Below are 68,360 nucleotides of genomic sequence, written 5' to 3'. Positions count from 1 at the left end.
GCTAGGATATAAATAGGGAAAGCATATCGTGGTTCTGTCACAAGGACAATACTGATGTATTCATTAATACAAAAAATTGTTCACACGGGGACTCACCCACAAAACTTAACTTTTACATTTTCTACTACTGTAAATACCACTGCGACCGCCAAGGATCCGCTCAGTTCTGCTCCCTCGGCTTCGGCAAGCACAAACGGATACCTCAAGGGCGTCGCGCCCATAGATGTTCAGTAGGAGAACAGGGGATCAAGGTCCCGATCGGACATTTCCAACTAAAGCCCTTCGAACCCCGTCACTGCAATCGTCAAGGTAAACACTATCGAACCCCCTCTATTTTCTTATAAATCATTTCATACATCCATACGTGCACTTCATTCCATACGCCTGCACCTCCCGAATGATTCGGGCCCAGAATCGCCCGGGGGCTCGGGAACTAAGCATCGCACGTGCAGCGAAATGTACCAGAACGCTCCGTGTTGCGTCACAAAGCGACGGTTGCCTCATTCGACATGGGCAAACAACAGAGCCAGGAGAGAAAACCGTAGATGAGCACCATGCGGCCTTCGCCCGGTCTGACAAACCGGGTCATCTCAACCTTCTCGTTCGATCCTGAACCTCTCGCCAAGCCCATAGAATCTCCATCGAGGGGAGGCCATTAGGCCACCCGAGTCGGTCTCCGGAACGACCTAGGCATCTGTCGGGCTACAGGTAAAGGAGTAGTGGAATGTTACAAGAGGGTCTGGTGTTGCATTCCTGATCTGATCGCATGAAGCGGCTTTGGTGTCACACCTATGGACGGAATAATTATGAATGTTTTAGTTGTAGAGATATGATTTTCGATGTGGAAGAGTTTGTTCCTGAAATGGTTTTTTCTGCTGTATCTTTTTTTCGCAAACTCTTTTTTGCCGTATTTTTTTGGAAACGGGGATATAGAAGAGTTTGATTTTTTTGCCGTGTATATGTTTTTTTAAACGTTTTTTTTGCCGTATTTGATTTTTTCGGTTTGGAAATGGGGAGGTTGTTTTTTTACTGTGTTTTTTTTGGCGTGGGGCGGGGCGACGCAGACGATAGCTCTAGGGATTTTTTAGTTGTAGATAGATAGAAGATAGCTACCTATGTGAACGTGGCGATCGCGTACACAATGACCGTCTCTCTTTTTAAGTGGTCCGATCCGGATTGCATGTGGACAGGCTAAGACTGATCCAGAATTTTTCTTTTGGCCAAGACCAATCTGGATTTTGCAAGTGGGCATGCACGTGCACTATATATTCTGGGGGGCGAGTGTCCGGAATTTTCCTTTTGGTAAGACCGATCAACGTATTCTCGGGGGCAAGCGCGTACACGATGTACGTTGTGGATGAAACCCCATGAGTATTTTTAGGTGGTATTAATTGGTGGCGTTGGGTGATCGCGGAATTGATCACGATTGTTATGGGAATTGATTTTTGCCTTCCTGATTTGCTGCGGCTGTTATGGGGATTGAGCTGATCGCGTGGAGCGAATGCGCGTTGCCTTCCTAATCTGATCTCATGGAGCTGTTTTGGTGTAGCACGTGTGGACAGAATAGTTATGAATGTTTTAGTTGTAGAGATATGTTAGAGCTCTTTTACCTATTAATGTTAACGTGTTAACATCATGCAAGTGAATATTAGACCTGATCTTCATGTGTGTATATTATTGTGTGATTTTATACGTATATACTGAATATTAGATCACCTAATCCTAACTTAACTTTATGGCTCTCCGTCTATGTTTGTTTGTTTCTATATGTTGGCATATTCTAATTTTGTTTTTTTATCCAACTTTTTCGAATTCAATCCCCTTTCTCTGCCAAAAAATATAGAAATTTAACGGGTGAGGAGGTTTTCCACCCATTTCAGTCTGTTTTCATCCCTCAAAATCAAATTGAAGTGCCGCTGATGCTTGCTGGGCAACAGTTCATCTGCTTGCACAATTATCAGATATTCAGATGCAAGCGTGATCGAGAAAAAATCAGATATTCAGATGCAAGACGGAACATTTGTTGATTATAGTAATACCATAGGGCACAGGCTAACCCATGCTATGAGCATCTACTAATCATGTCATGGATCTTCTTATATATACCAAGAAAAATACTGAATCACGCGTCCAAGACGTCGCAGTTCCTCCGGTACATTCTTCAGAACAGCAATTTCTTCTGCCATCCGTCCACTTGAAAAGAAATTCTGCCCTCGCCAACTCGTGTCCCATTCTCGTCACCCATTAAAAACCAAAACAAGTTGCCGAGTTGGCATTCAAGTATTCGACGATCGCAAGCACAGGGTGCCGTCGGCCAGTGATAGACAAGGCTTATTACGTTTGTCAGCTGACACAGCTCATGATTGTAAGTCAGATTCCTAATGTCAGCACTGATACTCTGACGGATTAACCATCTTTGACGCCCTCGGCAGTCAGCCTGTCAGTAGGCCCCTTTTTAATTGTCAGACTTTGGTGTTAGTCTTCCGTGAAATTATGACCAGATTTGCGACACGTATGCTGAACCGAAGAACCGGTTAACCGATCTGTGGTTGTTTCGAAGCCTGGAAGCAACGAGTACATTTGTGACTGGTCAATTATTTCATATGCATTTGCAAGTAAACAAATATGTTTTTTTTTCATTAAAACAATGAACTTATTTGTACAAATGATGAGCGTCACTTTGCAGTCCTTGCTCCAATTTGTTCAGTCACTGGCTCACAGCACCATACAAACATTTGATTCTGGCAAACAGCAGAAAACGGCATGGATGTGCAACAGATACATACTGCAAAGTGCAAGGGTTAAACCCCAGCAAACTACTGAAGAAAGGGGCAGCCTTGTTGACAAAGGTTAGGTTCGATTCCATTGTCGCCTGCAGCAAGTGGGCTGGGACACATAGTAGCAGTTGCAGCGAGAACAGCGACGTAAATCCGTTTAAACAGACGTGGCAGCGTCGACAGCGAGCGAAACCAGTGGCAATGACTCATAATCCGACAGCACACACACACAGCAGCAGTGTGTGTGGTGTGTGGACGTGGCAGCGTCGACAGCGAGCGAAACCAGTGGCAGTAGCAGTAGGCGGGATCGCTTTCCTGCGAAGTTGGACATAACAGATGGGAAAAACGCAGGGCAACCTGTCCATCGCGAAAGGGGCACACGTCTCTGAACGTTATGGGCCTATCTGCAGCCTAATGAAGCGATAGGACAGCAACGTATTAACAGCTAAGATGGGAGTGTGACATGCATGCATGCGTGATTTTTGCAGACACAATGAACACAGGCAGAACTCTGAATCTGTGTCTCTGTGATGTGGTAACTGGTATCCAAATAAAGAACAGCTGAAAATGGTGGTACATCAACTCTCACTTAACTGAAATGGCTATAAAACCCATCCATATTCAGCCTTTGCTAACTGCATAGGAGCTTTTCAGTCATCCTGCAACTTGCACTTACGAAAGTAACCATTTTTTGGGTTGATCGACCACTCAGTCTGTCCAAAATTTTTCTAGAGTAGTGACTACTGACTAGTGAAGTGAGAGAACAAATACGCATGCCTCGCTCGCTGCAGACGGAGACATGTCTTTTTCAGTTCTTTTTTATACGAAGCTACGTCCTTTTTCAGCTGTCTCTAGTACGGGGCCTTTAGTACACATAGGACACTGAAGCACTTATAATAAATCTCCCTGTCGACTCGTCGTCAGTAATGTGATGGACTCGTGCTCACGACTCAACCAGTGATTTTGACAGTGAAGGCTTAAGTCACAACCACTAAGGAAGCTGGAGTTGAACTAATCATGAAGGAAAGCTCCCCTTAACTTCGCCTATTATTGTCGATGCTGAAGCAGTACAGATCGGATGAAATTAGCGTTTGGATTTGCATGCATGGTATATATTATAGCATTAGACAGTTGTTGGATATACGATAGTTTAGTGAGATCGTTGATCCCTGATGGATGAGTTTGATATGGTCTTACTTTCTACTATACGTCTTTTGCAATTTACTCACACTAAGAGCAGCATCATAACCTGAAGTATTTTTATGAGCAGGTCTTAATCTTTTGACCAGTTGCAACCTAATAATGATCCATAGGTAAATTAACGCCACTGGGTATCTTTTAATTAAACTGTAAATGCGTAAACGAAGTCCAAAGTTAATGCTGTAAATAGAAGAGTCCTACTGAGAAGGCAGAATTAAACAACAGTTGATCTGTTCCTGCACTTCATCATCAATCTGATTGCATCAACAAAGCGTAGCCAGACAGATGGGTTTACTGAAATAATATCCTATGGCACAGTTAGAAACCCATGTCCGCAAGGAAACATCTTTCAGTTGGACTTGACGAGCAGACTCCCAATCGCCGACGATCGGTAACGTCAGAGTACATGTGAATGGACAAGATGAATACCATTGTCTATAATTGTCTACATGTTAACAGTCTCATGCATGGGGGCATGCAGTAGCTTCAACCTTCAACAAGGAATGCAGCCTCTACTGAGGACCAGGGAAAAGTTGTCAGATAGCAGGAGAAGCTTTATCCTGTTGCTTAACTTGTTGTCCATGGCAAGTGATGCAATTGCACAGTGAACAAAGGAGGACAAGTCGCGCAAGACAATAGTTGAGGAAAATTGGGGACCAAGAATCCTCCATCTCCTTGTGTTTGTCTCGGTTCGCTGTTCCATCTGGCTCTGTTGCTTTGCGCCTGACATTGGGCATATCGAGTATATCTTGTAGTTTATGATTATATATATCGAATATATCTCGTAGTTTATGATTGTAATCCGATATTGTTGTATGTATTTACCTGGGGAGAAAACTTAGCCCAAGTCTCTGTGATCCCTATATATACCATCCTAGAGGCTCAACACAATATATCTCATGTATTATAACCAAGTCTCTATAATCTTTATGCTGATGGTTTTTGCGGCTAATAAGCCGGCTGATGCTGTTTTGTTGTGAGAGAAAAATACTGTATCATAGCTAATAAGCCGGCTCATAAGTTCAAGCGAACAGGGCTATAGAAAAATACTGTAATCTCTGAAGTTGCATTGGTCCCTCTGCAGTTGAGTCACTAGTAAGTGGGCAGTAGAGTAACTGGTTCCAGGGCATACAGATTCTACCCTGAGATGAGCATAAGTAGCCGGGAGACACAACAAGGACCAGAGGTCCATAGCTTTAAAAAGGAAGGCTGGTGCATTTGTCTAACCATCAATGATGGCATATTAGGGCACCCGCAACGGTAAGAGTCACCTACTAGCTCTAAGCCAACCTCTTCAATAGTATTAGTTTTTAGCAATGATTCATAATATGATTAGACCCACATGACACTCTCACATATTCTTAAAACGTGTGTATGAGCCTAGCTCTTAATCAAGAGTTAGTTTTTCTCTCTCTTCTATTAAAATATAAAAAAAATACTTAAAAGCTTGCGGGTGCCCTTGGTACCCTTTTGGTGCACACACGGCACACGCACTCGTTGTGGTTTAACCTCAAAGTGAGCATGGTCCGAGGCATTTGTCTGCTTCTGACGATGACGAGACTGCTAGCTTTCAAGAGTGTCGAGGTGGGCAAAGATCGTCATCAGCAAAAGGATGTTCCGGATGGAAGCTAATATAAATCGTTCGAAGTTCTTGGTCGCTGCCTGCACCAACTCCCCGCGCATATGTCAAAGAGGGTGTCATCACTTGCTTGTTCCAGTTTACATGGTGAAAGACGAAGTTAAACTACCCTTTTATTTCTACTGGCATGACACAGATGTTCGTCGTTGCAAGCCTCATCCGTGTCTGCACGTACTGTTCAGCTACCCATCCGTGGCTTCTACACGGCTTGATAGAGTAGTGATGAAGCTACAAATGTTCTGAAACTCTGGACTTGTATCTCTGAAATTTGGCAATAATGCCATGGTCTTAAACTCTGAAGCCCTGTTACTGAAATTTGACAATGCCATGAGTTTAAATTCTGAACTTCCATTTAGTTTCTGAAAGTAGACCGTTACGTGATCTGAAACTCTGAACCTTCATTTTTTGAATTTTGGCAATGCCATGATCTGATCCTTTGGACAGATAATTTCTCAGTTTGTATCCATGTAACACTATAAGAACTGTCTGCTAAAGTTTTCCTTGTTTCTTAAGCACAACATGATTGAATTCATCTAGTATACATCAGTCAATCCAGCGTCAGCGAATATCTCCGCAGATCACGGATTAAAAGATGTGGCCTATGGGAGCACGAGTTGGTGGGAATTTGAAGCCCTCTTTTATGTGTTGTACCTTTGGATGACTCATGCAGGGATCTAAGAATCTTTAGCTTCTATTTGAACTTAATTAGAGGCAAACATCTATGCATGGCTGCTATCATTTTTGTTAACCCTGATGACCACTTCTTCTTCTTTAATTTTTAACTCGGCTACATTAATGCTAACGGTAGTTTTTTTCTACGTGCAGAAAGAAAATTATATTCACGGTAGTAGGTGCTTGTCTTGTCTTGCCCATCCTCAATGCATGGCATGCAACTGTAGTAATAAGATTTTTTTAGCATGTAGCCCTTTAACTAATGCTAGATATGGCCAGATACATTTAGTTTTTGTATCTGACCAAGTTGTCTGCATAAGAATAATACAAAGTGACGCTAGTCCATTATCTATATATTAGGTCCGTATATAAGCTGCACTCTTTATGTAATATAAGCTTAGATATATAAATAAAACGGCTGAGCTGCGAGCCTGCAACAAAAGACTGGTCAGACTTATATTAAGATGAATGACTAATGACGTACGGCTTAGTCTGTCAAAACATGCATGATTTCCGATGTGGAATGTGAGGAAACGGAGAGAACGCTCCCTCCCGAGCGTCCTCTACAGGGCGACTCGGGGGGCGACCTTGCCGCGGTCCTAGCGCCTCCCTCCCGGCCTTCCTCCCGGCCGCCGTCGCCGCCCACTGGCGCGCGGTGGCGGCGGCCAGCGGTGGCACCGACGAACGGGAACCGCTCGCACCTTCCTCTCCCTCCCATGCGCTACTCTGACTCCCCCCCTCCACTCCATCCACCTCCGGCGAGGAGCAGCGGCGGACGGACGGATCCGCCTCCTTTGGGGCCGGATCTGGAGGTCCGGTGGTCGGATCTCATCCCTCCGCGATGGGATTGGGCCGGGACGGTCTACTGCCATGAGCGACGACCTCCGGCGTGGAGCTCCGGTGTCCGCTCAGATCCGCCCCACCTGGGGCTGGTGAGCGCCAGTGACCGGCCGGATCCGCCCCACCTCGTCCTGGATCCGCCCAGGTTGCGGCACGCGGCAGGCTGGAGCTCCTCCTGCTCCTGAACGACGGCGATTGCGGCCGGCGTGCCCGATCCAGTACCCTTGTGGCCGGATCTGGTGGCGCCCAAGCCGTCCGGTGATGCCGTGGCCAGCCGCGCCCCGTGCTCGATGGCGGCTCCGGGCGGCCGTGGTGGGTCTACGCGGCGGCCGGCTAGCCGGTGTTAGTCCGGCTGGCAGGCGGGGCTGGCCGATCCGGCCTACGGTGACCGCGCACGTGCGCGCTGCCTGTGGCTGCGGTCGGGCAGGCGCCGGTGTCGTGGTGCCATGGTTGCTGCAGTTGGGTGGCCTGCCCTGGAGGACGTAAAATAGCTGGGTGAAAACCTTGCCTGGCCCGTCTAGGCCGGCGGCAATGGCGCAACCGCGCCATGTTTCTTCTTGGAGGCGTCGCCGAAGCTTTGGTCCGCTGGGGTAGCTGAGGTCACGTGACCTTACTCGTGTGCTTACCATCGTTGTTGGCATCCGCGGATGTCAAGTTCCTTCATGAAGGCTTCGTTGGAGCACTACTGCAGCCCATCCCCTACTATCGCCGGTTTCGCTCCTTTGCATCTATGCCTGGGTGCCTCATGCTCGTCTTCGCCATGGTTTGTCCAGCTTGCTTGGTGTCACCACTGTCGTCTCTACCTGACGGATGCTTTGCCGTCGTCGTTGTCGTTGGTCTCCCCTCGTGCAGATGCTTTGCTATCGAGGCTGTGTGGACCCATTTCTAGGCGGATGCTTGGCCGCCGTGGTCGCTTGGTTCGTTGGCGGATGCTATGCCGCTTGGTTCGTTGGCGGATGCTTTGCCGCTTGGTTCGTTGGCGGATGCTTTGCCGCTGTTATCGGTGGATGCTTTGCCACCGTGGCTTGACCCACAATCTTGACCCACAATCTGCTGGCGACCATTGCGTGGATGTAATTTTCTTTTGTAGGCATAGTTGTGTGGTGTGTGGAGGTGGAGGTTCCCCTCTCCCTTATCATGTTTTCTTGTTGTTTGTTTTGTGTATTGGGGATTTCATGGGTAATCCGTGAATTACTTATGAGTCCTTTGTATCCGGTTACCGGCCCTTCTTTAGGCCCTTCCTCTTAATGAAATACGGGTAAAAGACCCGCTCGCGAAAAAAAAAATTCCGATGTGGAAAACATCAAGTAGGAAAAAAACATGTACGGATATACTCATAACGGTTATTCAGATGTATATAGACAAAGAATTGTATGGACGTACGCATGCATGTTCGTTGGTATACTGCTGACTTGACATGGAAATATTGTCAATAAGTATATATATAGGCACGAATAAATAGATTATTAGCAATCACCCCATGACAGACCCTAGAGACAAGTGGATCGGATGTCATTTTGATAAGGAGAGCTTGAAAAAGTCGCCAGAGCACGAGCAAATTAAACAACCTACTAGCTCGAGACTAGGACGCTGCATTTATAATTCAGTGAGAATGCAAGACAATCATCACAATCAAATTCAAATGAAGCACCATTAATTGTTATACGTGCCTCTTCTCTCTCAAGTCTCAGTTCACAGATCAGCAGATCTCCTGCTGTTACTTTAAAAGAAATTGTTGCCAAAGGATGCTAGACCGGCTGGTCAAGTACTCCGGTTGGCATCCTCGCGGCCTGAGTTCGATTCCCCACAGGGACGAGTTTGTAGCGCTGGAGGTGAAAAAAAAAATCCCATCGTCTGTCCCACGTTTGCTAAAGCACAGGTTAATAAGGCACCGATCCACTCACAGGGTAAAAGACCCCTATGTGAGGGCGGGACATGAGGTTCGAGAGTTTTTTTTTTAACCTGCGTGAGAGGTCTCTATCTTAAGCCGAAAATCTCGGAGGCTATTGAGCCTCTGCGGGTTGAGTTTTGTACTTTAAAAGAAATTGTAATACGTGCCTCCGAGCATAAATTAAACCAGTATAAAAAGCCAGAGAACATGATACTTTCAGTACTGGGTTTAGTTAGGCCAAATCTTTGGGAAAATTTCTCTCATTATAAACCTGAACAGTTAATTAAAATTTTCAGCGTAATCCGACGACGACGCTATACAGCTTTACTAGGATCCAATGATCTGATATATATATATATATATATATATATATATATGTTGAAGAACGGCGCTGTCACGATCCAGCTCAAGGACCCTGAGAACGACGTGGAAACGCTAATCAACCCACTCCGCGCGCGTGTTCCCGTTGTTTAATGATGGGCCACGGGGAGGATCGGAGGGAGCAGGCAGGAGGAACAAGACAAGAAGGTGACGACGACGACGACCACCAAAACAACGACGAGGCGGCCGGGCGCGCAAGCTTTTCCCTCCCCCCTCCCATGATGCTAACGTCCCCTCACGTACGTTGCGTGCATGGGGAGGCATATCGCCCCGGCCCCACGCCCCCACGTCGCCAAAAGCACGTGGAAATGGATGGAATTCATCCGCAAAAATCTATGTAGAAACCTTCAAAAAAGTTGCCAAAAAAAAAGGAACTAATTAATTAATCTCCATGCATGGAGTTGGAACTTGGAAGCAAGGTTTAGGTGGAGAAGGATTTAGACATTGTCTTGCACTGCTGTGGACGTACATGTGGCCCGCGGAACAGGAGGTATAATACTAGTACGTAGTGCAGTACTAGTAGATAACAGCCACTTCTTTTTTTCGGATATAAAGGCTATGCCTTTAGGCTGCATGTCCTCAAATCCCAGTTGCAGAGTATATTTTCGCTTGATCTCCGTGCATTTGTTTGGATCGGAGCGAATCGTCAATCGCAAGATCTGGTCCTCATACGCTGTGTCTGGATAGCTTGGTTGCAGTTCAGCGACCTCATTTGTCAATCTCCAGCAAGTGGATATATGTGTGCTGCTAGTGCTAGATATATAGGTCGTTGCTACTTTTTCTTCTTTTTTTAATTATACTATGTGATATATTTACTCCGTCAATAAACTGCAAGTGTGTTGATTAATTTATCTTATATTTCTACTCCCTCAAAGAAGCTGCAAGATATACATCACCGTGAAAAATTGTGGCACTTACATATCAGTTGCAGAAATAGGAAGAAAAAAAAATCAACAGGCGAACACAAGTATCGTTATCCCTAAACCAAAGAGCTTGATGTCGGGTTTGACTTTTGTGCACCCAAACTTATGTATCCACGCTCATCATTAGCTCAAGCTGAGTAGTAGCCTTGTACCATTGCATCTGCACTCTTTCTTTCCTCTGCTCTAAACATGGTTCCAAAGATAATCTTCTAGAACGATGTTCCCGTCCGTCAAAATATAATAGAACTAGCTAACTACGAGGTGCCGCGATCAGAGAATAGTACCCCACCTAACCGAGGCATTTACTTTTGGGGTTCAGGAACAAGAGTCAGATTTCTGCATACGCAATTCCAGCTGTACGTAACAGACTCTTTCATTTTGGTATATACTTCCACAATATTTTTCTTAGGTTATATATTATCTGGCGAGATACAATGTATGCATGCATGCACAGGTGGCTTCATCACCTGCAGGTCCCATTACATGAGAAAAGAACCGGAGACTACTTGTACGGTGACATCCAGGAATATATATATATACATGCTGGCATGGCAAGTGGTATATCTCGTGTGATACTGTACTTTTGGTGTGCTAAACAAGTACCAAGTAGTTCAAAAAAAACAACATGTACAAACTTTTGAAGCAGATATATGTTACTAGTTTTCAGAACGAAAACCAACTAATATTACTTGGATAATCTAAGACTCCCTATGTACATACAAAGAGTTGTTTGAAGTTGCTAGATGCATTTTTTATCTGGAAATAGCAAAGCACTTCCTGGAACCTGTGTGCTCATCATTTTGCTTGGAGCAACAGCCCCACCAAAATGTCTAAGCTGAACTAATTAATGGCAATCTTAGAAGTAATGCATGCATCAATTAGTACATGCTGAGCTGAACTAATTAATGGCAATCTTAGAAGTGATATTACTGTAAATAATCACACACACAATAAGGAACGCAACATATATAATACTAATATATAACGCTAAAAGAAACACAGAGGTGATCATATCTCAACTTGGCTCTGAGATTGCTTGGCCAAGTAGCACCGTGTCTAGCAGCCTAGCAAGCACATCTAAGACAACTAGACACAAGTCAACAATAATGATCAGGGAGGACACTAAGACCCCTCTCCCCTGCCGGCATACTCAAATGATCAAGGGACATATTAGTCATTTATACTCATATAAACTATGTATAAAACCTGGGTTCAGGAAACAGGGATTTCCAAGTCTGAAGTCTTTATATAGCGGAAGCTGTGTTCTGGTGACCAGCCACCCAAGGGACAGGAAGCTTCAAGGGCCAAGGGAGGCTGCAGGCAGGTTGTCTCCCTCCTTCCCACCTGCACCACCCTACCCCTGCCCCATCTCATCTTTCAATGGGAAGGTCTCCTTGCTGTGATGAGAATGGTCTCAAGAAGGGCCCCTGGACCCCTGAAGAAGACCAGAAGCTCATGGAGTACATCCAGAAGCACGGCCATGGGAGCTGGAGAGCACTGCCCAGACTTGCCGGTATGTGACGGGAACAAACCTCCATTTCTCTCAGTGTAATGTAAAAGAGGTCGATCGTTTCCATGAGAAAATGTAGCTCATCGATCTAATTGTTCTTGCAGGGCTCAACAGGTGTGGCAAGAGCTGCAGGCTGAGATGGACCAACTACTTGAGGCCAGACATCAAGAGAGGGAAGTTCACCCAGGAGGAAGAACAGACCATCCTCCAGCTCCACTCCGTCCTTGGCAACAAGTACTGCACTGCACCTCTTACACATGCCTGGCACCCACCACCCACTAGTTTCCTAGTAAAATCTCTTTGCATGTCTGGCATCAAGCCATCAACTAGTCTGTTTCAATCTAATCTTCAAGAACTCATGCATATTTGACTTGGTGCGTAGTGCTATACTGCTATGCTAATCTGGTGTCAACTGTTGTCATGATCAAACCAGATGGTCAGCTATTGCGAAGCACCTCCCTGGGCGGACTGACAACGAGATCAAGAATTTCTGGAACACCCACCTGAAGAAGAAGCTGATCCAGATGGGCTTCGACCCGATGACGCACCGGCCGAGAACCGACTTCTTTGCTGCTCTGCCTCAACTCATTGCTCTCGCCAACCTCCGCCAGCTCGTGGAGCAGCGGCCATGGGACGACCACGCTGCCAGGATACAGGTTGAGGCGGTCCAGGCTGCAAAGCTCCAGTGCCTCCAGAACCTGCTCCAGTCTGCAGCATCCATTGCCACCAGTCCCAGCTCCAGCAGCATCAACGCCAACACCATCCCCAGTGACCTGGAGCAAATCGGCCTCCTGAGTCCTCCACAGATGTCTTACTTGTCTACGTTGCCTTCTCCAAGTTTCCTGGAGAGTATCAGTGGCCAAGACATAGTAGCTGGTCAACTGCCTGACATCCAAATTCCTAGCACTTTCTTTGAACAACCCACCAGCAACGATGCCAACCAGCACTCAGACTTCACTCCAAAGAGTAGCGTTGAGGGGAAGAATGGAACCCCTAAAACGCTGCTGTCGGAAAATTCCCTTCCACCGCTCACCGACTACCCCATTTCCAACCTCGGTGATGCTTGCGGTGCCTCGAGCTGTGACGGTGGCAGCATTCTGTTCCCAAGTTGGCCTGAGTTGTTTGAGGAACAGTCATATGCGAGTTTGTATGAATTCTAGCCTGGAGTGTGTGTGTTTGTGTTACTCTATAGTTTGTTTGTTTTTTTCAGTTTTAGTTTTCTTCCCTTCTCACATCTGTTTTTGTGGCATATTCTGGTGTGGATCTCAGTTGAGAGGTGTAGTTTCCGTATGCTGTTTTTTTCTTTCTTTTTGAGTGCAAACGTGTGCTCCTATGCATACACTATATACCAAACACTTGTAAATATACGACACTATAAATTTTGAAGGTTTGGATTCTCCATACCATTTTTGCAACACCCTAGTTGTTCCCTGGAACCCCACTCAAGTTTTCAGTAAATCCTAAGCAATATATGTCAACGTGGTGTCATGTCATATGATTGTTAGGCATGAAATAGTATATAATTGCATGAGGTATGGTGATCATCTAAATGTTCAACGCATGTTAGTTGAAGAATTGTGCACCTGCATATTTTAAAAAGTTAGGACAAAGGAATTTAGATGACACAAAACTCAGAAATCATATTCCAGAACTACAACGGACTCAAGTCATCAAGACTTTTGCCATTTACCAGCAAGCAACAGACTAAGAGACCAGTCCTCTCTTCTGAAGAAAAGCTTGTGTTATATTCAAGTTCTGAATGTTTTCTTGAAGAAATGCTATGAAGTAATCCACAATAGAAGAAAAGTTCTAAATGATACTACTGTGAGAAGGAAACTTGTCTTCCCAGGCAGTTACAGGGAGTTGACTGAAACCTGTTGTGTCCAAAGAGCGACAGAAAGCAAGTAGCGCCGATAGGAAGGATCCAAACAGCTAAAACATATGCTGTTGTCACTGATAATATTTAATTACAATAATCATGCATCAATCAGGCTTTGTTGTTGTTGTTGTTGTTGTTGTAATCATGCATCAATCAGGGAGCTTTTCTGAAGCAGTAATAGTGGTTTTCCTTAGCCACTTGTCCTTATGTCCTTGTCAGTTTACAGGTTAGTTTCTTTTAAAATGGTATTCTTTCTTATGAGCAGGTAAGAGCTGATGCCTTTTCCTCCAAGATATTGACGACTAGCATTAACAAACTCATTTCAAATCTCTAGCAATAACAACACAGCTTTATCTGACACTGACAAGTGTGAATTTACAGTTTTTTTTCTACACTAGATCAATGCTTAAGCTTTTTGGGCATAAAGTTGAGAATAGATTGTGGTTCAATTTTCATACAGCTGAGGATATTTGGAACGAGGAAGCAAACCAAGGCACTAACTAATTTATGATGCCATAGGGTTAGACACTACATTAAGCTCTCCATGTCACTGAAGAAAACCATTACGGAGGCACAGAGTGATTGGAACTTGGAAAGAAAAATGCATATAAGACAAACTCGTCCAGGTCAGCCCGTACTGTGCTTTAATATTTCAAATAACCCAGCTGTTAGCATCCATCGTACAATATTCAGTATTTCAAATACTCCAGCATGCATCCCAGTGCATACTTGGCGTTGAGGGTATAGGGTGCAATGCGCTCCTAAAGAGATAACTTATGTAAACAGTAACATCCTTTCCTGATGCAAATTGCCAACAAGTGATAACATAGTTTAGATATAACCAGTAGAAAATAATTACGGAATGTGAAAAGAGTTTGTGGTAGTAATCTTATTCTCGTCCTGCATCATGTGAACATTTTCTTGTTGCACCTTTAGTTAGGAATTTGGTATTTTTCCCATTCAATAAAAGAAAAGGAATATGATATTTGTCATCTATCCATTTGGAATCCACGTAAAGAAACATACAAATACAACAGGATTACAGGAAGATGGGTAAAAAAAACTAATGTCAGAGAGTTTTGCGTAGCTCTGTAACTTGAAACTGCACATACTGGTTTTGACACCAGAGTCTAAATTGCTTTCAGCAGTGTTGTTCTATTGTTCTGACATTCAACCGCCTGTAAACCTGTCTTTTTTTTCTCACTGCCACATTGCTAAAAACTAGTTTGTATAAATAATTAAATACAACTAAAGTTTTCTGACGGTTTTTATTATTTTCAGAAAATACAAAACCACCTATGAAACCAACTACAGTATTGATAGTTTATTTGCCAAAGATTTCTCGTTTTAGAGTTGCATGGCCAAAAACAAACTCGGGCAATAGTTGGATGGCCAAAAATGGACTTCTCCCTAACAGGACATAGAAGTCGTTGACAAGGGTTTTTCGTATATGTCTATCATTAACTGTAGCTGGTTTTTCTAATAGGGCATTACAAGGACAATTTAATCAGACTCCACTTATCAGACTCTATTTCTCATCTACCCAAGGAATTCAATACTAGCACATCGCTACTGAAATGTCATGGCATGGAACTATTCATAAAATACTTGAATGGAGCCATGGAGGCATCTTAAATAATCAAGGTCCAAGACTCCAGTCACAGTAGTGCTGACTATACTAAAGTTCATGGGCCTAATCATAAAACTTATGATAGATCCAGACTGGTAGCTCTATCCAGCAACATCTGCAGCGCATTGTGGAGTACAGTATAGGAGAGAGGCCCATAAGTCCGACATGCTTTGGGGGCAGTTGTACCCAGATACACAACAAGACTGGCTGGATAGTATCAGAAATCTAGGTCGCCGGCACAAGAGAAGAAAAGAACACCATTTTCATTTGTTCGATAAGATGATGAAATTGGATCAAAAAATTACTGCAATTCCAACAAAGATTATATTTATAAGCTTAGTTGTCTGGTTGAATGATTCAAATTTTCAGTCATATTCTTCATCTGGGCTAACAATTTTTTTCATGAGATGGAGAGAATGGGTCCGAATAAAGTGAGCAATATCGACATTGTTTGGTAGACCAATATTTACACAGATGCTTGTAAGCTACTCCCTCCGTTGCAAATTGTAAGTCGTTTTGGCTTTGCTAGATTCATAATTTTTAATATGTATCTAGACATAGTGTATACCTAGCAAAAGCTATGTACCTAGAAAGGCCAAAACAACTTACAATTTGGCCGGAGGGAGTACATAACAAGTAAGAGAATTCTCTCACACTTGTTAAAAGTGAATGAATTAAGCAAATTTGGGCCTTCAAGCAGACTGAACTGCCAACAAATTACCTTCTTCAAAGGTTAAGCTATCAATTTAGAGCAAACTACACATGGCGGTAAGCATAGACACAATTATTTGGTTATTGTTCTATAGACACTTTTTTCTATAAAAGGAGTGTTTATGGACCAGTGCTATAATTCATAACTATTGCTGGTCACTACCATTTGAGAAACCCCTACTTCAGACATTGCTCATTTCCAATCTCTGGTGCCTTAAGCTTCATTGATGACACTGTAGAACTAGTACTGTTCCACTAATGGTCTTATATGGTCAGTCTCACCAATGAATGTTCTGAAGATATTGGAGGTTGGCAAAGGTTATTCTTGTCCAGCAATAGAATTACATACCAAGTTATCAACGGTATAATGAACCAATAGGACTCAAAAACTATATTCGAAACTACTTTTTGTATTCATTCAACTAGAGGTATGAAAACCCTCATATGACATCAATTTGATTTGATTCAGGATGGCAAGAAAGCATGTATTTTCAGGTGCAAATGACTGGCCATTCTCAATTACTGGATAGCATGCATGTCTAAAGTGCAGTTTCACATGTGAAGCAGATAAGAAAATGCATGGATAACGCAGAGCATAAACTCAAATAAATCAAAATTTACAGAAGAGACTAACGACTGAAATTCATATTCGGATAGCAATGCTTAGCAAAATGTAAACATGGAATACATAACAATCAAATAAGGGTTGAAATCACAAAGGAACCTTCCTGCAACACTCGCATGAAACGACATTTGCAGATTACCCTCTTTTGTGGTTTTCTACTCCTCTTTGTTCTCCCTTAGAGATGGTGGTGGTCTGACCACAATGCTCTGCTTCCATTTCCTATCAAGCTTCCTAGACAATCTCTTGTTGATTCCTTGTTCAATTTCCCGCTCTCTTTTCACAGTCAGCATATGGGCAACCTGAAGATAAAAATGTGAGTAAACTGAGAATTCTAAAAAAATGGTTAACTGAAAAGGAAGAGTATGAAGTGCAAAATCAGCATTAACTTGACAAATTCCTTTCTCATTGCTAGTTCATTGATCGGGCCACGTTAGAGGAACAAAGGTTTTGATCAATCTGCAGCGAATTGTTTGTTCTAGGCATGCATGTGTCTAGTCCAGTGAAAAGAAGGCGATAAGTATGATTCCTAATCATCTTATTGTAAGGCATTTGTTTCTATGCCATGCAGGTCTTTCTCATATACTGTGAACAATCTCCGTATCATTCTGTGGCTTACAAGATTCTTTTATCTGCATTCAGATGTCCACAGAAACAAAAATTCTATCCATTTGTAGTGCAGACTGTAATATAAACATATAAAGATTAAGCTTTGGAATATGCTTGTAATCAACTAATAAGAAATAACAGGCATAGAACCTGTCACAGCAGCGTTAAGAGAACCAGTAAGATTTTAACTTATAATTTAAGTTCCACCCATAAAATGGCAAGTAACTGCAAGTATAGACTTTCCACTTGATATCATATATTAACTGATCCAGTCAGGAATCCCTTTTCTTTGTTATGACTGAGTCAGAACTCAAACTATCTTAAACTCTTTATCACTGAGTAATGCAGATTGTAAAAGTGAGCATATGGATCAGACCCCGTCAATCATCCATCGTTTGACAAAAGAAACTATCAATTTGTTTTTCATATTAACTATATCATAAGGTTGACACATTTCCACCAATCTATGCTAATTTCCCAGATGAAGTCAACAATTCTGTCAATAAAACTCATACAGTAATGAATGGAATAGAGGGAACATGTACCCTCTTGCGCATGCGGCCGAACTCGCTGTTCTTGAACTCCTGGCGCGCCGAGCGCTTAAGGCGGAGCAGGAAAAGCTCCCCCTTGAGGTCTACTACCTCCTCCTCCAGCTGTTCCGTCGTCATGGCCCGGATCTCCTCCAGCTCCTGCTCCCTCTTCGCCATCGCGACCGCCGCCGCCGCGCGACGCTCCACTGGCTGCGACGCCGCCGCCAGTCCAGCGAACCGCATCGCCGTCACGCCACCTAAGCGGAGGGACAGGAATGCCGTGCGAGGAGCCGGAGCCGCGATGCCGCGGGGTGTGGAGGTGAGGGGTGACGCCGCGGCAAGAGACATCGTCGCCATTGTTGTTCTGCAGCGCTCGCGTTTTCGCTACCGCAGTTTGGGCTCGAGGATAACTGGATAAGGGGATGCTGTGGTGGTTTATCCGGGGTTTTTTTTTTTTTTGTCTTGGTGGGCTGCTCGCACCAATCTTGAAGCGTGATCTCAAGGTTAGTGTTCTATTTCCTTGATTGAAGGAAACTTGACGTTTTTAAACTAAAATTTTGGCCACTTTCTACAGATTTTAGGAGGGTGGAAGTCTTAGTTTGGTTTTGAATAATTATGAAATCTTACATACTAACATTTGAGTCTAAGTGAACATGAGATAGGTTAAGTGATGGAGCAAAGGCGAACGCAAAGTCTAAGGCCCCATTTTTGTTGGGCTGTGGCTTTTGGAAAAACTGTTGTGAGCTGTGGGCTATGGAAAAGCAGTTGTAGAAAAGCAGAAAACCGTTTGGTTAGTGCAGCTATGAACTGTAGGTTGTGAAAGAAATACCTGTAATGCCCCTGAAGTACCTGTAATGCCCCTGAAGGCCTCGATCAGTTTATATGAAAATTGCTTGTAATAAAATAATATGTTTACTAAGTTGCTTGTAAATGACTAATTTAGAAAGAAAAAAAATAAAATTTCTAAGTTTTTCATCCATCAAAGTGATTGGTCCATAACTAGAACAATATCCATGAAAGGGCTTATATAATAATAATGCTATCCCAAAATATAATTATCCTCCTCTCACACCAACCAAAGCATCAGCTATCCTAGCACGAATGGTATTCATGGATTCCTCATTCTCCACATCCTCACTCTCATCTCCTTGTGTTTGTGTCGTGGCACTTGTATGTTATACCGAGTAATCCTCATCAGCATCACATCTCTTGAACTCCTCATTATGCAATTTGCTATCACGGATAAAATTATGCAATGCAAGGCAAGCCGTAATGATATGCTTCTAAGTAACAGATGAGAAACTTGGTACGCCCTTTAAAATATGCTACTTCTCCTCCTTCAAGACTCCAAAAAGACCTTTCAATGACATTGCAAAGTGATGAATGCAAGAAATTGAACATCTCGTAATTTCCTTGAGGAGGCCCTCAACGATTCCGAAATTCTGGTATATGGTACGTGTTTTCTTTGAAAGGTGCAAGATACCCAATTCGATTTGGGTAACCCGAGTCCACGAGATAATATTTTCCTTAGACGTGACATACACCTTATCGTCCATTAAATTTCAGTTTCTGGTGTCTCCCTATATTCACCTTTGTGCAAATACCTTTTGGTATAGGAGTTGCCCATTTCTTCAATAGCAGCAGCATGCTGTGCAAGTTCAGCAAGCAATAGTAGTCCCTTCTGCCCTTCTATGGCTATAGCTCCTAATTTATCATCCATCTACATAACACAATAATAGATAAATAATATTTTACATGCCCAACTTATTTGACAAGTACAATAATAGATAACACAATAATAAATAACAGAACATAATAATAAATAATGGACAAATATATGTCAACAGTACAACTTATTTTGGTTCAATATAGGAAAACGTTCTCGCATATGACAAGCAAATAATGGTTCAACATAGGAAACTAATCTAACAAACATGGAAACAAATCACTGGCGCTTCGTCTCCTTCTCATGCTCCCTCTCAATCAAATCGAGCCTTTCTTTATTTGTTTGTAGAGAGGTAAAGAACTCTCTAAAATCAGGATTTTTCAGTGTAGAAAAAGCCATGTACATTAGAGCAGTTCCTTCTTCCACACTACATTCTTTCACCATCTTCACAGCCTCTGCAATGGTAGGAATTTGGTTGGTTGGAGGAGCTGATGATGCTTCAACACTTGTGGAGATCCTCTCTGCTGTAGTTTCTGTCTTCAAACAAGTGTTCTTGTACATGCGAAAGAATGGGCTCTTCTCATCCTTGTCTTCAACACCAGTGGAGGATCCCTTGTGTTTCCTTTTTTTTGGGTTCACAGCCTTCACTGTCTTCTCAGCCTTCTCTGCAGGTTTTGGTACCTCCTCCACATCCTCGTCACTTGCCTCATCAGAGGATATATCTCCAGGACAGGAAGCTAAAGACCCACTAACATGTGTCTTGCCAAAAATGATATGCAAATCTTCAAGGAAATTTGGTCCTTGTTTTCGAAACTTTGTATGACTGCATTTGATTCCTTTCTCAGGATTGTTGCATCTCTGAAATGAAATAAATAAAATTAGCAAGGCACAATAGAACAAGGAATAGGAAAGAATTTATTTAGAGTGATAGTACAGTACTTACAACAAGGTGTTTATCCCACCATTCTTGCGAGCAGTCAACAGTTTTTTTTCTTCATTCCACCCAAGACCAGTGGCACAATTCTTGAACTTCATAAAGATTGAATATTCTTTTTTCAAAGCATCTAACTTGTTCTTCAATTGTTTTTTTGTTCGCCTGTCGCCGGATTTTTGTGCAAACTTGGAAATAACATTCTTCCAACCAGAAGAAGTGAAAAATCCCCATCGGCCTATTCCCAGCTTCTATCTCTTCTTTGCAGGCATCAAACAAAGACCTCAAAAAACCATCACTCCAATCTGCCTTATCACCCATTCTTGAGCCAAACAAAAAAAACAATCAATTTGCAGGCAACAACTAATCATACATTCACCATCGCAGCAAATAGTCATACATTCTTGATCTAAACTTGTCACCCATTCTATTTGGAATAGAGGGATCTATTTGTTGGAACAGAGGGGAGACGGACGTACCTTGAAGGAGTGCTGCCGGCAAGGGACGAGTTCGTGGAGGAGCAGGGCGACCTAGCGTGCCCTTGGCTGCAGTTGGGGGCCACGCTGGGCCCGGTGCTGGCGGGACAGGTGGCCGGTGCTGCACCTCGCTGGCGCGGGCACTGGACACCGAGTAGGGCGGGCGACGGGGAAGGGATGGCGTCGGGAGTCTCAGGCGGGGAAGGGATGGCGCCGGGAGTCTTAGGCGAGGCTGTGACCGACCTCGGCCGGGACCAGTGGGGCGACTAACGGGGTGGAGGCGGATCGCCAAACCCTAGCCAGTGACGTGGAGAATTTTTTTTTATTTTTAGCACTTTTTGTAAACTAATTTTAAATCTAACACTGTTTTTTTTCTCCAAAACTAACACTTTTGCCCGCGCCTATTTTTCTGGCTCGGCGAAACGCCTGTGCCGCGTCATGCATGATGGCGCGGCGAGAGGGATGACGTGGCAACGACCGGGGCGCTGACCGGTGACGTGGCAGGGTCTGTCGCACCATAGCCCACGACGCGGCAGTGACGCGCCAAGGCCCACGACGCGGTAGGACCTGGACGCAGACAGAAGCCGCCCAGCCTCAATTGCAATTGAACGAGAGCCGCTGTCGGTGCTGTAAACAACTACAAGTGCTGTCGCGACGTATTAAAATAAATATGAAGCAAATAAATGGAGTCCGTGCGCAAGTTGATAAATTGACACATAACATTTTCATTGGTTCATGAGTCTACAAGTTTCGGGCGATAATATTCGTTCGACATAAGTTTGACATAACCAACTAAGTCCCATGAGTGTAAGGATCCCTCGAACGTCTCTATCTCTTCAGATTTGTATGAAACACATTGGGAGTATAGCCAACGTCGGTGTGGTCGCGTTGCCGGTGGTTACGGCTCGTACCCTGCAAGTATATGATATGCACAATTACTTATAATCTTTATGATTGTTAGTTCATGGAGCCTACGTATTTAAAGAAACTATCTTTGTTACTACCTGTGAGGCTCCTTAGGTACCAAGCGGGGCACCACCTAGCTGAGACATGTCGATCTCTTCCAACTGCCAAGGGTCCCACTGGTGGTGCTATATACGAAAGCCCGGGGGTCATCATCATCGTCGTCCCCATTTGTAGGGCCCTTCCTAGCGCTATAATGTGGTGGTATACACACAGCGGAAGCGGCATCTGTCATCGGCTAAGAAGAGCCAGCTGGTGTCCTCAAAGAGCTAGAAGATGTGGCACCCGACCATGCCGGGTAATCGGGTTCCACCCAAGGAGTGTCCATGCAGCTCAACTTCTAAGCTAGCTTCCTGCAGCTCCGCTTCACCTTCTGCATGAATAGACGTTAAAGTTAGTGCATTTCCTAGACACATATACACTAAAGAAACATTTTTGGAACGGACAAGTTTATTTTTACCTCCATAAAAGCCTCGAGAACGCCTGGCTCCTGCCCTCTAGACTCGTGAAGCCGAAACGCTGCTTCATTGGACAGCCTTAACAATTGTGTCACCTAGGTACAGAAACGCGGTTGGACAGTTTTAGTACGCATACTCAATACCAAATGGATAACAAATTGTACCATTCGAGTATCTTACCATGTATCTTTGAAGCGGGGTTATCTGTAGTTGTGTGTCGTCCTTAGTGGCAACGTCGTACACATCTTTGATCATATCTTCCTCGTTGTCCTCATCAATCGCCTCCTCAGTGTATGGGGGCTTGATATGTGTCCTCGTAGACTTGTGAAGCCACCGCAGGTACTCGTCGAAGATGTGCTGGTCGTGTGGGGGACCCGCATCAACCGGCTTGAAAGCTCTAGTTTGGTTTTAGTGAATTGATGAAACCCTAAGTGCTAACCTAGTTTATCAAGTGATCATAAAATAGGTAGCACATTCCAAGTGATGAAGCAAATGAAGACCATGACATGATGATGGTGATGCCATTGTGATGATCAAGTGCTTGGACTTGAAAAGAAGAAAGAGAAAAACAAAAGGGTCAAGGCAAATGTATAAATGGTAGGAGCCATTTTGTTTTAGTGATCAAGACACTTAGTGAGTGTGATCACATTTAGGATTGATAGTCGTACTATTAAGAGGGGTAAAACTCATATCAGAATACGGTTATCAAAGTGCCACTAGATGCTCTAACTCATTGCATATGCATTTAGGATCTATTAGAGTGCTAACACCCTTGAAAATATTTGTGAAAATATACTAATACATGTGCATAAGGTGATATACTTGGTGGTTGGCATATTTGAGCAAGGGTTAGGAACTTCACCGGTGGACAGTCCGACGGTGCCACGGTGCCCTATACAGAAAAGATAGAGGTCACTGTAAGTGATCGAACGCTGGCCTTTGTTGGACCGGCGTGTCCGATCAGTAGAAGCTACAAAGACGCTGGAGTCGGTCTCTGACCGGATGCTGGGTCACTTAGTGACCAGACGCTGGAGGGTTACGTTCGGTCCTGTTGACGTGGCAGTGCACAGGGGAGACGCCGTGTGACCGGGCGCTGGGTGTGTCCAGTCGAGCATGACCGGATGCGTCCGGTCGTGATTTCTCGCTTCTGGATGCTTACTAGAAATGATCGGACGTTGAGGTCCAACATCCGGTCACTTCGCAGCAGCGTGTCCGGTCATCACTTAACCGTTGGGATCGGGTCATCACTTAACCCCATCTGTCAGTGTGTTCTATGATTTTCTTATTTTTCATATATTTGAATACATGTATCAAAAATTTATATCTAGAGTTAGGAGTGTCCAAATAGAGTGAAACAAATTTTGTTGGATTCATCATGAAGTGTACTATTTTATAAAAATCTGAAACCTACAGTTTGGGATATTTTTCTGGGAGAATTAAATTGAGCTAGATAAGTGCTTTTAAAGTAGTTTATATCTTATAAAATGCATAACTAGAGCTAGGAAAGTGACAAAATTGTGATTCTAATTTTGTTGATCTTATGTTGACATGCTCTTGCTAAGAAAAAAACTAAACTTACATTAAGCATACTTGGTATATAGTCTTCCTATTTAATCTTAAATAATTGCTAGTTTCTAGTGAAAATAAATGAGGTAAAAATACATAACTAATGATCATGTAAATTTTTACACAGTGATATGGTGCTAGAATGAATGTAAGAAAAATAGGAAATCTATTGTTTGACACTTTTTACTAGGCTAAACTATTTTTGCTAAAATAAGCCTATGCAACTTGTTATTTTTGTAGAGATGGCTATACTTATCCAAATAACATGAAATTTGTACAGTAGACTTTTGGGGCCATATGTAGGCTACTGCAATTTTCTCATAATTTACTGTTCATTTTGATATATTTTTCTTATTTCACATTAGTGTCCAAATAAATTAATAAAGGCAACTAAATAATTTATTTGGGATTGACCATTATGTTTTCTAAAGTGTATATGGTGTTTATGAATTGTTGGTACCATTGATTGTGCCCAAATTTAATTGCTTGTATGCAGTGAAATATTAATTGCTCTATAATTCAATTTTAGTGACAGTTTTGGACAGTTTCTGTTGTTAAGTAAATTGTATGGATAAAATTACGTTTGCTGCAAATCTTATCAATAACAAAGTTGTATATAACTTACTTATCTTGCTTGTGTAAAATTTTCATGGAAATAGGCCAATTGGTTTGAGAGTTATAGCTGTTAGAAATTGGTGTCCATAAATGCTTATTCTCTGGAATTTTTGGACAGATCTAGGAAATTGCTTTATTTGAACTTGGTAGCCATTGAATCATCTTGAGATGACTACAAGAAAGTTGTAGGTAGTTTTATAAGCTTTAGAAAGTCTAAGATCATAGTATTTGGTTGAGTAGAGCTCTAGATATGGCCAAAATAAGTAGCTACTGTTTACAACAGGAAAGGACTAAGTCAATTATAATTGTTTGTCTTATGTGATGCTTGTGTAGATGCTTAGGCTAATTAAGATTAGTTGTTAGCTGCAGGTTCTAAGCCTCTTACTGATGATGAACAACTTTACCTTAGATTACTAGAACTTGGTGAGTGTATGTTTCTTGTACTATAGAAGAGATATGCACCTACTCAGTAAAGATCAACTAGAAGAAAGTTATATATTTACTTGGTCAACGAATGTTAAACTTATCATATATCTTGTGGATAACCATGCTCATGCGTATACAATTTATCATCTCATCTCATCTCTTATGTATTCATGATACTCATTTGTGCATATACATGCAATATGTTCCCCGGAAGGAGTGACTCTACTCGAGTTCGAACCCGAGCATCAGGAGGAGCAACAGGCAGCCTAGGAGCAGGAGGTTCAGGCGGAAGGAGGAGTCAACATGGAAGATCTTCCTAAGTGTCCTAACCACCAACCTTCCTCATTCTTGAAAGGCTAGCCCCGAAGCATTATAAGTGTCGGGGACCTAATACCGGGGTACCCAATGAGGTGGAACTAATAACCATCAAACGTTGACGCTTTCGGTCACATAAGAGTGCTACTACACTTCTAGCTCGAACAACGGAAGATTGGTTCTACCTCTCTCGACCCCTAAGGGCAAAGGCTCTGCCTCGCCCAACATCCGAGAGCTAGCTCCGCCTCGCTCAAATGCCTGAGGGCTGGCTCCACCTTGCCCGACGGCTGAGGGCTGGCTCTGCCTCGCCTGAATAGCTAAGGGCTGGCTCCACCTTGCCCGACATTTGAGGGCTAGCTCTGCCTCGCCCGATGTCTGAGGGCTGGCCCAACGGCTGAGGGCTAGCTCCACCTCGCCCGAATGCCTAAGGGCTAGCTCTGCCTCGCCCTCTTGCCCAACGCCTAAGGGCTGGTTCCACCCCGCCCGACGATTGCACCCTGCTCCTTCATGATGACAAGCACAGGGTATGACATGACATTCGAGTCAACCGCAGTATCGAGAACCATGCCCTGCATGCCTATGAGAAGGTACCATCAGTGTACAATGGGACAGGAGCTTTGAGCCCTTTCCGACCTAACAGTGCTCAAATAGTGTTATCGGCGCCGACTTTTGTCCCACAGTGTTGTAGGCGCTGCCATTAGCCCTCAAGCACGGATACTAACACGGGCATACGACAACCGCTACAATCCAAGGAAGAACTCACATCATGTACAGCGATGGGTGTATAGTTATTTCCCCATCTACTCTCGTAGAGTCATGGCTCGGCGCCCTGACACACCGCACCATCCACCGGGGGAGGATGGGACATGACCACTTAGTGAAACAAAGTCAGAGCCTGGCCCTATCAGGACTGGCGAAACATGCTATCCCTAGCATGGTCTTCCATGTCAGCAGGGTAGACTCAAGGAAAAAGAAAGACCCGGCACCCTCTAAGGACTTTCTCTGCCTTTGGTTTTTTCCTCTTTCTCCCATTTGTAACCCCTGCTCCCCCCTTGGTCTATAAAAGGGAGGGTAGGGAACCCCACTAGAGAGACCGATTATTTTTAACACACAAGACAACCAAGCAGCAACCGAGCTCTTGGCGTCCTTTTGACCTTTCCTCAGAGACTTGGGACATGTCCCTCTCTCGACCATTTATACCCCCTACTATGAAACTTTTTTTGGTACTAATAACACGAGCAACAACAAACTAGACGTAGAGATATTCCATCCGAACCAGTATAAACCTTGTGTCCTTTAGTACACCATCCAAGCCTAATGCGCAATAATTATAAATTTACTAGCCGGTGCTTGTTTGAAACACCGATAGTTGGCGCGCCAGGTAGGGGCCTTTGCGCGTTCCAAATCAAGCCTCGAATGGCTAGCCACGCAATTAGCTGGGTCCTGGGCGCACACATGCGTTTCGGTGACCTAGACTTCATCGTCATGGTGAGAGGAGAGTTGGCGTTGGCCCATGCCACCATCCAGTCTCTCCCCTCCATCAGCTTCAACTACAGGAGGCTTGAGCGCCAGCCTAGCGTCTCCCCTAGACCCTAGCCATCTAGGGAGGACCGTGCCACCTCACCCTATCTCCAAAACACTCTACACGGAGCACCCCAATGGCACTTCCGTTCGGCCTCTGCAACACCACGACGACCATTAGCCACCTTGTGGCACAACGCACGATCCCATCCCCTGTGAACAACGAGTTCATGGGGATGATCAAAAGCATCACGAAATCCCTCCATGGCCTCCTCGCGGAGGGGCTGGGGTCGGACTCTGGCTCTAACTCCAGCAGGGGGAGCCATCACCCCTCCCGAAAATGTTTCATGGCAGAAACCCCCGAGGGACACGTCGAAAGTGTCTCCGTGGAGGAGACTACTCTGGCAGGCAACCTCGGTGGCAGAACTGAAGGCGGGACAGCCGCCCTACCTCACATAGGGGTGGAACAGCTAAGAGCCTGAAAGCAGCAGATAGACGAAGCCTAACAATAGCTTGTTTGGGAGTACACAGAGGTCGATCAGGAGATCGAACACCGCAGAAACGGTGGGCGCGCATGTGCCGTGGCCCGTGATGTAAACCGAAGGATCATCGCTAATGATGAAACCCTTCCTCACTTCACTTGGGCAAGCCAGAACAATCGCCACCACAACAGCCTTGCTTCATGGCCTTCCAGAGGCCGCAACGCCCGAGGAAAAGCGTAGGGCCATTGGTGAAGAGATAACAAAACTGTCGGCCGCCAGATTCATTAGGGAAGTACACCACCTAGAGTGGTTAGCTAATCCCATTCTTGTATGAAAGAAGAGCTGGAAATGGAGGATGTGTGTTGACTATATGGGCCTAAAAAAGTGTGCCCAAAGGATCCGCTTCCTTTGCCGCACATAGACCAAATAGTCGACTCTACCTCGGGGTGCGAAACCCTTTGCTTCCTTGATGCGTACTCCGGCTACCATCAAATCATGGTGAAAGAATCTGACTAGCTCGCGACATCTTTCATCACCCCCTTCATATCATTCTGCTATGTCTCAATGCCGTTCGGTCTGAAGAACACTGAGGCCATGTACCAGCGCTATATGCTCAAATGCTTCAGGGACCTCATTGGGTGGACCGTTGAGGCCTATGTTGATGACATCGTGGTTAAGTCCAAATGGGCTGACCATCTCGTTGCCGATCTTGACCAAACCTTTGCGAAACTCCAAGCGAATGGCATCAAACTCAATCCCGAAAAATATGTTTTTGGGGTCCCGAGGGGCATGCTGCTCGGCTTCATTGTCTCCAAGCATGGCATTGAAGCCAACCTAGAGAAGATTTTTGCCATCACAAGGATGGGCCCAATTTAGAACATAAAGGGGGTTCAGCAAATCATAGGGTGCCTCACCACCCTTAGCTGATTCATCTCGTGCCATGGCAAACAAGGTCTCCCCCTTTATCGACTCTTGAAGAAAGCCGACCGCTTTGAGTGGACCTCCGAGGCCTAGGAGGCACTTGACATGGTCAAACTGCTTCTGACAAGGCCCCCAATCCAAGTTCCTCCAAGTGATGGAGAATCCCTCCTGCTATACATAGCGGCCACCACATAGGTGGTCAACGCCACCCTGGTAGTACAGCGGGAGGAAGAGGGGCATGCCCTCAAGGTGCAACGCCCTGTGTACTTCATCAGCGAGGTACTATCTGACTCCAAGACCCGCTACTCCCAAATCTAGAAGCTCCTGTATGCTGTCCTCATCACCAAGAGGAAGCTATGCCACTACTTCGAATCACACACCATGACGGTTGTGACATCGTTCCCCCTTGGCATAGTCATCCAGAGCTAGGACGCCATGGGAAGAATCGTGAAGTGGGCACTCAAGTTGATGGATCAAGGCATCGCATATGCCTCCCGAATGGCGATCAAGTCCCAGGTGTTGGCTAACTTCATCATGGAATGGACCAAGGTCTGGACACCACCGGTGATCATCGATCAAGAGTACTAGACAATGTACTTCGATGGATCGCTGATAAAGAAGGGCTCTGGAGTAGGGTTGGTCTTCGTATCACCCCTCGGGGTCTGCAATAGGTACATAGTTCGGCTCCATTTCCCCTCATCAAATAATGTGGTTGAGTATGAAGCGCTCATCAATGGCCTATGAATCGCCATCGAGTTGGGCATCCAATGCCTCGACATCCGAGGTGACTCCCAGCTGGTCGTCAACCAAGTCATGAAGGAGTCTAGCTGCCATGATGCCAAGATGGCTGCGTACTGCCAAGAGGTCCGACGACTAGAGGACAAATTCAACGGCCTCGAACTCAATCACATCCCAAGGCACCTCAATGAGGTGGCTGACGCACTTGCAAAAGCGGTGTTTGGTTGAGAGCAGGTGCCAATGGGCGTCTTCACCAGCGACCAACATAAGCCCTCGGTATGCTATAAAGGGTCAAAATGGGCCAATGATGGACTGTCTGATCCAGCCATGGGGGCTGGCCAACCGATGGCTCCCTCCAGCCCTGAGGTCATGGAGCTTGAAGAGGATCTAGCGATAGAGCCTAACCCTCTAGACGACTGGAGAACACTCTATCTCGACTACCTCCTCCAAGACATGCTACCGATGGACAAGACGGAAGCTCGATGGCTCGCACATCGCGCCAAGTCCTTCGTTCTTATAGAGGGCGAACTCTACAAATGAAGCCACACTGGAATCTTGTAGCTCTGTATCCCCATCGAACAGGGGAAGCTTCTGCTAAGCAATATCCATGGTGGGGTCTACGGTCACCACGCCATGCCTAGAACCTTGGTTGGGAACGCATTCTGACAGGGCTTCTACTGGCTCACTGTAGTAGCCGACACCGAGTAGATTGTATGCACCTATGAAGGGTGCCAGTACTATGCTCGACAAACTCACCTCCTAGCCCAGGCACTCCAAATAATCCCCATCACGAAGCCCTTTGTGGTCTAGGGGCTCGATCTAGTTGGGCCTCTCAAGAATGCGCTCGGGGGTTACACCCACTTACTTGTCACCATACACAAGTTCACAAAATGGATCAAAGCTCGGCCGATCTCTGTAATCAAGTTTTAGCAGGCTGTGCTATTCTTCCTCAACATTATCCATCGCTTTGGAGTACCGAACTCCATCATCATAGATAATGGCACACAGTTCACCTATAAGAAATTCATTCGATTCTACGATGAACAACACATTCGGGTCGATTGGGCTACCGTCGCGCACCCTCGAACGAACGAGCAGGTTGAGTGCGCAAACAACATGCTCCTATAGGGCCTCAAGCCCAGAATCTTCAACCGGTTGAATAAGTTTGGTGCACGCTGGGTCACTGAGCTCTCTACGGTGCTCTAGAGCTCGAGGACAACTCCTAGCCGGGCCACCGGCTACACGCCTTTCTTCATGGTCTACGGTTCTGAGGCCGTCCTCCCAACCGACCTCGACTATGGAGCACCAAGAATCAGAGCATACGACAAATAGGGAGCCAAGACATCCCACCAAGATGCCATGGACTAGCTAGATGAAGCTCGTGACATCGCCCTCCTTCATTCGGTCAAGTACCAGTAGGCGCTATGATGGTACCACAACTGATGGGTGCGGGACCAAGCCTTCAACATCGGGGACTTGGTTCTCTGCCTCATGCAGAGCAACAAGGATCATCACAAGCTCTCCCCACCTTGGGAAGGGCCATACGTCATCATGGAAGTACTCCGGCCAGGCGCCTACAAGTTGAAAACCATCGATGTTGAGGTCTTCACCAACGCCTGGAACATTGAGCAGCTACGCCGTTTTTACCCTTAAATAAACGAATACCTTTTTTATATATCAGTTTTTGCCTTCAAGAATCCTCGATCTCTAGTGACATCCGACCCCTGTAAATTACTGAGGGGTCAGACCTCACTCAATGGCTGATATAAGTATGTTTATCTTGCAAACACTCTATGTGTTATCATTGCAAACATTCTCTGAGTCTTCCCTCTTTTCTCATGGCAAGTCCTAAGGGCTAGGATTTTGGGAACAAAATCTAAGCATAACTGGTAGGACTGTGGGAAAACCATGTGTCGGGTACCTTAGAATGGGGTACCCCAAGCAAAACGTCAAATGGGTTGTCCAAGTCCCATCTAAAAAATAATAATAATGATAAAAGCAAAAGGATAAGTCGTGGCCCCCTCCCCGTCGTGACCAGGCCCACTGGGTCCTCCTCCTCCTCGCCTCGAGCCCCGAGAAGGAGGTCTCGATAGCCCGACGAGGCTCCCTAGGGAGGCCTCGGTAGGAAATGCCGTCTCCACCTCGCCCGAGGCTCTCCACAGAAGGCCTCAGCAGGAGGCGCGTTCTCCATACCGCGCGAGGCCTCTCGCGTGGAGCCTCAGCAAGGAGCCTGATCTCCGTCTCGTGCGAGGCCCCATTCTCCGTATCGCTTGAGGACGGCTCGCCCACGGTCCGTCGCCCCCCGCCTCGGCCGACCCTCCCGACAGCCGGTCACGTCCCATTAATGCTTTCAACCACTCCCGTGATCTCAGCCGGACAGTGGCTCAACGTCACAGAAAGACCGACGCGACCCGAAGTCGCATCAGCACCATACCGGCGAGGATAGGGCACGGCGGGGATTACCGGCCACTGTGTCCAAACACTGTGACCACAATCAGCCACCGTCAGCGCCTGGGACAGGACGTGGTGGGGGTTACTGGCCACTATGTCCTACCACTGTGTCCACGATCAGCCGCCCGCTCAAGGCCTCGGCGCTGTACACCAAGGCCTCGGCACTGTACATTAGGGCCTCGGCAATGTTGGGGTCCGCGCCTGCCGAGACCCCCCCACCGTAGTACCAGCCTCGGCCCCGACCAAGTTTCGGCCTCGTGCATAGTCCATCCACAGCGGCTTATGGTTGCCGCCACGTCCACTCCGAGGCATTCCTGGGGCTTCCACGACGCACAGGACCTGATGGGACGACCACGCCGCCCCAGTACTCCAAGGATGGGCCACTCCGACAACCACGCCGCCACAGGAATAGGCCACAGGGCTTGGACATGCCGTCCCTGTCGGCACGCCGCCGCATAGTAATACATGTACTGCCCTTGTCCCCCCTTCAACTATAAAAGGAGAGGACTTGGGCCACTTAGGGGGGAGGCCGAGAGAACACACGCACACGCACACCTTCCAGCCACTTGAGAGCAACGTCTCAGACGGCCCCACGACACCCTGCCGAGGCCTGGGACAAGTTCCCTCTCTCCCTTAGCTTGTAACCCCTACTACGAGCACTTCGGTGCAAGGAATACAAGTTCAATCCCTCAGACTGGACGTAGGGCGCCGATTGCCTAAACTAGTATAAACCTTGTGTCTCTTTGCATCACCATCCAGAATCGGGAGCACGCAGAACAAATTCACTAGTCGGTTGAGGACCCCCCGGTCCAAAACACCGACAGTTGGCGCGCCAGGTAGGGGATGTCTGCGTGTCAGTTTCATCATCCCCGCGAGTTCTAGATGGCAGACCCCGTGCGACCATTGCGTCTCGGCACCGTAGTTTGGTTCGGGAGCCTAGAGTTCATGTCTCTAGGGCATGAGTACGACATGGTACTCCTCGCTCCTCGAGCCCCACCGCCCGACGATGAAGTTACGCACCGGTAGCCCAGGCGCAGGCAGTGCTTGAGCAGCCGCTCTCGCCGCGCTCGCCAGGCAACGACACGAGCAAGACCACCCCAACGTTACGTGAACCCGGGGCGGCACGCCACTCCCCGCCGATATCCTACGACTAGCTGTTGGTACGGGGTCCCTAGCTGGGGACCTGTCTGGCCTGAGCTTGGACAAAGGGAAATCGCTGGTGGCTCGCGATGATGCCCAGTCGTCAAGCTCCGCTCCACCACTCCCTGAAGAACCGACCCTGGCGGAGCAGAATCTGGCAACAACATCATCCCCATACCCCTTTGGGTTGAAAAATGCCGCCGCTTCTTACACCTACGCGTACGCTGCTACTCATGAGGGTCCCTCAAAACGCTGCCAGCGCTTCGGTCTCGACCTAAGCACCCACACTGACTCCTCGGATGAGGACGAGGCATGGCCTGGAGCGGATTTCTTTGGGCTCCATGACCCTGGGACTTTGCGCCAGTTCTTGGCCGCAAGCGACTACTGCTTCAGTTACTTCGACTCTAACGATGAAGGCACTTACGACCCCACTCGCGAGTGTTTTCACGTTGGGCTCGGGATGCCGAGGGCAGGCGAAGAGGATGAGGGGGCAGGTAGCCGCTCCCCACTTCGTCCAGGGGCGGGCACTGTCATGCCCCCACACAATGCCCTGCCGACCGCACGAAATGAGAACGTCGCTCTTGCACGACCTCTGCGCCCAGACCTAGAGCAACTCCGTGAGCTCCAGGCCAAGGTCGAGCAAGATCAACTCCTTCTGCAGCAGCTTTGAGACTCTCTCGAACAGGAACAGTGAGGCCGCGGCGAAGGTGGGGGAGCCCGACGAAGAGCTCGTGATGTGTATCACCGCATCCATGATGATGAAGGAAGCGAGCAACCCCCAGTATTCAATCATGCCAGCCAGAACGTTGCGGCTGTGGCAATACTGGTTCACGCAATGCCCGAGCCCTCTACCACGGAGGGGCGGCGGGTCCGCGGCGAGCTCTGCGATCTCCTAGAGACCGCTGCGGTTCAGCAGGCCGAGAGTTCCGCCTCCTGACGGCGTGGGGGCGCCTCGAACCTTCTCACGGCGCCGCCTCGGCAGGACAGGGAAGCCCCAGCTCGTCCCGACCCTGACCGAGCACCGATAGCCCACAGGGTCCCCGTGCTTCTGGACCACCCCGGCAATCGACGCGAGGTGCAGGGAGACCATGAGGTGGTCAGCAGGCGACGACGCCACGACAATGAGGGGCCCGCTCGGGGCTACCACCCACACCGAGGCGGTCGCTACGACAGCGGTGAGGACCATAGTCCTTCCCCTGAGCCGCCAGGCCCTCGGGTCTTCAGCAGGGCCATCCGCGCTGCTCTTTTCCCCGCCCGGTTCTGACAGTCGGCCAATCTCGCAAAGTACAGCGGCGAGACCAACCCGGAGCTCTGGCTCGCCGATTACCGCCTAGCCTGCCAGCTAGGTGGCGTGGACGATGACCTGCTCATCATCTGCAATCTCCCTTTGCTCTTGTCGGACTCGGCACGAGCCTGGCTCGAGCATCTCCCTCCCTCGCAAATCCATGACTGGCGCGACTTGGTTAGGATCTTCGTCGGGAACTTCTAGGGCATATACGTGCGCCCTGGGAATTCCTGGGATCTTAAGAGCTATCGCCAGAAGCCGGACGAGTCTCTCCGAGACTTCATCCGGCACTTCTCCAAACAGTGCACCGAGCTGCCTAGCGTCGGCGACTCGGAGATCGTCCAGGCTTTCCTCTCCGGCACCACTTGTCGGGACTTGGTCCGAGAGTTAGGTTGCAACGTCCCGCGCTCTGCTGCCGCGCTCCTCGACATCACCACCAGCTTCGCCTCAGGAGAAGAGGCTGTCGGAGCCCTCTTCCCTGACGCCGATACCAAAGGTAAGCGGAGGGAAGAGCCCCCCGAGGCCTCAGCCTCCCACCTCCCTAAGAAAAAGAAAAAGGGGCGCCTGGGGAGGCAGGAAGTCCTGGAGGCTGATCTGGTTGCGACCACAGAGCGCAAGAATCCCCGAGGCCCCAAAGGCCCTAGGCCCTTCGACGACATGCTCAAGAAACCCTGCCCTTACCACCAGGGCTTGGCCAGGCACGCTCTCGAGGATTGCACCATGCTGCGGCGCTACTACGCCAAGCTCGGGCTCCTCGACGACGACGCCAAGCAGAAAGGCACCGGCGGTCAGGACGAAGACAAGGACGACGGGTTCCCCGAGGTACGCAACGCTTTCATGATCTTTGGTGGGCCCTCGGCATGCCTTACGGCGTGGCAGCGCAAGAGGGAACACCGAGAAGTCTTCTCGGTCAAGGTGGCCACCCCCAGTACCTCGACTGGTCTCGAGAGGCGATCACCTTCGATCAAGGTGACCACCCCGACCATATTCTGAATCCCGGGCAGTACCCACTGGTCATCGACCCGATCGTCGGCAACACCCGACTCTCCAAGGTGTTGATGGACGGAGGCAGCGGCCTCAACATCCTCTACGCCAACACCCTGGAGCTCTTGGAGATCGACCGGTTGAGGCTACGAGGCGACATTGCACCCTTCCACGGCATCGTGCTAGGGAAGCGCACGCGACCCCTCGGGCGCATCGACCTTCCTGTCTGATTTGGCACCCCTTCCAACTACCGCAAGGAAGTCCTCACCTTCGAGGTAGTCAGGTTTGGGGGAGCCTACCACGCCATTCTGGGGCGACCGTGCTATGCCAAGTTCATGGCAGTGCCCAACTATACCTACCTCAAGCTCAAGATGCCAGGCCCTAATGGTGTCATCACAATCAAGTCCATGTACGAACATGCATACGACTACGACGTCGAGTGCACCGAGTACACCGAGGCTCTTGCAGAGGCCGAGACCCTCATCGCCCACCTCGACCAACTCAGTGGCGAGGTGCCTGACTCCAAGCGTCGTGCGGGGGCGTTCGAGCCCGCTGAAACCATCAAACTCGTCCCGGTCGACCCTGCATGTCCCGATGACCGAGCGCTGAGGATCAGCGCCACCCTCGACATCAAATAGGAAGCCGTGCTTGTCGACTTTCTCCGTGCGAACACCGACATATTTGCATGGAGTCCCTCGGACATGCCGGGCATACCAAGGGAAGTCACCGAGCATGCCCTGGACATCTGGGCTGGATCTAGACCGGTGAGGCAACGCCTGCACCGCTTCGACGAAGAAAAGCGCAGGGCCATCGGAGAGGAGGTACAGAAACTCTTGGCAGCCGGGTTCATCAAGGAAGTATCCCACCCAGAGTGGTTGGCTAACCCTGTTTTAGTCAAGAAGAAAAATGGGAAATGGAGGATGTGTGTAGACTACACCAGTCTGAATAAAGCCTGTCCAAAGGTCCCCTTCCCATTACCTCGAATCGATCAAATCGTTGATTCCACCGCAGGGTGCGAGACCCTGTCTTTCCTCGATGCGTACTCTAGTTACCATCAGATCAAGATGAAAGAGTCCGACTAGCTCGTGACTTCTTTCATCACACCATTTGGCATGTACTGCTACGTGACGATGCCCTTCGGCCTCAGAAACGCAGGTGCCATGTACCAGCGGTGCATGACCCAGGTCTTTGGCGACAACATCGGGCAGATCGTCGAGGCCTACGTAGATGACATCGTGGTCAAGACCAGAAAGGCTGAAAATCTCGTGAATGACTTGAGGGTGACCTTCAAATGCCTTAGAGAGAAGGGCATCAAGCTCAACCCCAAGAAGTGTGTGTTCGGGGTCCCCCGAGGCATGCTCTTGGGATTCATAGTCTCGGAACGTGGCATCGAGGCTAACTCAGAGAAGGTCTCGGCTATAACCAGCATGGGACCAATCAGAGACCTCAAGGGAGTATAGAGGGTCATGGGATGCCTTGCGGCCCTGAGCCGCTTCATCTCGCGCCTCGGTGAAAAAGGTTTGCCTCTGTACCGACTCTTGAGAAAGTCCGAGTGTTTTTCCTGGACCCCCGAGGCTGAGGAAGCCCTCGACAGACTCAAGAGGCTGCTCACCAATCCTCCCGTTCTGATACCCCCGGCCTTGGACGAGGCCCTCTTACTCTACGTCACCGCAACAACCCAAGTGGTCAGCGCCGCCGTAGTAGTAGAGAGGCAGGAAGAAGGGCATACTCTGCCTACCCAGCGACTGGTCTATTTCATCAGCGAGGTGCTCTCCGAGACCAAAGCGCGCTACCCCCCACATCCAGAAGCTAGTCTACGCCGTGGTCCTGGCCCGGCGCAAACTGCGCCACTACTTCGAGTCGCACCCAGTGACTGTGGTATCATCCTTCCCCCTAGGCGAGATAGTTCATAACCGGGAGGCCTCGGGCAGGATAGCCAAGTGGGCTGTCGAGCTTATGGGGGAAACCTTGACCTTTGCGCCTTGAAAAGCGATCAAGTCTCAGGTCTTGGCCGATTTTGTGGTTGAATGGACAGACACTCAATTGCCACCTGCTCAGATTCAGACGGGGTGCTGGACCCTGTACTTCGACGGATCCCTGATGAAGACCGGGGCAGGCGCGGGTCTGCTCTTCATTTCGCCCCTCGGAGTACACATACGCTACATGGTGTGGCTCCACTTCGCCGCCTCCAACAACGTGGCCGAATACGAGGCCCTCATCAATGGCTTACAAGTCACCATCGAGCTTGGGGCACGGCGCCTCGACGTCCGAGGCGACTCGCGGCTCGTCATAGACCAAGTGATGAAGGAGTCAAACTGCCTCGACCCTAAAATGGAGGCTTACTGCAAGATGGTGCGACGCCTAGAAGACAAGTTCGACGGTCTCGAACTAAATCACGTCGCGTGAAAGTACAACGAGGCCGCCGACGAGCTGGCAAAGATAGCCTCAGCATGGGCCCCGGTCCCCCCGAACGTCTTCGCCAGAGACCTCCACAAACCGTCCATCGGCTGCACCTCGACAACAGAGGAGGGCCCACCTAGGGAACCCATGGCAAAGCCAAACACCCCCTCTGCTGCTGAGACCCCCTTGACCAAGCCCGAGGTCATGGAAGTCAATGCCGAGCCTCCGCAGAATGATCAGGATGCGGATTGGCGAGTCCCGTTCCTCAATTGGCTTGACCGAGGGGAGCTTCCCAACGACCGAACTGAAGCACGATGGCTTGCGCGCCGAGCCAAGACCAACGCCCTCTACAATGGTGAATTATACAGGTGAAGTCCCTCAAGTGTCCTTCAACGATGCATTAGTTCCGAGGTGGGCCAAGCCCTACTTTGGGACTTACACGCAGGCGCCTGCGGGCACCATGCGACGCCTCGGACGCTCGTAGGGAACGCTTTCCGCCAAGGGTTCTACTGGCCAACGGTGATCGCCGATGCTACTAAGCTAATACGCTCCTGCGAAGGATGCCAGTACTACGCTCGGCAGACACATCTCCCGGCCCTGGCCTTGCAAACCATCCCCATCACATGGCCGTTCACCATGTGGGGGCTCGACATGGTCGGGCCTCTGCAAAAGGCCCCCGGGGGCTACACCCATCTACTGGTATCAATTGACAAGTTCTCCAAATGGATCGAGGCCCGTCCAATCAATCAAATCAAATCCGAACAGGCAGTGCTGTTCTTCACTGACATTATCCACCAGTTCGGGGTCCCCAACACCATCATTACCGACAACGGGACGTAGTTCACCAGCAAAAAGTTCCTGACGTTTTGCGACGACCACCACATCCGTGTGGCCTGGTCAGCCATAGGACACCCAAGGACCAACGGCCAAGTAGAGCGTGCCAACGGCATGATCCTACATGGCCTCAAGCCAAGAATTCACAACCGGTTGAAAAAGTATGGCAAGAAATGGCTCGCCAAGCTCCCATCGGTCATCTGGAGCCTAAGGAACACTCCGAGCCGAGCCACGGGGTTCACGCCTTTCTTCCTAGTCTATGGGGCCGAGGCCATCCTCCCCACCGACCTGGAATATGGTTCCCCGAGGCTGCAAGCCTATAACGAACAAAGCAACCGCACAACCCGAGAGGATGCCCTCGATCAGCTGGAGGAAACCCGAGATGTCGCGCTACTACACTCGGCTAAGTATCAGCAGAGCTTGTGGCACTATCAGGCCCGACGCGTCCGAGGCCGAGACCTGAAGGTAGGCGACCTGGTGCTGAGGCTAGCACAGAGCAACAAGGGTCGCCACAAGCTGACCCCGCCATGGGAAGGACCGTACATCATTGCCCAAGTCCTGAAGCCCGGGACCTACAAGCTGGCCAACGAGAAGGGCGAAATCTTCACCAACGCTTGGAACATAGAACAGCTACGTCGCTTTTATCCCTAAATTTCCAAGCATTGTATATATCGTTTCTCGAAATGCAATTAAAAAGCGCTCTTTAGTTGGTCTTTACTTTTCGAGAAACCCCCCGAGCCCACAGTAGGTCTCGGTAGTACAATAAACACAATAAGGGAGACTCGGCTCTGCCTTGGCAGAACCAAGCCTCCCTCGGGGGCTAGATAGGGGACTTCCCCTAGGTCCCACGCACCATTTTTTTAGTTGCTTTTCGAAAAAATTCCTACGCCAAGTCTCTAGCAGGCTCTGACGAATCATTTGTGGAGACTCCCTGGACCAAGGTCTATTTCCTAAGCAAGAGGCCGGCTGAGTCGCGAGACGGCCTACACCCCCGGGCTACGGCACTCCCTCACTACCTCTCGCTCAAGGGACGGCTTAGGCCCCAAAGGGGTGTTTCGCAAACGAAATCGGATCAGGAGCAACAGAGGGCAATGGCTCGGAAACATGAGAAAAACAACTAAGAAACACATATACGTCAGAAATAAAAGCCTCGATGGCCACAAACGTTGTGATACAAAAATAACCCCTATTCTATCTTTACATAGCCCCCGGGGCCCAGATTAAGGCTCAGGGCCCCCAGCACCGGCAGAGGGTAGGGGAGGAACCACTTCATCTTCAAAGAGCGTCGCCAGCACCGTGCCAGGGCCTTCCGCCGCCTCCAGCAGCTTCGCGACCGCCGCGTGGGCCTCCTCGTCATCATCAGTCAGAACGTAGCCATCACTGATGGCCGGGAGGTCGACGCCAAGGTAGTGAGAGGAGATGATGGCCATCGCCCGCTTGACACCCGTGTGCAGCGCCCCTCAGAGCCGCTCGCGCATCTGGCTGCTCAGCGCAATCAAGCGGCTCCCCAGGGAGCTGCCCGACTGAACCCCCTCAACCTCCAGGGCCTCGTAGGCGGAAAGGGCAGCATGCTTTAGCGCCTCGTGCTCCCCGATCTCGGCCTCGAGCACCGTCTGCACCGTGCTGGAAGCCTCGGCGGCCCGAACGACCTCCACCTCTGACTCTGCACCACAGAAAATGAAATAAGGTCGAGCCAGAGAAAAAACAACCTAAGTTAGGGACAGGAGCCCACAGAGCTCACCCTTGGCCTTCAGCTCCCAGCGTCGGGCCTCGGCCTGGCAGGCCTCGGCTTTCGCCTTCAACCGCTGGGCCTCGACTCGAGAGGCCTTAGCCACCCTGGAGGCTTAACTCCCCAGCTCTGTGTCATACGAGGAAGTTAGGAAGCGAACATAAGGGGAAGAAAACAAAACAAGGGGACTCGAACTCACCCTCGACCGTCCCCCTCAAAACCACAGCCTCGATTTGCGAGGCCTCAGCCGCAGCGAGGGCCTCGTTCAGAGCGCCTTTGGTCAGCCGGTGCGCACTCTCCTCTGCCCCCAGCTGCCCGGCGAGGACCTTGCCCAAGGTCGTTGCTTCTTCAGCCCGGGACCTGAAGGCATCCCGGTCGCTGACGGCGCGGGTAAGCTCCTCCTCCAGCTCCTTGATCCGTGCCGCCAAGGGGGCGAGCTGCGTCTGGGTCATGGCCGCCTCGACCTTCGCGTCGGCACAGCGAAGGCGAAGGTCCTCTACCTCCGCGCTTCGGGCCGACAGAAGCTTGTTAGCATCGGCAAGAAGGCCCCTCTGCCTCTGAAGCTGGTCCCAGATTCCCCTCTCCCGCCGGAGGAAGACCGACTTCCCAAGGGACTGGGTCTCGAGCTCCTGAGGAGGCAGAGCAGAGGTCGTCGATTGCGACAAAACTAAGGAAAGAACAACATCACGCGAGAAAGGAAAACACGAACCTGAGCGACCCCGGGCAGTTCGTCGGCCACCACGGACAGCGCCGTCCATAGCGACCGTTCCGCTAGCTCATGGTACTGCTCGAAGGTACTCCAGCGCCCGCCCTTGGCTGTGTCCTCGAGGGCGAACAAAGGCTCCCCCTCAGGGTCGTCCCGGCTCCGCCACAGTACCCACGGGTGATCCCACCCGCGGGGCTCGGGCCGTACCCACACAAGGGCCGAGCTTCCCTTGTCTAAGAGCGGCGCCAGCTGCTCCACGGCGTCGGTCTCCTCGGCGCCAACCACCTCCCGTGCCCGGGAGGTATCGTCGGAGGAGATCGGATAGACCTCCGTCTCCCGGGCACTCTCCCGCAACAACGGCGGGCCCTAAGCCAAGGGCACGGCCGAGGCCTCCGCCGCCGACATCTCCGCCTCCTGCACAGACGGCCTCGCTGCCATCACGACGGCCGCGGTGACCTCGGGGGCCCCGACCTCTGTAGTCACGGCCTCGGCGGCCTCGGGGTCTCCGGCCTCCGTCATTATGGCCTCGGTAGATGCAGAAGCGCTGGCCGCGGACACTGTGGTCTCGGCGGTCATGGGCGCCGGGGCCCCCATCGCCTCAGCCCCGGAGGCCCCGGGAGCCTCGGCAACAAAGGGCACGACGGCCCCATTCGACCGTGTAGGGGCCGCCTCGGCAACCCTTCCTTGGGCAGCCGATTCTTGTGGGTCTACCCTCGCCGACGCCATGCCGCGCTGGATGGCGGCTTGTGCCTCCGCCACCCAGTGGGCAGAGGAGCCGGGGCTCGCCTTAAGCGCTTTAAGGGACACCAAGGGGAGGTCGTCCGCAGGCCGCTTCCGACTGAAGAAAATCAACCTACAGGGTCAGCACGAGACCAAAAAAGCGAATGGAAGACACCATAACCCCGCCAAAAACACACTTACCTTGAACAGGGTAGCCCCAGCTTCGCCATAGCAAACCTCCTCCGCAACAGCGGAGGCGGCGGCAGGGGCGTCGCGTCCGTATCCACCGGCGCCGGTCAGTCCTCGGCGGACCCCGGCGCCCCTTTGATCCTCTGCGGGGCTGGTGGCGTCGCCTCCACCGCCACCAGCTCCACCACGACCGCCGAGCTTACCAGGCTGACGGCGCGTTTGCCTAACGCCCGCGCCTCGGGCGTGTCGGCCACGGCCCCAGAGGGGGCCACCGCCGGCCCCGGGTCCGCTTCCTCACCCCTTCCCGGGGGTGCTGGGCTACTTACTGATGCCCTAGGCGCCACCTCCTCGATGTCCGAAAGGTGGTCTAGGGGGCCTCGCCCCACCTCGCCCTTGTCATTCCCGTCCGAGGCCTCCGTCGACAACGACGTCGACGGGGACTCCTCCAACGGGAGACCTTCCTTCCGCTGCTGACGGCAGCGCTTATCCAACGCCTCGCGCGCAAGGATGTGCTTCGTGCGCTTCGCCGCCTTAGCATCCTTCCGCTTCTTCTATGCGTCGGCGTGAGCGCGGTTAATCGCCCGCTGCCCCGCGTCCTCGGGAACAGGCGGCGGGGAGGAGCGCACGTCCCTCATCCCCTGAACAAACCACAAACGCGCATAAAGAAACAAGGGATAAAGGGAGATTGAGGAGGCTCAGAGGCTACAGCGGCACTCGACTTACCAGCGAAAGAAACCCCCGCGATGGTCGCATCACGAAGGGGGTCAGGTTGCCGCCCCTCAACTTCACATCTACCGTCTCCCCCACCCGACAGTGAATTTCCTCGTCAGAGAGGGCGGAGGAAGACATCCGGGTGCCTTCAATGGGCTCACCCGGCCTCATCTCGAACAGCCGCCGCCGTCGAGCCATCAGCGGCAGCACCCTCCGGCGGTGGAAGGCAGCCACGACCACAGCAACGGTGAGGCCATGATTCCGCAGCCTCGCCAGCCCCTCTAGGAGCGGCTCCAGCTTGGGCTGGTCGACCTTCGGGACGCCCCATTTCCATTTCTCCAGGCAACTCCCCACAATCCGCCCAGTATAAGGGGGAAGTCCCCCATCGTCGTTGCGGAGGTAGAACCAACTCGTGTACCACTGGCGGTTGGAGGACGCGAGTTGGGCCAGGATGTAGAGGTGCAGGCGGTCCTAACGCACTTGGAGAGTGCAGCCTCCGGCCCTCGACGCCTTCCTCTTGCCCGACGTGCCTGTCGGCTTGGTAGTATGCCCCGCCCAGAATAGGTGGAGCCACAAATCCCAATGGGGAGCGATCCCCAAATACCCCTCGCAGACGGCAACAAAGATAGCCGCCCGAGCGATGGAGTTGGGATTAAAATTGTGGAGCTCCACTCCGTAGTAATGCGGGAGCGCCCGCATAAACCGGTCCGCCAGGACGCCGAGGCCGCGCTCGTGGAAGGAGACGAAGCTCACGACGTAGCCGTCGCAGGGCCTCGGCTCCAGCTCGCCGTACGAAGCAATCCACTCTGGCCTACTAGGGTCTGTCACCGGGCGGAGGAGTCCACCGTTGACAAGCGACTGGAGCGTCTCCTCAGTGACATCCGATGGATCCCAGGGGTCCGCCTCGACAACAACGACGTTGCCGGCCATGAATGCGATGGAGGAATCGGGCGCGGCGGTGAGTTTTTCTCCCTCTCTCCACGCTCTCGCTTTTTTCTCGCTTTCTCCCTAGACTCGCTCTTCTCTCCTCTCCTTCCCGGCACCCGCTGCTCTGGCGACGGCTCGACGGAGGAGGCAGGCAAGGTAAGATAAGGGGGGGCGAGACTCTTCGGGTATTTATGCAGGGAGGAGGTGAAACGAATGGGCGATGAAATCAGGGAGGTTTTCCCCATCCGGTGCGGTTAACCATGAGCCGATTTCGGCGGCCCATGCACCCACGTCTCCCGCATTAAATGCATGAACAGTTACGTCCCGTCCATCGCGTCGCGCTTGCCCACTACGGCAGTAGGCGTCGTTTTGCCTCCCCGTGAAACCGCCTCAAAAGGCGCGCCACCCGCGGCCGAGCCAATAGGGAGGACATTTCCCGCAGCATGTTCCTTTCATAGGAAGGAATCGGGCTCTGAGCCCGTTACGATCCAGGGGTTCGAAGGCTGGACCCCAAAGGGTTTTGACAGCCACCCCAGGATAACAGAGTCAGGGGCAACTGCGGGCGGGCCTATACGGGGCTGAGACCAAGCGAGCGAAACGCCTGGGATGCCCAAAGTTGTGTCTAAGACCAGCAGGAAAGTATCCGAATGGGATCCCACCGTAGGGAGGCACCGAGCCACCGAGGCCCAACGAACGGCCTCGGCACCCACTAGAGAAATCCTCTGGTACTCTTGGAGTGTGTCTCTGGACCACTAGCCATCCCCTAACAAACGGGGTTCGAACCTCCACTCGGACTACCCAATAACAGCTCACCGGAAGTGCCACCGCTCGTGCCCATCGAGGGTAGCGAGGCACGTTCCACCCCTCCTTCCGAGCGAAAAGGAAGCGCGAGGGTCGCATAAAAAGTCAGGGAAACCCCTGACGGCCTTCTCGCCCTATGCAGAGGCTAGGGGGCTCCTCCTGCAAGTATGCCGAGACCTCACGACCTGGGCTCGCGCCCAAAGGGGCCTCGGCAAACAAACCCTCACGCGCGAGGGGCGTATAAAAAGTCAGGAGAACTCCCGACGGCCCTCTCACGCAGAGGCTAAGGGCTCTTCCTGCAACCTTACCGAGACCAGAATGGGCTCGGCAAACTAACCCTCCGTCCGAACGAAAAGGACACGTGAAGATCAGATGAAAGGGCCAGAACACCCAAGACAAAGACAAACAGTCCAAAACCGCGCTAGAGGTTTCGCTACAAACACGATAAAAGGGCACCGAGCCCGTTATGGTCCAGGGGTTCGAAGGCTGGGCCTCTAAAAGGTTTCAACAGCCACCCCAGGGCAACAGAGTCAGGGACGACATTGGGGTGAGCCTACGAATGGCCTAGACCTGAGCGAACGGTCACTCAGGGCGTCCTAAGTCATGTCCGAGACCGGCGGGGAAGTATCCGAATGGGATCCCACCGTAGGGAGGCACCGAGCCACCGAGGCCCGCGAACGGCCTCGGCACCCACTAGAGAAACCCCCTGGTACTCTTGGAGTGCGTCCCTGGACCACTAGCCGTCCCCCAGTGAACGGGGCTCGGGCCTCCACTCGGACTACCCGCTAACAGCTCACCGAAAGTGTCCACGCTCGTGCCCATCGAGGGTAGCATGGCACGCTTCACCCCTCCTTTCGAGCAAAAGGAAGTGTGAGGATCATACCCAAAGTCAGGGGGGCCCTGACGAACCTCTCGTTCCATGCAGAGGCTAGAGGCCTTTTTTCCTGCAGCCTCGCCGACACCCCTGTAACCTGAACTTGCGCTTGGGGGCTTGGCAAATGCAATAAGAACTACTCGTTCAGACACGGAAATGAAGAAAGCCCCTGGAGGAGTAACTCCACTCCCCTAGGGGCTCGGGGGCTACACCCGGCGGGTGTGCTCGCGCGCACCCACCAGAACCTCAAAAAACAAACCCTAATTCCTATGGGGCAGGTATGAACCAAGCCTTAGCAAACCCTTAGGGGGAGTGCAAGCCTCGGCAAACCCTCAGGAGGAGTGCACGCACTCCCCCCAAGGCTCAGGGGCTACTGTCAGGTACCTTAGAATGAGGTACCCCAAGCAAAACGTCAAATGGGTTGTCCAAGTCCCATCTAAAAAATAATAATGATGATAAAAGCAAAAGGATAAGTCGTGGGCCCCTCCCCGTCATGACCAGGCCCACTGGGTCCTCCTCCTCCTCGCCTCGAGCCCCGAGAAGGAGGTCTCGACAGCCCGGCGAGGCTCCCCAGGGAGGCCTCGACAGGAAATGCCGTCTCCACCTCGCCCGAGGCTCTCCACAGAAGGCCTCAGCAGGAGGCGCGTTCTCCGTACCGTGCGAGGCCTCTCACGTGGAGCCTCAGCAAGGAGCCTGATCTCCGTCTCGCGCGAGGCCCCATTCTCCGTGTCGCTCGAGGCTGGCTCGCCCGCGGTCCATCGCCCCCCGCCTCGGCCGACCCTCCCGACAACCGGTCACGTCCCATTAATGCTTTCAACCACTCCCGTGATCTCAGCCGGACAGCGGCTCAACATCACAGAAAGACCGACACGACCCGAAGTCGCATCAGCACCATACCGGCCAGGACAGGGCACGGCGGGGATTACCGGCCACTGTGTCCAAACACTGTGACCACGATCAGCCGCCGTCAGCGCCTGGGACAGGACGTGGCGGGGGTTACTGGCCACTGTGTCCTACCACTGTGTCCACGATCAGCCGCCCGCTCAAGGCCTCGACGCTGTACACCAAGGCCTCGGCACTGTACATCAGGGCCTCGGTAATGTTGGGGTCCGCGCCTGCCGAGACCCCCCCACCGCAGTACCAGCCTCGGCTCCGACCAAGTTTCGGCCTCGTGCATAGTCCGTCCACAGCGGCTTATGGTCGCCGCCACGAACACTCCGAGGCATTCCTGGGGCTTCCACGACGCACAGGACCTGATGGGACGACCACACCGCCCCAGTACTCCAAGGATGGGCCACTCCGACGACCACGCCACCACAGGAATAGGCCACAGGGCTTGGACATGCCGTCCCTGTTGGCATGACGCCACATAGTAATACATGTACTACCCTTGTCCCCCCTTCAACTATAAAAGGAGAGGACTTGGGCCACTTAGGGGGGAGGCCGAGAGAACACATGCACATGCACACCTTCCAGCCGCTTGAGAGCAACGTCTCAGACGGCCCCACGACACTCTGCCGAGACCTAGGACAAGTTCCCTCTCTCCCTTAGCTTGTAACCCCCTACTACAAGCACTTCGGTGCAAGGAATACAAGTTCAATCCCTCAGACTGGACGTAGGGCGCCGATTGCCTAAACCAGTATAAACCTTGTGTCTCTTTGCATCACCATCCGGAATCGGGAGCACGCAGAACAAATTCACTAGTCAGTTGAGGACCCCCCGGTCCGAAACACCGACACCATGCCTCAGCGGCTATGGCCTCCTTGCTCACCAGCGTGATTAAAATTAGCTCGCTCGCACTCCAAGTTTTTTGTGACCTTAACTATGAGAAGGGTCAGAAGGCACCAGACCTCTTTGCCAAAAAGAGGGAGAAGAGCTAAAAACTATTTGTCGTAACAAAATTTAAGAACTTGTTCATTTTTTGCACAAATTCATTGCTTAGAAAGTAATTTCATCATGAAAAGGACTAATGTATTCCTAAATACAGAAGACTGTTCACTCAAGGGCTCCCCCACAAACTTATTTGATTATAGTTTCTGATCAGTTCTACCATGAGCACTACTACAATCGCCGTGCCACGCTCTACATCGGCGACGTCCTACCACTCCATGAGATCCTTGAGGGCACCATCATCTGCAATGTCGAGCACCATGTCAGTGATCGTGGTGCCCTCACCAGGGCGCCCAGGGACTATGCCATCGTGATCAGCCACAACCCTAACAACGACACCTCCACCGGGGTATCCAGGGACTACGCCATCGTGATCAACCGCAACCCTAACAATAGCGTCTAGATAGGGGGTGTTTCCCGCCGAAGAAAGGACACCATGAACGGTGGCAAAACCGACGACACTCAGCACCCTCCAGTGTACCTCCTCCTTTGGTAGAAGTGGTCCCTTCTCGGCGAAGGCAACTAGCACCATCTCATCTACATTAGAAGACCTCCAGCTTGACATCAAGCTCTAGATTCATGAGCAGATCTGTGAGTTTTTCTGTCCCTAGCATTACCCTCTCTCACTTAGGAACCACTGCGACACACGAATGCATTAGGTGAAAGGGAAGGAGAAGAGGTAGCGGCTCAGAAGCAGGCGAAGGAATGGGATGAGAACTCCCCTCTCCCTCCCTATTTTAGGAAGAGACGTCGCAGCTGAGGAAAGGTGAAAGGTTGGGACGAAAAACTTTCTCTCTTCCCCTAATCAATGCAGATGGGAAATCAATGCTGATGGGAATCCGAGGGGACGCTCCTGGACCGACGGGACATGCTCTGGTCAATGAGACATAACCTGGTCAAACAGGACATTGCCTACGCATGACTGACCACTACCATGCGCCGGGCACGAGAATCAGGGCGCACCCGCATGCAGGTGACTCCTCGCTTCCCCAGGCAGGACATGGAACGACTTGACGATGGAACCCCCATCTAGGGGGCCCAATGGGCCTCCTGGGTTGATCGAACGGCCCAGATAAAATGATGAATGAACGACCGCTGAAAGATAAGCACCTCTGTTTACTTACTTGGCGTGTTAATTTTATGACCGAGCTTCTGACCCCAGCAATGGCAGGGGCACGAACATCGCTCAGGGGCTGCCGAGAGTGTCTACTTATTTAGACATCCTCATCGCCTGACCCCTCCTTATGTTTAAAAACTAGAGAAATGGGGTGTGGGTGTAAATCTTTGAGTAAAACTAGACAAACCGCTAGACCCTACGCCCCGACGGCTATGGTGTTTTTGTTCACCAGCATAATCGAATTCACAGTTCCCCGCACCCCAAGCTTTTGCATCCATCTTCTCAAGAAGGGTTACGAGGGGTCTGCATGCAGAATCTCCTTCAAGGAGAAGCTGTTAGATCACTTAAAGTCAATCGGACAGCTCGAATCACCACCAAGAGAGGGAAATGAAAAACTGCGGTGCTCGTGTAGGTCACGCCGGCCCCATCGTGAACATCGGACTCGAACCCCGCACGGACATGTCTTGTAAGAGCTTCTCATTGCTCATGCCACCGAGGTAACATTACTTACCCCCGCTTTCATTTCAATTAAATCATACATTCATCTCATCATCCAAACATTGCATATGCAATCATTGCATCCCAACGCTTCGTGTCGCGTCACAAAGCGGTAGTTGCCTCATTCGATATGAGCAGCAAATGGTCGAGGTTCGAAGGCTGGCCCATGAATAGCTCGAGGATGCCTCGTGTCAAATAGAGCTAGGGGAGAAAAACTATGATGAGCCCCAGCGGCCTTGCCCAACCCCACTCAGAAGCGAACAGGGACATCTCGACCTTTCTCGTTTGATTCTAACCTCGAGCTAAACCCACAGAATCTCCATCAAGGAGAGGCCAACGGGCCACCTAAGCCTATTGAACAGCTCGGGCATCTGCTAGGAGACAGGTTAAGAAATAGTGGAATGCCACATGAGGGCTCTGCCGACCCCGTTAGCGAATGATGGACCCAGACTCTACACGAACATACCCATTAGCGAGCTTATTGAGCGTGACACTTGAGCCATCGAGGCAAGTGTCATCAACTCAGCCCCTCCGGTTGTAGAAACTAAGGATGGGGTGACACGTGAAACATGGTCGACCCCTATCAGACCCTAAGGGGCTCGAGGGCTCGAGCTGCTCGATCCGAGATCGAGAGACCGAGGTTCGAAGGCTGGCCCATGAAGGATCCGAGGCCACCTCACGTCAAACAAAAGCCAGGGGAGAAAACACAGATGAGCCTCAGCGGCCTTCGCCCAACTCACTTGAGGCAGATAGGGTCATTTCAACCTTCTAAGTTCAATATAGCCTCTTGCTGAGCCCATAGAATCCCCATTGAGGGGGAATCTATTGGAAGGCAGGTCAAGGAGCAATAGAATGCATCCCGAGGGCTTTGCCGACCCTGTTGCAAAGCAACAGGATCAGATTCCATCCGAACATCCTCGTTAGTGAGCTCACCAGGCACGTCACTCGAGCCAACAAGGCAAGGGACGCCGCCTCAACCCCTCTAGTTGCGAAAAAACTACGGATGGGGCTACAGTCATAAAATGAGCCAACCCTTGACCAAATCCCCGCCATGCGTGGGGGGTCGAGGAAGGCCGGGCAAGCAATGGGATCAAATGCACGATCATGGAACGATTGTCAAAATCCTAAGTAGGGGGTACGTGCGAATACAAAAGTAAGTTCGCTACCCTCGCTCTAATCTCTAGTAACATCCGACCCCAGCGACCGCAAGGGGTCAGATCTCACTCAGGGGCTAATAAAGGTATGAATACCTCCTTTCTTTTTTTGAAACAGTCATTGCATCAGACCTTTTCCTCACGGTAAGACTAGCGGCAAGGTTTGTAGAAATAGATAAACGAGCACACCTAGTAAGACAACAAAAAGCCCATGCCCCGGCGGTTGCGGTAACTTTGCTCACCAGCTTAATCAAAATTTCCCCCTAATACACCTCAAGCCCTATGGTCTTAACGAAAGGAAGGGTTGGATCACATAAACCTTTTTTCAATTACAAAAGGGAAGAAAGTAAACTCAAACGAACGAAACAAAATTATGAAACAAACCGAAACTGTGTTCAGGACACAAAAGTACTAACACTTGTCCACATATCACAGATAAATGTTTATCAAACTTATTCAACTAACTACTTCCTCATAGGGAGAACCATGTCTTTCAGCCTATTCACTAGGTTCCGCGCAATGGGAGTCACCGCCTTCTCAATCTCATTCAGCTCGGAGTTCTCATAGCCAGGCATGAAGCCAAGGCTCATTACCTCCAAGTTGATTTCCTAATCATAATGAGAGCGGGCAATAGTAAAGGCTTGGGTGATCCTGGCATGAAAGGCATTCTCTTCAAGCTAGCCCACCCACGCCATAATACCTGCGGCATGGGCTGCAAGTGAGCTGGTTTCCTCTGGCTGTGTCACCCCTAGGTCATCGAAGACCACCCCAACAACAGCACGCAGAAGATCATGCTCGTCACTCTTGGCCTGAAGAGTCCCCCGTACCTCGGCAAGCTCCATGCCTAGCCTAGAAGAGATGCTCTTGGCCTCCAACCTTCGGGTCACCATGACTCCAAGATCTGCCTGATGGGAACTGACCACCTGACGCTCCTCATCGTGCTCCCAGATAGCCTGGTCACACTCCTCATGGACCATGTCGTGCTCCGACCAAAGCCTTTCTATGGTCTGGTGCAGCTCGTCTCGGTCCCTGCGCAGCCGGGCGATCACCTCGGCATCTTGATCCACCCTCTGCTACAGTGTTGCGGACCTGTCATTGGCTTTCAACATGAGATTCCGCTCCGTCTCTAGCTCATCTAGGAGTTTGATGGCCTGCTGGCTTGCCTTGACATCCTTCTAGAGCAGCTCGTCCCACTCCTTTCCTCCTTGTCCTCCTACACTCTCGCCGATAGATGCTGGAACATCTCATGGATCTCCTCTATGTCCTGACGCGCCTTGGCTTTCCGCTGTTGGGCAGCTATAAGCTGGGTGCCCATATCTCCGCACAGCTAGGCCTCCTCGATGAGACGGTCCCATTCTGCCTTCTGTTCATAGAGGAACTAGGATTTCTCTCGGCTACGAGTAATGAGGCACTGAAGAGAAGACCAGTGTCAAAAATACTAAAATACATGAAGAAAGAAGAGTGCGAAAGGAAAGATCAAGCGGATACCTAGCCATTAGGGACAATGACATCATGCAGGATGACCCTGGCCTGATCCAGAATATCCATCATCGCTGAGATCCCTTCGTTGAAACTCTCCCGCTCTACGCTCTTAGTAGCATCGTCGAGCGAGAAAAGGGTCAAAGTTGGATCTCGGGGATCCATCCACTGGAGCGGCAGCTCACCCCGCGTGGGCGAGCGACTGCCCCCCAACATCAAGGCCGAGGGCGATGTCCTGCTGGTCCTCTCCACCACCGCCATGATGTCCGAGGACCCTCCAGCCGTGTCCCTCTCCATCTGGCCCGCCTCGGGCTCCGTCGCCTGGATCGCCAGAGGCACGGATTGCGCCACCCCCTTAGACACCACCGTGGCTGTGTCGGGCTGCTCCTGGCTTGGCGCGGTCATGGCCACCTCTACTTATGACACCGGGGCCTTGACTTGTGGCACCGTGCCCACCACAGGAGGCACCACAAGCACGGGCGGTAGCTCCGTCCGCTCCCACGAGGGTGGCAGAGTCACCTTCGCCGTCGTCTGCTCGATGACCCCCGAGGGCGCTTCTTCAGCCCCGGTGCCTGCTTGACCTACCAAGGGTGTGGGTGCCACCACAGGCGGCACTAGACCAGCTGACGAGGCCACAACATCGGTTCTGCTCCTGCCCGAAATAGGAGTGACATCAAGCGACGACACCCGTGCCGCCTAAAGAGCAACACTCTTCTTGGGTGCCAGCACCAAGGAATGGCCCCATCGCAAGAGTCTGCAAGAGGTAAAAGGCATAAAGACAAATAGAAAAACACAAAAAACAGAGGAGTCGGTGACTTACTCCGGCGTTGTTGGGCGGTAGGAACATTTTTGGGATGAACCCCTAGATTCCTGCTCCAACTCATTTGGGCGAGACCGCTTCGAACCTACCCCCTGCTCCTAGGTAGAGGGTCTTGCCTCCCTTATCTCCAAGGGCATAGCGGTGGAGCCACCCCTCCCTATCAGTACCTCGGGCATGGCGGCAGGGCCACCCGCCCCCATCGACTCGTGGGGCACGACAGTGGAGCCGCCCCCTCCATCAGCACCTCGAGCGTGGTGGCAGATCTGCCTCCCCCCATCCATTGATCCTCCACCGGCACCCCAGGTGTGGCGGTGGATCCACCGGCTCCCATCGGACCCGAGGATGGGCTGATGAGTTGGCCCGCCTTCGCTGGCCTCACGGACACACTTTCCCCCATGTGGAATGGGAAGGGTCCCTACATGGACAATTGAGTGCCTGTCAGTGAATCCTCGCCCTCTAGGACATCCCAATCCATGTCGGCTACTACCTCGTCAAACTCCTCGTCATCATACTCATCACTATATGTCTCCTCTCCTCAATCCCATGCTTACTGCTTCCGCAACATCTTCTTCTTCTTGAGCTCCCTCATCCTCCTATCCCACTCGACCGTGGTGTGATTCATAGTCGCTAGGATCCGGTCCTTCACCAGTGGAGCCAGGCTATCCTCGAGGATGAGACTCTTTGGCTGGTCCTGCTATCCCAAGGTCAGCATCAAGGGGTCAGAAATTCAATTGATAAGGAGGCACGAGAAAAGAGAACTTACAAAATCGATGAATCCTAGTTCCGACCACATCAGGGGATGCCCCAGCACCGGATACACGAAATCAAGGACAACGCTGATGCTATCCTTTGAAGGCTCCATCGCCTCCTTGATCCACTATGCCACTTCGGTGGGGAGAGCGCTTCGTCGACGAGCGTCGTCCCTTCAGGCGATGCCCTGGGCAAAATTAGAAATAGGGGGAGCACGTGGCTCATCAGTGGCACCACCCTCCGCGTGTGGTAGGCACCGATGATCCCCGATCCCTTCATGCCCCTCTCCTTCAGAATTTGGAGGGCGGCGAGATGGTCCTTGATCCTCTTTTTATCTTTGTCTAGGACACCCCACTTCCATGACCCCAGGACATCTTCAATGATGTGCCTGGAGAACACTAGCAAGGGGGCGACCATGTCGTCCTTGACGTAAAACCACTATGAATGCCACCCCTTGTTGGAGGTCAACAGACGCATCAATGGGTAGTTGTTTGCCCGGTTGTTGTGCAGATGAATGCTGGCACATCCCATCGGCATGCTCAGCTCTTGCTTCCCAACTCGCTTCTTCGATAGGTTGATGGCGAAGAGATACCACCACAGATCAAAGTAGGAACTAATCCCTAGGAATCCCTCACATAGGGCGACGAATGTTGTAATATGCTAGACCCCATTGGGAGTAAGGTGCTGCAACTCCACCTGATAGTAATCCAACAGCCCCGGAGGAACTTATGAGCAGGTACTGTGAATCCCCGCTCATGGAAGAGAGCAAAGGACACAATGTATCCTTCGGGCGAAGATGGCTCGTCCTCATCACCGGGCAGCCGCCACTCCTCGATAGCGGTCAACGGGCAAAGGAGGCCATGATGGACAAGGCCCTCTAGGCATTAAGGGGTGATGTTGGATCTGCACCATGGCTCCATTGAAATGATGGAGAAGGGGGGTGAATGCGAGCTTAACGGTAGCTACGATGCAGGTGCAGGAGGTTCAGGTGATTGGCGGCAGAGGTTGCAGATGCGAAGGTGAGGAGGCAAAGTATGGAACCCTAGGGGCGAACCCCATGGTTTTATAGGGGCAGCGGATGCAAGAAGTGCAACCATCCGCCTCGGTCTCCGAGCCCGCCATGATACACCACCATGTCATGTCACGGGATATGCGCTCGTGATCCCTATCCTTTCACACCAAAATTGTGCTGGGCATTTCGCCTTCCCAAGTAGACCATGACACTTTTCCCACAGAGGGGATGCGGGTCAAAAAGCTCCTTTTTTGGCCCACCTGGACCTAGGAGTCCAAGGGCCATCCTAATAGTTTCGACAGCCATCCCAATGAGGGATGGGCCCATGAGCGACCAGGACTCAGGCACACAAGCCTCAAGGGAGCCTCGATGCGCGATCAAGTCCCAGCCGGGCAAACCCTAGATGAATCCCCATGAACAGGATACTAGGATTTCCTTCAAGCAGTCTAGATTGATAAAAAACCAAATCTCACAGCCATACCGCGAAGGGTCCAAAATTATCCCCCAGGTGATTCTATCTAAATCACCCAGGGGCTCAGGGGCTACACCCGACGGGTGCGCTCACACGCACCCTCTGGCGAATCAAAATACCCCTCGGGCGATTCTACCTGAATCACCCAGGGGCTTGAGGGCTACACCCGTCGGGTGCGCTCATGCGCACCCTCTGGCAAATCAAAATACCCCCTAGGGGATTCTATGTGAATTACCCAAGGGCTCAGGGGGCTACTGTCAGGGACCTAATACCAGAGTACCCAATGAGGTGGAACTAATAACCATCGAATATTGGTGCTTCTGGTCAGACAAGAGCGTTACTACACTTCTTACCCAAATAATAGAAGATTGGTTCCGCCTCACCCGACCCCCGAGGGCTAAGACTCCACCTCGCCCAATGGCTGAGGGCAGGCTTTGCCTCACCTAAACACCTGAGGGTTGGCTCCGCCTCGCCCAATGGTTAAGGGCTGGCTCCACCTCGCTCGAACGGCTGAGGGCTAGCCTAGCCCTGCCCGATGTCTGAGGGCTGGCTCTACCTCGCCTGATGGCTGACGCTGGCTCTGCCTCGCCTGAACGCCTGAGGGCTGGCTTCGCCTCGCCCGATGGCTGAGGGCTAGCTCTGCCTCGCCCTCTCGCCCAACACCTGAGGGCTGGTTTCACCCCACTCGATGATTGCACCTTGCTCCTTCATGATGACAAGCATAGGGTATGATAGAACATTTGAGTCAACCGCAGTACCGAGGACCATGCCTTACATGCCTACGAGAAGGTACCATCAGGGTATGATGGGACGGGCTCTTTGAGCCCTTTTCGACCTAATAGTGCTCGAATAGTATTATAGGCACCAACTTTTGTCCCATAGTGTTGTAGACGCCACCATCAGCCCTCGGGCGTGGATACTAACACAGGCATACGACAACCACTACAATCCAAGGAAGAACTCACATCATCTTCAGTGATGGGCGTATAGTCATTTCCCCGTCTACTCCCCGTAGAGTCATGGCTCGACGCCCTAATGCACCGCACCATCCACCGGGGGAGGATGGGACATGACCACTCGCTGAAACGAAGTCAGAGCCCGGCCCTATCAGGACCAACGAAACATGCTATCTCTAGCGTGGTCTGCCATGTCAGCAGGGCAGGCTCAAAGAAAAAGGAAGACCTGGCACCCTCCAAGGACTTTCTCTGCCTTTGATTTTTCCTCTTTCTCCCATCTGTAACCCTAGCTCCCCCCTTGGTCTATAAAAGGGAGGGCAGGGAACCCCACTAGAGAGACCGATCATTTTTAACACACAAGACATAGCCAAGCAGCAACCGAGCTCTTGGCGTCCTTTCGACCTTTCTATCAAAGACTTGGGATATGTCCCTCTCTCGACCATTTGTACCCCCTACTACAAACCTTTTTTGGTACTAATAACACGAGCAGCAACAAACTGGACGTAGGGACATTCCGCCCAAACCAGTATAAACCTTGTGTCCTTTAGTACACCATCCGAGCCTAACGCGCAACAATTATAAATTTACTAGCCAGTGCTTGTTCGAAACACCGACAATAAGCCTCCTATATTTTTATAAATATCACTTGCGTCCTTTTATGTTTGATGCATTAGGTTATAGGAGTTGATTGGAAACACTTGCTGCATATATTTCCTTGTCCAGACAAATATATCTTGAATCCTTTGTAGGTACAGGATTAAATATATGCTTAGTTATGCTTAGTCCGGTAGAAGTCGGGTGATTTCCTATCACCTACAAGATATAGGTAGATATCTGATCACGGTTGGCTATAATTGCTATCGTGGAAATAACCATGTGTTGATGAATAAAAAGGAGACCAGACGGGATTGTGATAGAGAAGCAACAAGGCATGAAGGTCTTGGTGCCTATTTATCTCTGTCTGTGTCGGTTAAGGACTGATTTGCTGTACGTCCTCATATCATGTTGAATGCATGCCTAGCACTTAGTTGGCCGGATAAGTCGTTCTGACCGTGAAGTCGAGTAGCTCAACTCAGGTCAGGACCCGGTAAGTGAAAGTGTGCACACTAGAGGCAGTAAGGATGTGCGGGGAGCCAGTGGCGTGAGTCAAAGGGCATGCCAGACCTAAACTTCTTAGCAAACTGGTAGTATCCCTGAGGGTGTGGCACTGATCGGACTCGCGACTGTACTTGAATTGTAGCAAAGGTGACCCGACGTGACCCGACAGGGAAGTATGGGTTTATGTTAGGAATAACTCCCTAGCTGGTTGGAATCGATTCGAGTCACCGTCTCTCCCGGATAGTGGGAACTTGACTGAGCAGTGTCAACGTATCATTAATTGATGGAACATAATGGTTATGATGATGCTCAAATTATTACACCGGATATAGTTATTAATGCTTGTTAGCTTAATCAAGTGATTGCTCTAGTACAGGTGCTAATCTAGAGATGCTTAATTGAATATGTATTCAAATTGATGCTAGAGGTACTAAATCTCTAAGTTATGTTACTTAAGCTTTATGCAAAATGTTGTCAAGCTAACTCCACTAATAAAGCCTTGCATACTTCTTATTGTCATATTATTTCTAGTTTATAATGGGTAAGTCTAGCTGAGTACATTCTCATACTCAGGGTTTATTCCCTCTTGTTGCAGATGACATGATGTATTATGGGTACTGTAAGAACCGCCTTCATCCTACCGTGGATGAGGACTAAACCATAGGGCATGGTACTCCTAAGATATCCTCTCTGTTCTGCTTTTGCTAGAAATGACCGTGGTACTGGCATGTATTTGAACTAAGTGTGATGTTGATGTCAAACTACTTTGCTTCTGCTATTTAAACCTGGTTTGTAATAACTATGTGAACTGCAATATATGTGAGATATTTATAAACTATTTGTGAACTGTGATATAACATGTGACTGGTTATGTTGAATCATGTACGATCTTGGTTTGTATGTTGGTTTGTTTGAGATCCTTCGTGATTTCATCGGACTACTGGGTATATATATGGGCTCAAGTATGATAGTTTGATCGCTTCGGTGATTGCTATTGTACTTGTGCTCTTATAAATTGGACGGTTCTGTTACATCTCTCTTGTTTAGAACCGCCGGTTCCAATATAATAGACTTAGAAACATATTCCCCTAAATATTCTACATGTATTTGAGTATTTATTCATAATTTTTTTGTCTAGTTAAATGTTTTTGTGCATAATTTATTAATAATTTTCATGTTTTCTAAACAACAAAAAATGAATAGCTTCTGCTACATGTCATTATAGCTTTCTATAGCTTTTGAAGGTCATCGCTAAATATCATAGCCCGCTTTTTAAAACATTGCAACTAAGGGATGACCAAAAATGTTGCAGCTATTGAGACATGTGCAATAGGGGCGCTCGCACAATATTCAACTCTGTTCACAGCATGTAGGCACATATGCTCTTGAAGCCATTGAGATGGCTCTTAGAGACAAATTGTCAGATGCCCAAGGAAGAGCTGAAGGGGAAGGTCTAAAACCAGCCGTCGACAATGCATCAGAAGTTGTGGGTACGTTTGTTGCGTCTCTGAGGCCTTGTATGCAAGTCATCAACGCATCACAAGGTATTCCACCCACTGTTCAATTTACATTTGATTATTGTCGTGAGAAGATGTTCATCATCAAACTGCCATAGACTCTGAGTTCTGATCCACTGATGTGTGCTCATGAGGCCTCTGATGCTTGGCTTGTGGGTTGCCGTTGCTAGTTGGATGGTAGTGTCCTTGACCTGGGTGGAGATCGGTTGCTTTCAACTATTAACTATTAGTAGACTTGTAGTCGATACCTTTTGAGAATCATTCAGTTTATTAGTTGTTCTAATGCACTCTCAGTGATCATTTGGTCTAGTTTAAGTTGTAACGCACTCTCAGTTAATCATTCGATTTAGTTTAAGTTGTAACGCACTCTCAGTTGATCTCTCACGGTGTATTTGACTAGTTGTTTCCTTGTTGATACTTCATCTTTAAGTTATCATCATGTCATGGTTGTGGTTTGAGGCAAGGTGACCCACTATCTGATCCGGAATGTCGTTCCTCCTTGATATGGAGTACATCGTTGGCATGATCCAGCTGCCTGATCAGTTGGGACTGTTTGCTCAATTGGGTGGCCTTTGGATCAAGTAGCGGATTTAAAACTATATGCGAACGACCTTGTAACAATCATTTTTATCCCCATTAAACAAGACAATGTCCCTGTTCAGATCATTCTGTAGTATTCTGAAGATGCAACATACCTCGCTACAAATCTGATAAAGTGCCACATGACACCAATGAGATGCGAAGAGGAGTGTATATTCAGATCGCTTCAAATTGTCGAATTCCCATGCAAACACTTGAATTCCCTGGACAATGCACATGCCCTGTAAGACCCACCATTAGTCGATTCAGTCACATAGATTGACGACAATACTAAGATGGTCATCTCCTCCTCATGACTAAGCTTATGCTAGGATCCCAATTTAATTATCCATTAGTACTACCTAGCCCCCATATTGGGTGATGTAACACCCTCGGTGTTAAGCCCTAATTAAAATGCCTAATCATGTCATGAGCATCATAATCATCCTTCATTGCTTCTGGTGGTGTGGTTTAAGTTGTAATTGCACAAAAAATGTCACCTAAAAGTTTCTAGCAAATGATAGAGTAATGCTCTCTTGATATTGATTAACCTTGGAAAACAATTTTTATAGAGCAAAAAATAATATATAACTTGTGTTGAGTGTTTATATAAATTAGAGTACAAGTTGGGTAGATGATGATGCAACTTTGGTTAATGAAGTTATATGTTGCTTGCTAGTGTATTTAGTTGCCCAAAAATGAATTTAAAACTTCAACTCAGCCTTTTTCTTAGAATAAGTCTGGAAAACTGCAGACACTACCATTTTGGCAACCTTGTTCTGCAGATTTTTGCTAAATAAAAGTGGTATGTTCTTGCTCTGTGGTTTGGTCCAAGCTCAGTTTTTTAGCTTAGACTAGTTGTTGGTCCTGTTAGGACTCGTTTTGGGCACTAAAAAATTCGCTAAAGAATGCTAAAAACATCCTTTTTCAGCTCTGTTGTTGCTCTGGAACGCAGGCTGACATGGCCAGCTTGGCACCTCCCTATCTCCCTCCCTGGTCAATCTCTAGATGTGATTTTTGTTTCTCTAAGTAGCCCTAGATGTAGAGCATGGCCCCTTTGGTTCAATATCAACCGAAGCAAAATTTTGTTTTTCGCTCGCTTTAAAAATCGTGCGCTAATTTTGTGTCGGCCTGTTGGCCCTGGTGCGCGGTCACCGCGTCCCTGCCGTCGGGCTGACGCCGGCTCGCATGCCAAGCGCTAACCTCGCGCCTGCTACCGCACTTGGCCTCGCTGCGGCACTGCTGCCCGCCTTGCTGCCCGGCCACTGCCCCGCTCATAGGCGCGCTGCTTGCCGCTGCCACACGCAGCCGCGTGCGCGGAGCTCCTGTGCCGCTGGTGCCGCCGGTGCTGCTACCGCATGTGCGCGTCGCGTTGCTGCTGGCCGCTTCGCCTGCGACCTTGCTGCCCAGACGAGCCGCCGCTGCGCACGTGAACGCCCCGCCAGCGTCGTCATGCCTCTTTTCCCTCATTGTCCGTTGACCTGCCGTGCGCCGCTCGATTTTGCATGGCGCGAACGTAGGATCTCTTACGCTGGATTGTTTCCTTTGCATGCCGTGAATTTTTCCCCTTTGGCGCTCGCGTGTGTCCTCGTTTTTTTGGCCGTTCACGCTCGATTGTTTCCTTTTGCATGGCGCGTTGGCGTGATTTTTGCAGGATCGCTAGGCGTTGGCGCATTTCGTTGCCGCACGATTTTAGCGCGGATTGCACGCGATTTTGCACCAGTGGAGGCGAGCGAGTGGAGGCAAGGAAGGAACTGGTGCGATTTATTGCTCCTCGTGAAGCGCCGCGACGGGAACCAAAGCGATAGGGAACCTGGTTAAAAAACCTTAAATGACTTGATTTGGGTAAACGATACCACCTACTCCCTCCATCCACGGAAGATGTGCGTTTAAGTTTTTCTGAGTTTTCCGGTGTTGATCTCCGTATTCACAGACAATTCCTCGTTACACACGACGTCCGTTCGATTCTCCCGCGGCGTCTTGAATGCGGGTCCACAACGTAACGATCGGCTCCACCGCGTAGATATCATCACGACTCCACCGCACACTCCCTTCGCAAGCCACACAAATATACCAAGCCGCCCTCGATTATACTAGCGCCACCACCCCAATCCACTTTGCGAAGAAACATATCCCCTCCCTGCCCTAGGCCTTGGTTCTCTCGCTCCATTCCTCCTCTGTTTACTTTCATTTTTTTTATAACACGGGTGACTGTATTTGAAAAGAGAATTGAATGAAGAAACACATTCAATAAACTCAGTGCCGACAATATGTGATACAAAATACTATAGAAAACAATGATAATTAGAGGAAAAAAACTTGGCTCACGGGGGAGGAAAACAATGTGATGCCCCCTCCCTCTCTCAGACACACATCAACACGATATTGTTCTGACAATCAGATCTTAAAATGCTCACGAAAAGGCTTGAGGCATTTACTTCATTCCTATAGGGCTACACAATTACCTAGGGTGGTAACAACACAACTATCCCTTGTAAGGCTGCATTGTTACACCAGTCCACTAAGGTTTGCTAGTGAGTTCTTTTTTTTTGGTATGTCACCAGGTTGCCAACAACGTATATGCACTCATAACACAAGTGCGTCGTCCTCTAATTTGCTCTAACTTTGCTACTGAGTATTAGTTGGCTAATGACTATGGATACACTAGTGGATCAAGCATGAAGCATGCCAACTTGCCAAGGCAATTGCAAGCTCAGGCGCATAGCATACCGGCATACCCCGACGCACCGTACGAAAAGGCAGGATCAACGATCAACCAGGAAGCCAGGGACAACGGGCACGCAGCCGCGGACGCACGCGCGAAGCTCGTGGAGGTGAGACGTGACAACGACGGCTCCTTGGAAACGACAGCCCCACCGCCTCCAACCATCCGTGTCTATTCTCCGCCCCGCTGTCCTCCTCGCCCCGCAGCGCAATTAGGTGAGCACCGGCCCGGGTGCCAACACGTACTCCCTTCGCAAGCCACACCAATATACCAAGCCGCCCTTGATTATACTATCACCACCACCTCAATCTGCTTTGTGAAGCAGCGTATCCCTCCCCGACCTCGTCTAGGGCGGGATATCTGAGCCAGCTCGACTCGGCTCGTTAATATTACGAGTTAGAGGGACAGCTCAGCTCGACTCGTTAGCGAGCTTGAGCTGGCTCGTTTAGCTCGCGAGCTGCTAAAAAAATAGAAGACACATGTTTATAATGTTCATGTCACAATAATTTCAGAAGGTGACGTCCACCATTATGCAACAATATACGATTAATACATATCAGGTTAATCAAAAGTATCAACCATGCAATATAATTGGTCCATCCATGATCCATGCAGTTTCAGCATACTTAATAGTTACTTGCCACCACACTTAGAAAAGTCCACAAATTTAATATCAGCATTATCTTCTCCCTAAAAAACAATTTATAAATCAATATTTAAGTACCACAACCATTATAAAATCAAAATTTATATGAAACAGCTGAAAATAAGGATTACATATCAATAGAATAGATATACATTTTTAGATTAGCACCATCATCTTTTAAATTTACTCATTTGAGCTCGTGAACAACTCACGAGCTGACTCGAGCTGGTTGGTTAAAACAGCGACCATACACTTTCCGCTGAGCTCGTGAAAAATTAAAATGAGCCGAGCCAGGTATGCCGCCCCTCGCCTTTCCCTCGGCTCCTCCAATCTTCTTTCCCTCCCTCTCTGTCATCCCATCCTTGCAGTCCCCATCTCCTCTCCCCGCGCCTCGACACCTCGTTTTTTTATCCATCGGTGTCGACGAGGGGAGCGACGAAGCGGAGGACGCCCCAGATCTAGGGTTCCCCCGCCGCGTGTCCTTCGAGGAGATAGGGAGGGTCTGCATCATGAGGGCCACCGGGGAGCACACAGCTGCGGTGCCCATCCCCGCCCCGCCGCCGCCGCCTGCTGCTGCTGTGGCCTCTGCGACGGAAGAAGACGAGAAGGAGAGGAAGAAGAACCGCCGCCGCCCCTCGCGGCGCTCCAAGCAGGCGGCCGTCGCCGCGCCGCAGGGTCCGCACGCGGACGCCGCGGGGCCGAGGTCGGTCAGATCGATGCCGCCCATGCACGTGGGCAGCGGCGGCGCCGGTGTCGACGCCGAGGCAGAGGCGTCCGCGGCGGGAACGAGCCAGTCCTGCCCCCTGCTGCCCACGCCGAGACCCACGGAGGCGCCTGTGTCGAGGGTGGGCGGGGGAGCTCAGGTGATGCGGTACTTCCAGCCTCACTGGCCTGAGCGGACCGTGAAGGACGCCGTCAAGGTATTTGCTGGTGCCATGGGAGGGTTGCGGCTTTCGTGTGAACTGACACCCTGATTTGATGCGTTTGCTACACAGAGAGGGTATGCGTTCGTGGGGAAGTTCAGGGTGAACGCTCACAACCGAAATGAGGCAAGCATGGCTCGGTGATCTGATTACTAACGTTGTACTGTTCCCGTGCAACTGCGTGGTAACGTTTGAATTGTGTGATTTTGCAGGCGTACTGCACAATTGATGGCATGCCGGTGGATGTTCTCATTACGGGATTGGCACAAAACAGAGCGGTATGTACATCTCTGCATGCATGATGTGCTAATTATTGGGTGTTTACGAAGCTGCCCCATAAGGAAGTTTTAATGGGTACTGGATAGTGCAAAGGCAGGCTATCGCACTAAGCTCGTGTGTCTGTTAACTGGTTGGGCATGCCCTGGAATGTGTTTTTTGTTCGGTAGTTATCCAATCAGGAGGAATGAAAACGGTGTCAGATTTGGCACGAAATGTGACTCAGGACAAAATTCAGCACTATCCTGTTGTGTCTTTACTTCCAGGGGCGGAGAGCCCGGTAGGGCGCTTGCCGTGCCTTGCTCCGCCGCGGATCCCCACCTATGCTTGCACCGATTCGCTGAATGGACGCAGACATGCAATGCAATGCAACGCCCTTGACTCAGGAGTAAAAAACGATTAGATGAGCCATTGTTTCATTGTTAGGCCTTTGGACCTTGTGGAATGTGGGCTGGCTTACCGTGTATGTTTCCGGCCTTCCAGTGCCAGTATAGAATACAATATTGTGACACCATACCGCAGTTCGATGGTTTGTTTAGGTGTCCAAACTCTGGAAGTTGAACCTTTTTTTTCCATTGTTGTTTGTTCTGTTTTTTGGTTATCAGCTAACTGGGTCGGTTGATTTTGAAGCGCAGTAAACTAATAAAAAAATATGGAACAAAAAGCAAAGAGCAATGTCAAAATCAGAGAGATATTACTGCGTCTTGTGTATGAACCATTTTAATAAAAGATATTATTTTATTACCTATATATTATCCATTTTGCCATACCTTAACTTTTTTTCCGTCCTCCGCCACTGTTTCCTTCCTGTGATATAGCATCACCAACTATCAAGTTTTGTCATGGTAGAAGTGGGCATCTCAATTTGTGCTCAAAACAACTCGTACCTTCTGCACGACAGGCACATAAAGTATGACTAGCTTGTCCCCTGCACAGCTGGTTGAAGCATGCTATACCTTATATGCGTAGTGTGCTTTCATGTTGAACTTAGGGCAGTCCCAACCCAGAAACCATGAGATAGTTTCCGTGGGTGCCACGTCAACTAGACATCGCTGCATGAAACTACCCCTCAACGCCTCTAGTTTCTTTCGCTGATCCGCATTAAATTTTGTTGGCACTTTTCTGACTCATCTTCTCTGTCCTCTATCCACTTCTCTTCCCCTGCCTCATCTCTCTCCACGGGCACAGCCACACAGGCCACAGCAGAGCACACGGCGGGGCCGGCTAGGCTTGCGTCCAGTCCAGGAGCGTGCACAGCAGCCAGCGAGGCTCGCGTTGCAGGCTTGCAGCTACTGGCCATACGAGCAGCATGGCGGCGGGCGGGATGCGCGGCAGCGAGCAGGGGCGCGCGGCTTAGACTGCGGCGCGGCAGCTGGCGAGGCCCATCTCGCGGCTGCGGGCAGGGCGCTCGGCCGGGAGCGTGGCACGGTGGCTGGCGGGGCTCGCGTTGCAGCGGTGGGCAGGGCGCTCAGCCAGGAGCGCGGCACGGCAACTGGCGCAGGTGGAGTCCCGTCCGGCAAGCGCGGCGAGAACAAGACGGATCCACATGGTGGAAACGACACGATGCTCCAATGCTGGAACTAGTGGTTTCTTCACACCTTGGAGGTCGGGACAACTTCATTTCCCACCTGAGAAACCGTTTCTCTCTCACCTCCTTAATTATGTTGACACGTCGGCTATTTGCTTAGTTGGCAAGCTGTTTAATGCACATGGAAATGACCCATCGAATCACGTTGGGACTGCCCTTAGTCAGGACTGCAACCAGCACCAATTGGCATTTCTGGGAATAACATGTGACCATCGGCATTATTACCACAATAGCTTTTACTTTTGGAAATGATTCAAACAAAGCTGCATTGTTAGTTTTACCTTTTTGATCATTTTTATTGGGTTTTAGTGTTCTGCTGCAGGTGTGGCGTTCTCCCTTCATCCTTTCATTCAATACATTTTATCTTTCGTCTTGCATGCAAGAGGCTTTTCTATTTCTCTACCAGTATTCCTAACAAAGATTATGCTTCCTAAACAAACAACTAGTGCTATAGGTGATATGCATATGTCTGTATGTGTTTTTTTTTATCTTAATGTCTTAACATATGGTTTGTTATAAGGGTTGAGTTCCAATGCCTGCAGTGCCTGTACCATTCTGCTCTCTAGCTGTGCCTATTTATGCTACGCGGATTTTGAACTCACAGCATCATGTTATCTCATGAATTACATTGCAGGTTGAAGGTGATCATGTTGCTATCACACTGGACCCTGTTGCTCAATGGACCAGAATGAAAGGTCCGAATATTGCATGCAACCCTGCGATAGGAGGAGATTCTGTGGTCCGTGAGTTTAGTGAAACAAATGGGAATCATAGTTGGAAGAAAGGACATGCAGATGTCGGCTGCAGGTTTGAAAATTGCAGTAATGGCGTACCTGTTTTGGATAGGATGCATCCCCCTCACAAGAACAGTGGTTTTAGTCAAGCTGTTAATTGTGGAAATGGGAATGCTACTGTCCCTGAAAGGAATGAGAAAGACTTGAATGATGGAAAGAGTGAGGCTGCTAGAGCATTACAAAGGATCTGTGCCATGATATATTCTCATCCAAGCAGACGTCCTACTGGGAAAGTATTATCAGTCATTAAGAAGTCTCCACGTCGTGATGCCATTGTAGGTTTCCTTGCTTCTTTCTCAGAGTTCCCTGATGGAGAGCAGCAGAAAAATCAGATGGGTCTAAAGAGGATGAACAACAGAGCATCATCAGTTACAGGCCTGTTTCATCTCTTGCCTACTGACCCCAAATTCCCTCCGATGGTTGTGAGTTTTAGCACTTTGCCAGATAGTGTCAGACAGAGCCTGAGGGGTGATGCAGCTTTTGAGAAGGAATTGGTTGCTGCACGAATTGATGAATGGAATGAGGAAAATCTCTATCCCTATGCCCATGTTATATGGTTCTTGGGGAAGGGTGGTCATGTTAAAACACATATGGATGCTATATTATTTGAGAATGCGATATCTGATGCTGAGTTTTCCCCCGAGTCCTTGGCATGTCTTCCTGACAATTGTTGGAAGATTCCTCAAAAAGAACTTGAAGCAAGAAAAGATTTGCGGGAGGTCTTGTCTTTTACAATAGACCCTCCTACTGCATCGGATCTTGATGATGCTATATCAATTGAAATACTTTCAGGAGGAACTGTCCGTATTGGGGTTCACATCGCAGATGTTTCCTACTTTGTACATCCAGAGACTGCGTTAGATGCTGAAGCTCAAAGCCGATCTACTAGTGTTTACACCCTGAAACGCAAAATCTCAATGTTGCCTTCAAGACTTTCAGAAGTGGTTTCGCTTAATCCAGGTGTAGACAGGCTTGCCTTTTCAATTATTTGGGATATTGATCCTCATGGTAACATAATTAGTCGCTGGATTGGTCAAAGCGTCATCTTTTCGTGCTGCAAGCTGTCATATGAGCTTGTGCAGGATTTGATCTGTAATGAAGCCAGTCAGGCTAGATCTGCTATTTCTTCTTTTGAAGTACATGGTAAATTTGAGAGAGATGATGTTATCAAGTCACTTAGAGGCCTTTATGAGGTCTCAAAAAATCTGAAGGAAGTTAGGTTCAAGGGTGGAGCTCTTTCTCTTGATACTGCAAAGCTTATGATCTTGTTTGATGAAGATGGGGCTCCATGTGATAGCTATCGCTATGTGAGGAACAATGCATGCTTCATTGTTGAGGAGCTAATGTTGTTGGCGAATATGTCAGCTGCAGAAGTCATATCTAATGCATTCCCTGATTGTGCCTTACTTCGTAGGCACCCTGAACCTAATTTGCGGAAGTTCAGAGAGTTCGAGGCATTTTGTGCTAAGAATGGTTTTGAATTGGATGCTTCATCATCTGGTCAGCTCCACCTTTCACTCTCTAGAATAAAGGAAAAGTTGCAAGAGGATCCTGTTATGTTTGATATCCTCATGTTTTATGCTTCAAAGCAAATGCAGTCAGCAGAATACTTTTGCACAGGGGACCTGATAAGCAAGAAAGATGATTGGGCACATTATGCATTGTCTGTCCCTTTGTATACACACTTCACTTCACCGCTTCGAAGATATCCTGATATAATTGTTCACAGGACTCTGAATGCGGTGATTGAGGCTGAACAAGTGTATATGAAGCAAAAGAAATTTTCCACAGGCTGGAATGGAGTCAAAGCCTCTTGTGAATTGATGGATAGATGTTTTATAGGCCTCCATTTGTGCAAGGATGCTGCTGAATCTGAAGAAGGAAAAAAAGCACTTTCTGCTGCAGCTAAGAAATTTAAGGTTCCTTACTCTGAAAATCTCGGGGAGATTGCTGAACACTGTAATGAAAGAATGTGGGCTGGTCGCCATGCAGAAGATGCTGGACAGAAGCTCTACATGTGGGCTCTGATAAAGAACAAAGAGGTAATTCGTGCATCACCATTTCCAGCTTTCAAGTAAGTTTTCCCGTGAGCTTTATTTTGAATTCTGCTGTTTTTAACTCTTATCTTTGCAGGTGGTTGTCTGCAATGCTAGAGTTCTGGGGCTTGGACCCAGATTCATGTCAGTTTATGTGCCCAAGCTTGCAGTATGATTTTTTTGCCAACTCTCATATAAAAGGAGCACTTGTTTCATTTTTCTTCTTCCTCACCTCAGTGCGATTTTATGACGCAGATGGAACGAAGGATATATTATGATGAAGTTGAGGGCTTATCAGTTGAATGGTTAGAAGCCACTGGAACGTTAGTGCTTGATGCATGCTGGAACAAGCCTGCTCAAAGGAGGGGAACTCAGATGAAGTGCAGACCAATTGAGGAAGTCGCGATGGTGGTGAACCCTTCAGAGTTGTCTGAAGAAGATGAGGAATCAGGGGCAACAGAAGCTGGCGGCTGCACTGCCAAGTCTGTTTTGTTGAGTGGCGACGCAGTGAAAGCTCAGGCTGCTCCAGCTGTTCTGCCCTTGGTGATACATTACCTGAGTGACATCCCTGTGGTTCTTCATGCAATTGGTGGTGAGGATTGTGCGGTGGACATTGGAGTAAGACTGTACATGGCGTCATACTTCGAGTTATAGGAAACCTCCTGTCATGATAGGAAATACTTGGTCGATTTTCAACAGTTTTTCAGTCGTAGGCAAATTCCAACTTAGTACTGTAGATATTTCATTCATGTATAGCTAATTAGCTACCCTTCCAGCGCAGAAAAAGAAAACCCCAACCCCTATCCGTTCTTTACCATCCTGAGGGTTTGCTCGCAGAGTCAAGTGGCTTCCGTTTTTATTCCCAGGCTGCTTGATGAGGTACCAGAATGATGGAAGAGGGAGTCAATGGTGCAAGAGGGAGTCTATATTAGTGCCGCACTATTTTAATAGTCTCTTTAATGATTTTCTGCTAGCTTGTGAAACCACCTGAAGTATTTTTTTTTACTGGTGGGTTCACTCAGATGTTGAAGCTGGTGTTTTGGTACTTCGGATAATAAAAGTCTCTTTGGTGACTGTCTGTTGCTGTCGTTTCTTGTGTAACTGTGCTTTCACTTGTTTCGTGAGGACGGGATATATCGTGCAGTACTGCAGTGCTCTTTAGTTATGGTCGCGTAATTATTCACTCTGTTCGCTTGTTGGTTTCAGCCAGGCATATTCAACCAGCAAACAGTGTTTTCCTCTTAAAAAAATCAGCACCAACCAGCGAACACGCTGATTCTTTGCAATTGCAGTTTTACCCGTGCAGATCATGCGAGCAAATCAGAAATGCTGTAGGACCTCCATTTGGTTCTGAGATTAAGCTCAGTTGAAGGACATTTGATTGTAT

At 49.5% G+C, this 68,360-nt stretch overlaps 4 protein-coding genes and 1 pseudogene across 4 annotated transcripts; 2 read left to right on the top strand and 3 right to left on the bottom strand.

The window, feature by feature from the left end:
• The first annotated feature begins 11,611 nt into the window (after positions 1–11,611).
• On the top strand, positions 11,612–13,139 carry LOC136474882 (transcription factor MYB93-like). The gene is made up of 3 exons (XM_066472459.1): positions 11,612–11,836; positions 11,938–12,067; positions 12,267–13,139. Exons 1-3 carry the CDS (start codon positions 11,704–11,706, stop codon positions 12,991–12,993), a joined length of 990 nt encoding a protein of 329 aa, XP_066328556.1. The 5' UTR covers positions 11,612–11,703; the 3' UTR covers positions 12,994–13,139.
• Positions 13,140–16,621: 3,482 nt separating this feature from the next.
• On the bottom strand, positions 16,622–18,239 carry LOC136474884 (large ribosomal subunit protein uL29c). Its single transcript, XM_066472460.1, has 2 exons — positions 17,830–18,239; positions 16,622–16,977 (listed from the first exon to the last, which is right to left on the bottom strand). The coding sequence occupies exons 1-2, from the start codon at positions 18,169–18,171 to the stop codon at positions 16,834–16,836; spliced, it is 486 nt and encodes a 161-aa protein (XP_066328557.1). The 5' UTR covers positions 18,172–18,239; the 3' UTR covers positions 16,622–16,833.
• Positions 18,240–19,759: 1,520 nt separating this feature from the next.
• LOC136470604 (uncharacterized) lies at positions 19,760–20,732 on the bottom strand (annotated as a pseudogene).
• A 20,055-nt stretch (positions 20,733–40,787) lies between these two features.
• Positions 40,788–41,147, bottom strand: LOC136470602 (uncharacterized). The gene has a single exon (XM_066468389.1). It carries the CDS (start codon positions 41,145–41,147, stop codon positions 40,788–40,790), a length of 360 nt encoding a protein of 119 aa, XP_066324486.1.
• A 20,548-nt stretch (positions 41,148–61,695) lies between these two features.
• LOC136478104 (DIS3-like exonuclease 2) lies at positions 61,696–68,047 on the top strand. The gene is made up of 6 exons (XM_066476438.1): positions 61,696–62,276; positions 62,352–62,405; positions 62,492–62,557; positions 64,778–66,979; positions 67,071–67,142; positions 67,229–68,047. Exons 1-6 carry the CDS (start codon positions 61,866–61,868, stop codon positions 67,625–67,627), a joined length of 3,204 nt encoding a protein of 1,067 aa, XP_066332535.1. The 5' UTR covers positions 61,696–61,865; the 3' UTR covers positions 67,628–68,047.
• The last annotated feature ends 313 nt before the right edge of the window (positions 68,048–68,360 follow it).

Source organism: Miscanthus floridulus, chromosome 8, assembly GCF_019320115.1.
Source record: "Miscanthus floridulus cultivar M001 chromosome 8, ASM1932011v1, whole genome shotgun sequence".
In the NCBI taxonomy this organism is placed as follows: domain Eukaryota; kingdom Viridiplantae; phylum Streptophyta; class Magnoliopsida; order Poales; family Poaceae; genus Miscanthus; species Miscanthus floridulus.
This window is presented reverse-complemented; position numbering and strand designations above follow the sequence as displayed.

Coding starts and splice junctions, on each gene's coding strand:
- LOC136474882 (XM_066472459.1), top strand. CDS start 11,704: ATGGGAAGGTCTCCTTGCTGTGATGAGAATGGTCTCAAGAAGGGCCCC. Junction 11,837..11,937: donor AGCACTGCCCAGACTTGCCG/GTATGTGACGGG, acceptor TTGTTCTTGCAG/GGCTCAACAGGTGTGGCAAG. Junction 12,068..12,266: donor CACTCCGTCCTTGGCAACAA/GTACTGCACTGC, acceptor TGATCAAACCAG/ATGGTCAGCTATTGCGAAGC.
- LOC136474884 (XM_066472460.1), bottom strand. CDS start 18,171: ATGGCGACGATGTCTCTTGCCGCGGCGTCACCCCTCACCTCCACACCC. Junction 16,978..17,829: donor TCGGCCGCATGCGCAAGAGG/GTACATGTTCCC, acceptor TTTTATCTTCAG/GTTGCCCATATGCTGACTGT.
- LOC136470602 (XM_066468389.1), bottom strand. CDS start 41,147: ATGGCGTCGGCGAGGGTAGACCCACAAGAATCGGCTGCCCAAGGAAGG.
- LOC136478104 (XM_066476438.1), top strand. CDS start 61,866: ATGAGGGCCACCGGGGAGCACACAGCTGCGGTGCCCATCCCCGCCCCG. Junction 66,980..67,070: donor CTCTGATAAAGAACAAAGAG/GTAATTCGTGCA, acceptor TTATCTTTGCAG/GTGGTTGTCTGCAATGCTAG. Junction 67,143..67,228: donor TTTATGTGCCCAAGCTTGCA/GTATGATTTTTT, acceptor TTTATGACGCAG/ATGGAACGAAGGATATATTA.